The sequence below is a fragment of the Pyrus communis genome, chromosome 6 (assembly GCF_041283825.1).
Source record: "Pyrus communis isolate YQ-2024b chromosome 6, ASM4128382v1, whole genome shotgun sequence".
In the NCBI taxonomy this organism is placed as follows: Eukaryota; Viridiplantae; Streptophyta; class Magnoliopsida; order Rosales; family Rosaceae; genus Pyrus; species Pyrus communis.
The window spans coordinates 3,089,710-3,157,791 of NC_142570.1; the positions used below are offsets into that span (position 1 = coordinate 3,089,710).

Here is a 68,082-nt window from a genome sequence, read left to right on the forward strand (position 1 = left end):
CTAACAGTACCCATGACATAATACACGTATAATTAATGTCACATAGTTATCATCGATCTCAGAATGATCTTAACTCAAATATGATTTTGTTAACTCCATCTCTTGAGAGTGTTCCACTTGTCTCAATATTTACTCTATATAGCTATGTATCTAACAAATGCCGCATGACAGGTTTGACAAACAATGCTAATACTACTCACGTCCTTTTCATGTTTTCATGCACTCTAATTTCATTGGGCCATTCGTTAAATTCCATGCATGTTGGTACTACCTTTCAATTAGCTAGGTTAGTTCAAGATTATGATTAATCACTAGTTGAAATTAAGTCAAGTTCAACCACTACTCATTATCCACTTCTGTCGAATATGATGGAACATAGCTAGCACAAATATTATCATTGTTATCATCGATCCAGGTGGTGACGTCTCTCCTGTGTGAACCCAACAAAGTTACTTTGAAGCTTGTTCTTCCATCTCACACGTGGACTTGGCATGCACTAGAGACACAAATATGAGGTATGGGTTATTTGGGTATGGCGCTCAACGTTCAAACTTATTTAAAAGATATAAACAAACCACCAATGTATATTTTGTGGATAATGTTGCCCTCATCCCTAGTGAAGGAGGAAACTTGATAACGTGGCACTATGTTATTGTTATAATCATAACTGTTTTTTATTTATTGTTATTTCAACTATTTTATATATATATATATATATTTTAAAAACATTTGTTTTGGAGACTGTTTTGCATTCATATGATAATAAGTAGCATTCATTATTATTTGGAGACCGTTTTGCATTCATATAATAATAAGTAACATTCTCACGATGAATTCTCAAAATTTTTATTAACAGGAATGATTAACTGATTTATAAGTTAAATAATTTTTTATAAAAATGTTATGTATATGATCATAGAAATTCATGGCTTATTAGTCGAAATGCCCCTGAAACTGCCAGTGAATCTCAGTTTACCCCCCTAAAACTTGTTTTGTCTCACTTTGCCTCATGAAACTGACATCTTCAACTCTCTTGTCTCACTTTACCCACTTCTGTTAATGGACGGCTAAACTTAAGGGTATTTTAGACTTACTTAGTGTGGGCACTAGAGGTAAATAAATGTGTAAAAACTGAAATATCTAAAATACTCTTAAACGGAAGTGAGCAAAGTGAGATAAAATAGTTGAAAATGTCAATTTCAAGGGGTAAAGTAAGACAAAATCAATTTTAAGAGGATAAACTGAAACTCAACAACAATTTCAAGGGAATTTCAACTAATAAACCTATAATTTTTGCACGATAAAAATAATGTCTCGTTTGCAGGAAGAAGATTTTCCTTCTTAGTAGGAAGGATGCCCTTTATCTTGCCCAAGATGATAAAATAAGACGAAGAAGAAAATGATACGTGTCTACTATGATTGGGGTTTAGGTATACAATGGAGCCCACAACCCCAAAAGTAGGGATTTGGATCCTTTCTTGAGCTTAGAAATTTGAGTCTTAATCAAATTATACGGACCGTTAGATTTTGATCCAACGACTACAAACAGGAAATCCGTCTAAAAGTTTAAATAATTGTAGCCGTCGAATAAAAATCCAACAGTCCGTATAATTTGGTCAGAAGGCTCAGATTTCTGAGCTCAGGAGAGAATCCAAATCCCAAAAGTAGCATTTTAATCGTATTATGTGGAATGGGGGACCCCTACATTCATTGGTCATATTGCCGACAGGTACCACAATCTGATGCAACAAGAAATGAAGGTCGACTTGGTAGGGTTTTGTTTGGATTGAACAATGAACATGGAGGAAGGGAGTGAAGCTTGGAGATCAACATCGGACTCCACGTGAAGGGTTGACACGTAGTGCTTCTGGAATCGCTTGCCCGACAAGTGATTCAATGTGGTGTGATCTTGGATGGCTAAAAGGTGTTGAACCCAGTATTGCAATTTATGAGATGAATTATGAAATAAATCAAGCTTTGCTGTCGAAAAAAGAGCCGCAAGCACTGCTAAAAAATCTATCACAAATGAATACGTATATGAATAAGTGAATTGAAAATTATGATTAGGCACTTGTTTATTAGTGATTAGGTTACAACAACACTTACTGTTCTTTTTTCATAAATGAATGATATGGTTCTTATGAAATACATGGTAGTGTTTTCAGACAAAAACAAATTATGCTATCTTGTCTTTATGTTCACGACTAGAATTTGATTCTTATTTTCTGCCTCGTTTGACGTTAAGAAGAAAGCGATAGAATTGGCTAAAACCCTAACACATTCTTAATAGGTGATGATGAAGGCCGTATATTTAAGATACATCTTTTGCACATAAGTAAGTCTACACTGAAAATGTTGTGTAGTCCTACGGCATATCACCACGTCAATGGTGCTATTAAGGGATGTGATATCCACACACCTTTTTTTACTTCATACACACCTTCTTAATTTGCAACCGTCAGATCGATTGAATTAAAAAAGATCAAAGGACATAAATTAATAAAAAATATATGAGAAGTAAAAAAATGATGTGTGAATAGCACACCCCTGCTGTTAAAACTATAAATATCGTCAGTTTAGGGGTGTCGAACGGGCAAGCCTGGCCCATTTAAAGTTGGCCCGCGTGGGTTTGGGCTGTGATTGGATCGACCCATTTAATAAACAAATCGTGCGAGACTGACCCATTTAAGGAAACATTAAGCCTAGCTCAGTCTGCAACTTTGGCCCATTAAGACTTGGGCTGTGCTAGGCTGGGTCACTAAACTGATCAACTTAAGTAAAACAAACTTTAGTTATTTTTTTTTAAAAAAAAAAAAAAAAACTTATTTGAACATGTTATTAAGTTAAATATCGTTAATATGAACACAAGCGGAGCCATCTACAAGGCTAAGATGGGCTGTAGCCCAAGGAGGTTTTTTGTAAGTGTGGTGCTATCTACGCACTTATTTTTATTTTTTACACATTCCCATCAGTTTTCAACCGTCGAATTGAATGAATTGACGAAGATCAATAACAAAAAATTAATAAGGGTGTGTGAATAGCACTATCTTTTTTTTTTTTTTTTTTTTTTTTTTAAACTCATGCTTGTAGCATATATAGCCCACTCAATTCCAATACAAGTTATTATTTCATGTATATTTAGTAGATGATAGGTAATAAATTATACATTTTATGCTAAAATAATAAATTAGTTCCATCTTCCCTCTCCCCTTCTATCCTATTCATTGAAGAAAAATACCATTTATCCTATGCAATTTAGCCTCCGTACTTCTTACTCAAGAAAAGAAAAAGAATTTTCTTTTAGTTCACGATTAAATTCTTATCTCCGCAATTCCTTACTTTTCGTTGCTAATTTTCCAATGAATGTAACCGTTGATACATTCTTAATCACTTTATTTACTTATTCTTGATTTATTGTTGTTCTTTTATATTCATTACTATATATTTTTATATAAGAAAAACAGTAAACATATGATTTTGTGGGACTAATTCAATTAGCCCACCTAAGAAAAAAAAATCATGGCTTCGCTATTGAAGCCATACTAACCAAACTATATGGATCGTTATTTATTTATTTATTTATTTTTAATTGAGGTCTCAATAGTTCTCCTTCATGTAATGAAATACAATTAGTTTATTAACATACTAATGTATGCAACTTTTTTTAATATAAGTAATTTATGTGACACAATGATTGTATTCATTTTGTGTTTTTATTTGATCTCATAATAAAAGAAAATAATAAAATAAGAAAGAAGTGAAACAATCCACAAATATAAATACATTTAAAATGATCAAAACTCATGCATAGTGCCCCGTAGTAAACTAAAGGTTTTTTGCTGTTATTAGTCATATTTTAAAAGAAAAACTAATGAAAAGAGTTTGAAAACTTTGAGTTTTAACGATAATGACAAAATAAAGGGTAAAGTGAATAGTACCATGATTAACTTTTTAGTGTAAAAATATGGTTTCTCGTTAAAGTGAATAGTATCGAGAGTTTTTCGTTTAAGTTTTCTATTTTAAATGATCTAGTTTATAGGGAGTTTTAAACCAGATTTGCTACATAATCGGCCTCATTATGAATGAACAAATCCCAATCAGAAAAGAATGTGACTTAAATGTGAGTGTTCAATTTATATGCTACATGGAAAAATGAGTGCACTAGGTAAGCCATTTCCATTAGGATCGATCGGTTAGTTGCAATTGATGGACATTAGAGCATTTCTTATGGTAAGGGCAAGACGGGGTAAAGATAAAATCTAGCCCTCCAAATTGACATTATTCATGAAATCTAGCGTTTTAAATGTTTTGTTGTTCCGAAGGTGAGAAAGGCTAGAGGCTAAAAAATGTTAGGTTACTCATTTTAATTGGCTAGCGATATTGTCTTAAACTATCCTCTTAAGAAGTCAGCGGTAAGACATGGGGCTAATTTGGCCTCACAAGGAGCCTTGATCTCCAACTAACCTAGGCTGATTGGGTGAGTTAGAAAGCTTTTCCTTGCAACTTGGAGTTAGATTTTCTTCTGGTCTGAACTTAAAAGCCATGCGTTAGATATACTGTTATGTATCCATGCCCAGTGAACAGAGACATGAATCGTAACATGGTGTTTGGGATTGGATTTTTGGTAATGGGTCTTTGTCATCCACATGGTTAACGCTAATATTAATTGATTGATGCATGTTGTTGTACACGTGATAGGAATAACAGACATCTTAGAAGGTAATCTTCATGTGCGCCTACCGTATACAACAACACACTTATAAGAAGTGAAACGCAAATGCAGACAGTCTCACCCCTTGTGAGTGTGTTTTGACAGCCGCACATAAAAATTTCTCAAGATCTTCAGATTCAAGTAGCTTGCTAAAGGAACTTTTCTGGGTCATCCCGAACAGAGCAGCTGATTTACGCTACTGATGCCTTGGGCAGGCCTCAGCCTAGGGCATTTGCTTGTTGGATTTTGGTTCGCCAATTATCCAACCGTCGCAGCCACTCTGAAAATATCATTCTGCATTCCTTTGCTCCGAAAATACTAAACAACGACATATGGTGTCAGCTTCCTGGAGAGCTTCTATTTCTGCTTTCGACCTCTTTGGCGATCCTTTGGTTGAGAGGACAATAACTGGTATCTTCCTTCTGCCCATATCCGCAAAGAGTTCAAGAAATTCCTCTCGAGTTTGTACAGGGTCAAGGAGGCCAGTCAAGAAAGCAGCGGGCGTGTAGCGAGCTCCCTTCGTCTTTGTCAGCGCATATCTACTTTCGACAATTCCAGGAGTCACATTGTCAGGATTTCAATAGACGTGATCAGTATTGTGATTCAATTGACTTCTCATTGCTGACGAGCATGTTATACATCATCCAGCCCACAGCAGGGGCTTGTAAGGTGCCTCGAAGTAGTCCGTACCTGAAAATTTGTTAACAAAAGGAGAGATTAATGAGGTTCATAGATCATAACAAAGGTGGCGGTTCAATATATGGTTTCAAGGAAAAGTAGCACTTTCCATAGAAGACATCTGTATCGAAATCTTAACAATGGACGAACTATGTGCAATATATCAACGCAAGGAATGATTATCAAACACTTTTCCTCCAAAATAGTTATCCTCAATTTGCGACGTTATCTATTACCCCTCAAGTCTCAAGAACAAGAACCATTCCACCTATATATGAGGTTTTCAGATAGAATACCTAGTTTACATGCTAGAATCTCGACCAAAAAACAATAGGAAGGGGACCAGCCCAGGTGAGTGCAACAGCGGCAATGGCATTAGGTTTCACAGCACCACGTTTTAAAGCACGAATAGTTGAAGTAGCTGCATGCCCTCCTCCAAATACCACAAAGTCATTTTCTGGTTGATATCAAGAGACTGTTAGTTCCAAAGTAAAGCCTTGTATTGGTTTCAAACCCAAGTGCAAATTGACAAAGTAATAACAAAGAAAACGTACATTTTCAATAACTGACCTTTGATGGGAGTGAAGATTTCTCACCCACAGGGAGCTTGGAGGAGTTCTCCAGGGTGGTTGAAGCCCTAACTGTTAGGGTTTTCTGGAAGCAAGCACTCTGAGAGAAATTTGGTTTCTGGGTTCAGAACAAAAGAGCACGGGGTGGCTGTGAAGATGTGTAGAATGCTGCGGAGAGCGCCATGAGTTTGTAGCAGAAGTTGAGAGGACGATGCTGACCACTGGTTTCTCTTCTGTAGAAAAATATTAAAGAATCTCAGTTCAGCAATCAGCACACCAAATAAGAGATTTGAACATATCGCTAGTGTCCACAAAAGTTTTGGAAATATCAGTCGGCACCAAATGAGATACAAGTTTGTTCACTTTTTCATATGGTGCCGTTGGCCTCCCTCCCGCCAAACGTTAAATTTTCTCACCTAATTCCTTTGGATATTCTTTTTCAATATTGTATCAAAAGATTCAAAAGCACAACAGATTCAAGCCAAAAGAAAACCCCATGAAAATTGTAAAAGCCACGAATTTTTCACGATTTAATAAGTGCTTCCTACCATCAATTACTCCATCTGCATTATAATCCCTCTTGATTTATAAGTTTTTTCCAGCATTCATGATTTCCTCTGCTTCCATTGAACCAATTGTCGAAATTTTGAACCAATGATACAACTCCATGCCAAATTCTTGGCATTCTTTTTTGTCTTTGTGCATCAGGGTCAGTATATTAACTTCTTCCACGACGTTGATCTCTCTTAAAATTACAGGAGCTAAACTTCTTCAAGCGCTTCATCAGTCGCCACTTACCAGTAATCTTTGCATGAACAAGAGCCATCCTTGAAGGAGTGAAAACGGCTTCTATCTCTAACCACAATCTCCACTCTATAAACCTTAGAAATCAGCTTCATCACTGTATGACAGTCCTTACAGACCAGTAAATTCTTCACAATCCTTATAATCCTTCCTTCACGCTGTCTTGCCAACCCAAAAGCTACAGAAAGTTTCTCACTGTGCCTGAAAACTGAATCTTCTTTACCCTCTTCTTCTATGTCATGCAAAACACTTCTAATCTCCGGAACATAGCCTCCTTCAACCCTAAGTTTTAACATTACCTCCCTTAGCTTCTCATAAGCATCTTCTGTAATGTTATTTGATTTTTTACCAGCCATAAAACTATACATGACCCGGTCAACTTCAATTGCACTCCATCCTGGAGCTTTCTTAATCCTCTGGTCAGCCATTGATCTTCTTAGAGCAGCAACATCCTTCCACTTCCCTGCAACAGCGTATACATTTGACAAGAGAACATGGTCACCAGAATTGTCGGGATCAAGTTTGGAAAGAACTTCCTTCACTTGTTCTGCCAACTCAACATTACCATGAATGCTGCAAGCCCCAAGAAGAGTACGCCAAATGACAGCATTAGGAGATATTGGCAATTCACGTACAAAATCACAGGCCTTCTGCAGTTTACCAGCTCGAACATATAGATCTACTATACAACCGTAATGTTCAATAGCTGGTTCTATACCATATAAATCTCTCATCTTAGAGAAATACTCACATCCTTCGTCAACCAGAGCAGCATGACTACAAGCATACAAAACTGAAATGAAGGTGATCCCATCGAGCTTAATTCCAGACATTTCCATCTTACGGAAAATTTGTATTGCTTTTTTCCCTAACCATGCATTGCAAGCGCTGCTATCTTTGAAGTCCACGAAATAATACTCTTCTTCTCTGGCATTCTTTCGAAGACCAACCTAGCCATGTCCACATTTCCAGTATCCAGGAGTGCATTATTGACTGAAATCATCCAAAGCAAACCAGCCTTCTCTACTAAACAATGTAAAATTTTACCAAACTCAAATGCACCAGCTTGCGCACATGCAGAGAGTACTCCAGTCAAGCTCGCCTCATTCGGTCTAATTCCCTCCCTCTGTAGTTCCCAGAAAAACCCAAAAGCCTCATCAAAGCAACCATTCTGAGCAAACCCCACAATCATGGTACTCCAAGACACATCATCTTTCATCGGCATCCTCAAAAATGCCTTCTTAGCCAGCTCAAGCTCATCCGTTTTCACATACCCTGCAAGCAAAATGTTCCAAGAGGTCAAATTCCTCAAAGGCATCTGGCGAAACATCGTCTCCGCACCCTTTGCATCCCCAAACCTAAAACACGAGGTACGAATCGCATTCCACGCAACCACATTTGGTTCACGCATTTCCTCAAACACCTTTTGAGCAAACTTAACACGCCCGCATTCAGCATACATACGAGTTTGCTCATATTTAAAAATCACGGATGGAAGGGGTGAAACGTAAACTTTACTCTATATTGATAAGATATAGAAAAATCAATAAATGTCGATGATATTTATCAATTCACTATAGAAATTTTGTCGAAACCTATTGAAAATTTTAAACTTTTGAATTAATTTTGACTAAATCTAAACGAGTTTATGTACCCACCATATTAAAAAATTTCATATTTTTTGTAAAAGACTACCGATATCAACATTTCTACGAATTTAAATATAACTTTTTTGACCGATATCAATATTTTCAACACTAATTAAAATCAATAAATTACAAGTTTAGTGAGGAAATTGGGATTTTCATCAAATCACAAGGTCATAAAAGCAAGTAAGCCAATGAAAATGACAAGAAGTAGAAATCATGACCGTTGAAAGGGAACACATGGTAGCCGTTAGATCCTAGGGCAAGTGAGGATCCTTTCTTTGTGTCTACCTCTCTAGGGCTTGAACTTTCTCGCTCTACTACCAAAACAGAGTTGCTCTAAATTAACCCAGAGAGAGAGAGAGAGAGAGAGTGAGAGAGAGAGCGAGAGGTTGAAGATGGTTCAGAGGCTCACATACCGTACGCGCCACAGCTATGCAACCAAGTCGAACCAGCATCGGATCGTCAAAACCCCTGGTATTTTTACCATCCTTAATACATAGTTAATTATATATGTATATGGGATTAAAGCTTATGCTTTTGTGATCAAAGTGCAAACTTTGAGTGTTTTTCATGTACTTTGGGTAATTAAATTTAATTTCTGGGGTTTTTTTTTTATATGTTATCCTGCAAAGAAATGATACGATGCAGCTGTTAAATCTGAACTTTTTGAGATTCTGATTGATCCAATTTCATAAGAAAATTTGTGTTCTTTTTAGAATTCCTTGACTTGCAATACAACAATGGGGTCGGATGTATGAATCCTAGAACACTATTACGTGCGGTTTTGCGCCATGTATTCTGTTGGCTTCAAGTTCTCCGTATCTTTTCTTAAAGTCTCTCTTCAAGTCTTCCTGGTTCTTCCTCTACCCCTTTTTCCCTGAGCCTCCATCTCGTAGGAATTCCTTGATCTGAAATATGGAGCAAAATTGAAATGGGGACATGAAAATTGATGAAAATAAGAATCTGCATTGTCTGCAGTTTTGAAGTCTTTATATCTAAGAGTGAGATGGTTACCATATAATTGGTTTTACTGGCTTCGACTAGCTAAATGCCCGTTTCTTGTCTCCGCCTCTTCGTATTCTATGCATTTGATTGTATGTCTCTGAGTTGGAGTGTTTGAAACAATGCTGAACTTTAGTTTACTTCATTTGTATGTCATAGATCATAGTTTACTTGGATCGTAATTGATTCATTCCTGCGGTTGCATTTTAAATGTATTGTAAAGTTTTCCATTCTGTTGGTTTTCTGTGGACGGGGTTTCACTTATACCTGTGCTTTGATATACAGGCGGAAAGCTCGTGTATCAGACCTCTAAGAAGAGAGCAAGTGGACCCAAATGTCCTGTTACTGGAAAGAGAATCCAAGGGGTGAGTTGATTGTTTGGGGCTACGACATGTTTTGGTTCTAAGTTCTAACTTTTGTTTTCAGTCTTTTGATCACCGATTTCTATTTTTTCCCGCAAGAAATGTATACCTGATATGATATTGACTTTAGTGTTGTAATTAGGAAAACAAGGATTCACATTAAGCATTTTGGTTTATCGCATATGTTGCTAATACTGCAAATCAATTTTTTTTTTTTTTGTGCAATTTCTTCTTTTAAATGGTTGCGGTCGTATGTATATGCTTAGGAGTTAAGATTATTGCATAACGAGCTTAATTTGTCACAATTAGTGTTTACGGAAAGTTAGGGATGCCATGTTGATATATGTATGTGTGTATATATATTGATGATATGAAGTACGTTGTATTTCCTTTTTCCGCCACTTATAGTTTGCTTTCTGCTTCCCGTCTTGAGAAGCCTACCCTTTTTTAAGTTCTCACTCACCACCATTGCAGATTCCTCACTTGAGACCCGCTGAATATAAGAGGTCTAGACTATCAAGGAACAGGAGGACTGTGAACCGTGCCTATGGAGGTGTGCTGTCCGGTGGAGCTGTCAGAGAGAGGTTTGTATTTCTTCAAGTTTTACTTATCGAGTTGTGTGGTTTATTTGCGCTCTTCCTGTTTAGTGATATTTTGATTAACCGACTATATTTCTTGTAATGGCATTGCAGGATCATCCGAGCCTTTTTGGTGGAGGAGCAGAAGATTGTGAAGAAGGTTTTGAAGATTCAGAAGGCAAAAGAAAAGCAGGCTTCAAAAAGCAAATAGAAAGCGAACTATTTTTGTGATATGCAAGTGAGAAATTTTGACTACTACTATGAGATGATAAAAATTATTGGAACCAAATTTGTTGTCATCTGTTTCTTTGATTCAGTATTACACACAATGTATTAATTTCGGATGGATACAGATTGAAAATATGCCGTAGGGCGATATTTCAAGCAAAGTCTTAACATGTTACGTGACGGGTGATGCGTTTATTACATAACAAGTGTATTCCACCGATACGTGGTTAACTAATGCGATCGAGCATGACTCGTCTGCTTGATAAACTGAAGGAGCCGAACAAGCTTGTCATGAGGAGGGTCCAGTTCTTTCACCAGTGGATGCTCCTTCATTGCAGCTACCCATGAGAACAGCAACGGATTCCTATCTGGGTCCAACATTTTGAAACCAAGGACTTGTTCATGGGCTTTGTAAGGACCAAATGTTGCAACCATCAGTATGTCCAGGAGTCCCAGATTCTCACCGTTGGTGAACGGATCTCCTCCGCGAAGGTACTCCTTCATTCCTTCTTCAAACACTCCCAGCCTCGCAAACACTTCCTCGAGCGCTTTCTCTTGCGCGTCACCTTCACTTGTCACCACCTGGCTCATGCCCTCGAACAACTGCATCAACAAAATTAAGCATGATGATGATTGATGATTGAAAAGACAGGCAAACATAAAAACAAGGACATTGGCTCACCTGTTGCTGGATATAAGAGGCCCAGAATCGAACTTTGGCTCGTTCATAAGGATCTTCAGGCAGGATTTTAGGAGCATTGTTCCAAGTTTCATCAATGTACTCTAAGATGACGTACGATTCAACGATCGGTTTTCCATTGTGGACAAGTAAGGGAACCTTCTTGTGAACCGGATTGTACTGGAGGAGCTGCTGGCTCTTGTTGCTCAAATCTTCTTCTATGTACTCGTATGGTACGCCTTTAAGCCGGAGAGCGAGTTCCACTCTCTTAGAGTAAGTACTAGCCCACATCCCGTGTAGTTTTACTCCGTTTTCGCCTTCCATCTCTCCCACTGCAAGCAACGGCCTAGTTTTCTGGGTTCAAGTCTGCGAGATTAGCCTTTTATATAGAATTTTTCATCCATCTTTCGTCATATTCTTTGAAATTTGACCACGTTTTTGCTTGGGAAAGAAGATTAGTTTAAACCATTTACATAACTTGCTCGACAAGTCTGCCTAAACAAAGATTAGTGCACCCAAGTTTTCAACGTTTCGAAAGCAGAGGGGCCTCAGTCGACAGGAAAACAATTGCTGATACAATTTTCTTGGTCATAACTAACAAAATATTAGTAGCTGCACTTTTGATGTAAAAAAAAAAAGAGAAAAATTAATTTGTCAAGAATGGGATTCGAACCCATGCCCTTTCGGACCAGTACCTGAAACTGGCGCCTTAGACCAACTCGGCCATCTTGACTTGTTGCAATAATTAGACCCAGAATATTAATTAAAAAATAAATATTTGTGGCCACCCAGTGCCAGGTTATTACAGTTTCATACGTTCCCGCGTTTATTCAAAATGATCTGTGACAAAATCATTATGCTCTCCTTTTCCTCTGCACGAACCCAAATGAATTCTCTCCTCAATCCAAAACTCCCTTCCAGAATCTCACTCTTTCAACTCAAGTTTCTATCTTCGCTTGCCGTTGCGGAAAACCCATCTTTTTTCCCCATCGAAAACGACCAAATTCCCAGTCGATTTGACCCCTTTCAGTTCTTCAATGATTATGCAAAATCAAGACAGTGTACTGCTAGAATCACTAAAATCGTACACACCCATTTGACCACAACCGGTTTACTTCAATCCAATATCTTCCTCTCGAATTCATTGCTTGATTCGTATTGTAAGTCCGCTGCCATGGTAGATGCACTCAAGCTGTTTGATTTAATTGCTGACCGAAATGTTTTTTCGTGGAATATCATGATTTCGGGTTATAACCACATTTCGTTATTCGAGATGGCATGGGAAATGTTTTGTAGGATGCACGCTTCGGGTTTTGGGCCCGATGAGTTTGCCTATGGGAGTGTTCTTTCGGCTTGCAATGCCTTGCAAGCGCCTATTTTTGGGAAGCAGGTTTATTCGCTTGCAATTAAAAATGGGTTCTTTCCGAATGGTTATGTTCAGTCCGGAATGATAGACTTGTTTGCGAAAAATTGCAGCTTTGAAGATGCTTTGAGGGTTTTTCATGATGTTTCATGTCAGAATGTTGTGAGTTGGAATGCTATTATCTCTGGGGCAGTGAGAAATGGAGAGAACAGGGTTGCTTTGCATCATTTTCAGAAAATGTTCCGTGGATTCCTGTTGCCAAATAGTTTTACATTTTCTAGTGTTTTAACCGCTTGTGCTGCACTTGAAGAAATCGAAGTCGGGAAGGAAGTGCAAGGGTTGGTGATTAAACGCGGTGCAGAAGATGTCTTTGTTGGGACTACTATTGTAGATTTATATGCCAAATGTGGAGAAATGAATGAAGCTGTCAAGGAATTCAAACGTATGCCAACCCGTAATGTGGTTTCTTGGACTGCCATCATTTCCGGTTTTGTGCACAAGGACGATTATATTTCTGCCCTCAAATTTTTCGGAGAAATGAGAAAAGTCGGAGAGCAAATGAACAAGTACACTGTTACGAGTGTACTTACTGCATGTGCTAGACCATCCATGACTGAAGAGGCAACCCAAATTCACTCTTTGATTTTGAAATCTGGATTCTTTTCAGCTGCCGTTGTGGGGTCAGCGTTAATTAATGCATATTCAAAAATAGGAGCAGTCGATCTATCCGAGATGGTGTTCAGAGAGATGGAAAATATAAAGGATCTCGGGACATGGGCAGCAATAATATCTTCTTTTGCTCAGAATCAAAATTCTGGAAGGGCAATTGAATTGTTCCGGAGAATGTTACAAAAAAGTGTGAGACCAGATAAGTTTTGTACTTCCAGTGTCTTGAGCATTGTAGACTGTTTAAATCTAGGAAGACAGATCCACAGCTACACTCTTAAAAGTGGGTTGGTATTTGATGTTTCTGTTGGTAGTTCTCTTTTCACAATGTACTCGAAGTGTGATAGTCTAGAGGAATCTTACAAAGTTTTTCAGCAAATTCCTGACAAAGACAATGTTTCATGGGCCTCAATGATTTCCGGTTTTGTGGAACATGGCTATGCAGATCAAGCCCTTCAGCTATATAGAGAGATACCATTAGAAGAAATTGTACCTGACCAGATGACTTTAACTGCAATTCTAACCGTATGTTCTGCTTTGCGTTCCCTATGGACTGGTAAGGAAATTCATTGTCACGCTCTTCGCAGAGGAGTTGAACAAGATGTACTTGGTGGGGCAATTGTGACCATGTACTCAAAATGTAGTGCTCTATCATTGGCGAGGAGGGTGTTTGATATGCTTCCACAAAAGGATGAGGTTGCATGTTCCTCCTTGGTTTCAGGGTATGCCCAAAATGGGTATGTCGAAGAGGCGCTTCAGCTATTTCATGATATGCTGATGGCAGATTTGACTATTGACTCCTTCACAATTTCCTCCATTCTTGGGGCCATTGCACTTTTGAATGGATTAAGTATTGGGACTCAACTGCATGCCCACATCACGAAAGTTGGCTTCAATTCACATGTTTCTGTCGGCAGTTCACTAGTGACAATGTACTCAAAGTGTGGAAGCATTGAAGATTGCCTCAGAGCATTTGATCAAATTGAAAAGCCAGATCTAGTTTGTTGGACAGCTATGATTGTGAGCTATGCTCAACACGGGAAAGGCGCAGAGGCTTTACGAGCATACGAGCTTTTGAGGGAACAAGGAATCAGGCCTGATTCAGTGACTTTTGTTGCACTTTTATCTGCCTGTAGCCATAACGGATTGGTTGAAGAAGCTTATTTCTACTTTAATTCAATGGTTCAAGACTATCGCCTAAAGCCTGGTGATCGTCACTATGCCTGTATGGTTGATCTTCTTAGTCGATCAGGCAGACTGAAAGAGGCTGCAACGTTCATTAACAATATGCCTATTAAACCTGATGCCTTAATATGGGGAACACTGCATGCTGCTTGTAAAGTTCATGGCGATATGGAGCTTGGAAAGCTAGTAGCTAACAAGATGATGGAGTTGGAGCCATCAATGGATCCTGGCGCATATGTTTCCATTTCAAACATGTATGCAGATGTGGGCCAGTGGGAAGAAGTCATCAAGATTAGAAACCAGATAAACGGAACTGATATGAGAAAGGAACCTGGTTGGAGCTTTGTGTGAGCTACAAGTATAATATGATCTGGCAAGTCAGACTGCTGGTGATTTCTCCGTGACAGACGGGGTTTGAACTTTTTTACCATGTCTCATACTTCGTTTCTCATTCCATGTTTTCGTTGGTTCTGTGTAGCGAAATACAGTCTCACTTTGGAATCAGACAGACACTTGTACTTACTGCACATAGATTTGAACAAGCATGCCAAGGCGGGCATAAGTTTGGGATTAAGCAGATCTGAGGCCAAGCTGGACCGAAAAGCCTAACTAACCGATCATTACAAATACAGAGGGAAGAAGATCAAGGCACACGCAATTTTCGATGAAAAAAAGGAAGAGTCATTTTCCTGTAACTGTTCATTTTGTTTGGATGTAGTTCTTCTTGCTGCCAAATCAACGAAGAAAGAGACTGCAGGACGAGAGAACTGTGGCCAATGTTGCAAAGTTCGTGTAAACGCCTATCGGACATCATTGTTATACAGAGATGGTTGCTCAACTTATGGGACGGTATGGAGCTTGAACCCACGACAGAACTCATCGAAATTGATTGATCTTAACGTCGTTCCAACTTCTAGATCGTAATTCATATGTAAGCAGCCAACAGATGGTTTTTGTACACTACAAGTGCGTTTTACTCGTTGATGGAAATAACGTTTACAAAATTGTATTAAGATCTTTCTCAACATTTCTTCTGTCCGGCAACGTGATGAATGCCCAAAACTACGTTCTCGGATTTCCGATGGCACAGGTCTAGTAAAACCAAAGTGTATTCTATAACTCTAATACATTCATACCAACCTATATATTCTCCAACATGTGTATTCCTGTATCTACAAGACGCTCTATAAGACAACAGAGCAGGCCCTACACAATCCGCTTGTTCAAGGGGCACCTGGGTTCACATCTTCCTTGCCTCGTGCCGCCTGTTTGTTATGCGAGATAACTCAGACGTTCTACGTTAAAACCTGAAAACATGTGCAAATCATGATTATATCATAAGTCTGTCCATACGAACAACACGAGGGAGCCAAGATTTAGTAACGAAAAACATTAATATCTTAATTTCGTTGTCCTATACAAGTACAAAGAAAGATCAGATAGTTTTGAAGCAGAATAATAAGAACAAAATGACATACAAACCTGCATGCTTCCTCCAGTTAAACAGAGCATAAAAATTTAACTCGAATCATCTTCGTTATAAACAGTTAAAATTTTCCAGAATTGGCACTCTCGGGGCAGTTTCTGTGAAAATATAAACCGATGCCAAGTCATTTTCAGTTTCATCAAAATATTTAACTTAATAAATATATAGGGATTCGGCAATAAGCACCAATTGTTCACCGTCTTTACTAGGGCCGATTAGTTATCCATGCCCTTCCCTATACCAAATTTGTTGTTGGAAGTCCGAAAGGCCCCAAACATGATACTCAAGTTTCAACATTCAAAGTATCCGCCAAGTTCTGTGACAAACAAGGCTGTTAAACAGACAACACGAGGGAGTCAAGATTCAGTAATGAAAAACATTAACATCAGTGAGCCACTTAGTGATCAGTGATTTAGAGGCTGATCAAGCTATTCATAATGAAACCTAGGCGGCAACAATAAAAAATTTAAAATTTAAAAATAAAAAAAAAAGATGGAACAAGTACCAAAAGTTCAGCAGTCACTTACCCTCAGAAGCTACAAGAGCACTGGTAAAAAAGTTTGTTACTTCAAGTTTATGCCATCATTGCGCTTACCGCCATATCAGGACTGAAGAAGTATATGCTCCATAAAAGAAGAACTGTATTTTTGCAACACTCAAGGACTTCGTTTTGAAGTCGTGGAAACACCTCGTTTGAAGCTCTTTTGTGTTTTCTTAACTACCTTTTTATCTCTAATTCCATCATAGAGAAGTTCATAGGCATAATAAGTTATATGACCCTTCTTCAACAAATCTTCTACAACAATCTTGGGTGCTGCTATTTCCTTCTTATCAGACTCGAAGATTGTACTAACAACATCAGGAACAATGCCTTTCTGCACCATAAGGTAGATGATACTAACAGCGTCATGAACTCTATGCTTCACACAAAGACAATTTAGCACTCTTCCGAAGGTCACCAGTGATGGAATGAACCCTTTCTCGATCTTCTCCAGGAGGAAATTGTACCCATGATCATCATTTCCTGCTTTACAGACACCATCAATCATGACACGGTAAGTGAAACAGTCGGGGGCACATCCTTTGTCACCCATCTCACAAAATAGTTTTTGTGCTATACTACTGTTAAGCTTTTCACAGAAAGCATTGATCATGATATTGTATGTCGCTGTTGTATGAGATACATTATATTCATGTTCCATTCTTGTAAATAGGTCATATGCTCCATCCAAATCCCCATTGCCACACAAACCATTAATCAACGTGCCAAAACAAACAATATCTGGAGTCAAGCCCTTGTTTCTTATTTCCTGTAGCATGTCCAAGGCCTCGGTCACTTTCCGGGCTTTGCAAAGGCTTTCTACAAGTATGTTATATGTAATAATGTTAGGAACACTCCCCTTCTCCCTCATTGCTTGAAAAGTACGGATCACATCCTCGTATTTGGCAGCCTTGCAAAGGCCATTTAACACAGTATTGTACGTGATCACATCAGGGGTAACACCATGACTCCACATGCCACTAATGACCTCAAGAGCACTATTCAGATTCGACTGTTTACAGTAACCATCTATTAATGTATTGAAAGTAAATATGTCGGGAAGGCATCCTCTGGCAATAGCATCATTCATTAGTTTACTGGCATCAGATACATAACCCATCTTGCACAACCCATTTATAACCAAGTTGTAAGTCCAGATATCGGGACTGCAACCATTGCTTGACATCTCATTCATCAGTTGCAAAGCTTCCAAGAAAAGCCCATTCTGAGACAACCCTTTTACCAACGTGTTATAGAAAACAATATTAGGCTTGAATCCCTTTCCTAATACCTCATTGAATAGAGCTAGGGCACGGTCGATCTCGCCATCCTCGCATAAACCCTTAATCAAAGAGCAATATGTGAAGTCATCGGGTATGAATCCCTTGAAAATGGCATCACTGAGAATCTTATCTGCTTTTTGTATCATACCCAATTTGCAATATCCATCGATAATACTGTTGTAGGTAAAGGTATCAGGCCAAAATCCATTGTTCACCATTTTACGCATATAGCCCTCTGCTTCCTCAACCTTGAAGTTTTTACACAAGCCAAAGATCAATGTATTATACGTGACAACATCTGGAGTTAAACCTTCCATCATAAAACCATCCAGCATTCTGACAGCCAAATTAAGTGAACCGCTGTTGCAGAGCCCTTGAATGAAAATATTTAATGTAAACAAATTCGGAGACACCCCCCTCTTCAGAACCTTGTTGAGAAGTTTTTCGATTTCTTGGACATGACCCTTCTTGGATAATGTATGAATAAGCTTGTTAAATGTGGTAATGTTGGGACATACACCTTGCCTGAGCATGTCTTTAAACAATTCATATGCCTCGATCCGGTAATTCTCTTCATAAAATCCACCTATGACTGTACAATATGCAACGGCATTGAACTCACACCCCTGGGTAGGCATGTTATTAAGCAGTCTCAAAGCAACATGAGGCCTGCTAGTCTTACAGAAAGACTTTATCCGTATTGTATAAGTATACACATCCGGATCAATCCCATTATCTCTCATCCCCATATACACCTTATGCGCTTGATTGAAATATCCATACTCAACGAGCACATTCATGATTGCGTTATAAGATTGAACCGAGGGCTCACAATTATAAAACTCCATCCGCTGAAACACATTAACAGCTTCTTCAACCTTTCCTTTCCTTCCATAACTCCTCATGGCTCCAATGTACACTCCTTCTAGTAAGCTATTATCAACATTCATCCTCATCTCGGAAATCACACGCTCCATGGCTTCAAACTCGCCATGAAACCCGAGTTTTTCAACCATGCATTTGTAAGTTAGCAATGTGTGCTTAAACCCATCTTCCTTTTTCACCGAGTTAAACATTTTGAGCGCTTTAAACGGATCCTTTTGACACTTAACAACGGCAGCAACATGCTTAGGAAGTAAAACCCGACTCATTCGAATAAGTCAAAAACTAATAGCAGACGATAACAAAACAACCCATAATCCACAAGAATTTGAAGCCTCAAGCTTTAGCTATCCTGAATCCACAAAAGGAAGAAAGAAACAAAAAGCTATCATCTTTTTTCAACTTAGACACAAAAATTCATCAGCATCAGCAGCATTTACTTAACCGGAAGAAGACAATTAAAGGGTATGTTTGGTTGCTGGGAAACTGTAAAAAGTAACAAAAAAACGAATTCCTACTAGCTGGGATTAAGAGAAAGATTTACCTCTTGGCGTTCTGTGCTTTATCTCACAACCAAAAAAAGATCAAAACTTCATTTGTTTATCAGCAGGATTTAACTGGTACCGTGGTACGTAAAGTAAATAATCTCCGAATATAAGGGCAATACCTAAAGTTGAACGCAGAGAATGCATTGTAATGGTTGCTGTTGCTAAAATTTCCCAAAATTGGGGAGATTAGGGTTTCAATTGCAGAGTTGGAGAGGTGAAGAAGAAGAAGTAACCAGGACTGGATCCTCTGCTGCGAGTGTTTAGTTCCGTTTGGTCGAGTTACAATTATGATCCCGCCATGTCATCTTATAAGTGGGACCCAAGAGGAAATTCTTGAACGAGGGGCGTTTATCCATTTAGCCAATAAAATGTGATCACGTCGCCGGTTACTTTTCAAATAAAAGATGGGTTGATAATCGGAAAAATATCAACGTACTTGTTGATATTAAGTGGTTAGACCGAACCAACCCCTTGTCTCGATTCCTAAATTGAAATTTTCGGAATTCTCAATTTCAAGATTAATACTAAACCAAATTTTTGAGAATTTTGAAATAATCAACTGGAAAGCTTGTTGCTAGACTCTATACTATGATGGTGGAACAAACTCTAGATAGACTGAGTTTATTAGACAGAAACTTCACTGTACAACAAGAGAAAAAACAAAGGAACAATTTGGACAGTAGAGTTGTTTCTTACTAGGAATAACTTGAAGGGAAAATCCAATAATACTAGAAGATAAAAACTCATAGAAGACAGAAATGACATCTGAATTAAGACTAGAGACTGATAATATGAGGCATAAAATGGCTTAAAAATCCAATAGGATAAATAACAGCTACAAGATCAACTTATAGAAATTAGACTACTACAGCTCCCAAAGCTCCTTTCACCATACCATGCCCTGCTGCATCTTCATTTCCCCCCAATGACAAAAAAAATAGCTTTCACACCTGGAACTTAAAGACCTGCTCTAGAATTTGTACAAAATCCTAAATTATACGAGTCTGCTTTAGGAATATAATACTGACATTGAAATTAACTTGTTTCATGTCGATTTAAGACTCGCATTCAAAATTGAACACCACCCTAATCTCTTCAGTCACTAAAACAACCTATATACATGATAGAGACTCGAGACTTACATTGAATTTCGGCAAAACCCCAAATTGGAGATGTCTGATCAGTCACTAAAACATCCTAATTTTATAGATTTTTATTTTGGGAACATAATGAAGAATTGAAATCAACTTGATTCATGCTGATTTTTATACTATTTTCAATTTTCTAAAATGTGGATAGAACGCATGCAGAGTTTCAAAGCTTGAATTATTCTGTAATTCATCTTGGTTCCTTATTTAATTTGCATCCCACATAAACCATTCTCTACTGCAAATTCCCTAGGTTCTTGTATAGACACTGATGAACGAGAATCCAAAATTTCCAATAATACTCAAATAATCAATTAGAAAATTACATACTTTGAATTCCTTGGCGGCGAATTTCAGCACGATAGCGATAAGGGCAGTTCCAAAACAAGTTATTCTCCAGCGAGGTGAGGTGAGGTGAGGTTGACAAAGTGACTGAGTTAGGGTGACTGGGTGAGGTTTGGGATTACCGAACAAATGCAAATCTGAGACCGATTCCCATACTGAATTTTTGGGATCGGTTCAGTAATAGGTACTGAAATTTTCGGGATTTTTGGTTTGGGATTTTTTCGGTTCGGTTTTTTTGGTTTTTTTTTTTTCCACCCTTAAGACAAGCAATGAAAATCGTACTGTTTGACCTAATATTTTCTCAAGGCCCAATATTTATGGAAAAATGTGACTCAAACTGCATAATAAAAACCCAGACGACTTGATGCTCAAACCTTTCTATAGTACTAGACTTATATAACATAGATATACTGTCACAGATACATTATCACAATGGCGTTCAATGTAACAAGATAAAGATATGGGTAGTTTTCATTTATATGAAATTGTATTATTAACACAAAAAGTCATGTGAAGGTAATCACATAAGTTGCTCTTTCTGGTCCCATTATACACTTCCTTTCTCTGACTTGGCAAGATCAGTGAGATAGACCGCATGAGGCCTCATGAATGAGCGTACTATAGTATCACCAAAATCCCCCTCGCTGCCAGACTCGTCGTCTCCGATCGTCAAAAGCATAGACAAAGCTCGAAACTTTTAGAGAGAGAGAGAGAGAGAATGTTGGCGGTGGGAGAATGGCTGGAGAAGGCGTTGGTGGATCTCTGCGGGAAGATGGAAACGGGGGGTTTGGATAAGGATATGATATCAGGTTTAGTCTCCTACTGCGAGCTCGCCGATCCTCATGATGCCAAAGAATACCTCGACGTGAGCCCAATTTCTTACTTGTTTTTCTCCAATTAATTTGTGTTCTTGGGTTTATAGTTTTGTGCAAATTCTTAGAACTTGTGTCAATGAAAATGTTTATGTTGGTATTGGATTTGTGGGTGTGTTTAACCCAATTGTTGATTGCAATTTGGGGTTGAGACTTGAGAAGCGCCGATTGGGATCTAATGAGAAAGCTTTCGTTGTTGGTTTGGACAATTCGAATTAGGAATGTTGTGGTGTTTTATTGGAGTACATTTGAAATTTAGCAAACAACTTGTACTAGAACAATTGAGTTTTTCCTTTTGTCTTATGGGGTTCTTGTTTTGGACTGGACTTTGAAACGAATACTAGGGTATATCTTTCGTCTATTTGAGAGTGTATGCAGTTTGGTTGGGGATTCAAAATAACTTTTATGGTTGTTGATTGAGATACCGTATCCGAGTTGAACTAGGTAAAAGTTATTAGACCATCTCCAACCGAAGGGTCCAGAGGGTCAGATGGTCAAAAATAGCTCGAAAACCGTCTCCAATCGAGGGTTAGGCCAGAAGGTTGTGAAATATAAGAGGGCCCCACGAAATCGGAGAGGGCTAGAGGGCTAGCGGGCTGGTGGGCTGGCTTCATGCAGCCAACCAGCCAGCTCGGGGCTGGCCAGAAAATAGAGTATTCCTGTCGGTTATAACCGACAGGAATATATTTATATTAAAAATTAAATGTATTCCTATTGGTTTTTTGGGCCATTTTTTTTTTAATTCTTAAAAATTCTAATTTTTTTTCCCTATAAATACCTAAATCATTCATTAAATTTAAGTTCTAATTTTTTTGGTTTTTTGGGCCAGTTATCGTTATAGTTTTTAAATTTAAGTTGTTGTAGTTTTTAAATTTAAATAATAAATTATGTTTGGCCCTATGGTCCTTTGGCCCTCGGTTAGAGATGGAGGCAAATATGGTCATGTACTGTTCATTAAAATATTAATATCTTGGAGAATCTTGGAGGGCCAGAGGGCTAAAACGAGCCATTTGGCCAGTCATAGATTGGAGATAGCCTTAGGTGGTGTGATGGAATATTGGAGTGTTACTGAATTGAAGAAAGAAATGATTGTTTGTGTAGTTCCTTTACTTCTAGAACCGCAGATGTATATGTTTGTATGTTGGTATTTAAGATTACATGTTTTCTATGCAAAACATAATCGGGCAGAAGGTTGGCAAATTTGTGATTGAGGAATATTTGCAAAAAGGGGGTCGCTCGGATTTTTGCAGCAGCACCCCTGTTGTTTCAACCTCAAGTTTGCATGCCTATGTTAAACCACCCTCAAATGAAGGTTCTGTAAGTGGAACCAAGAAACTATTAAAAACACCGAAAATGGCTAAAGTCTTTAGTGATCAAGCAGCTTCCAGCAATCAAGCGAAGCAGCTTTCAAGTTCAAATAATACAAACCCAGGTAATTATAAGAAGAAGAAAGCAGGGAAAGTCGTTTCACTTGCAGAGGCTACTAAATGATTAATTGTAATCAACTAGGTGAAGCCATGCTTGTCACATCCCGGGCCGGGCCCTCACCGCATTATAGGCTAGACTTCACCATAGCACAATATTGTCCGCTTTGGGCCCCGACCACGCCTTCACGGTTTTGTTTTTGGGAACTCTCACGAGAACTTCCCAGTGGGTTAGCCATCATAGGATTGCTCTCGTGCAAACTCGCTTAACTTCGGAATTCCTACGGAATCCAAAGCCAGTGAGCTCCCAAAAGGCCTCGTGCTAGGTAGAGATAGGAATATACATATAAGGCTTCTGCTACTGTGGTATGTGCTGCAGAGTAATCACTCTGGTTATCAATAATTGTAGTACGTGCTACAGAGTCTCGGTCATACTTAACGAGTCTCTTTGCATAAGCTTCTACTACTGTTTCAACATCTGATGTGGGAGCAAAACTTTCCTCCAAACCAGCATACATGTTGTCTTCCTTCAAGACAAGAGCTCCATAAAAATTGCAAGGCCTCTCACCTCCTTGCTCACAGACTATCTTCCTGCAAGATAAACAATTGCTCACAAGTCTGTGCGCGATGGGCTTGGCATGAGCATTGTTAGATCCCACATTGCACAAGGGAGTGGGTCATGTAAGCCATATATGTATATTCCCATTTTTGCCTAGCACGAGGCCTTTTGGGAGTTTATTGGTTTCAGATTCCGTAGGAACTCCGAATTTAAGCGAGTTTGCACGAGAGCAATCCTATGATGGGTGACCCACTGAGAAGTTCTCATGAGAGTTCCCAAAAAAAAAAATCGTGGGGCATGGTCGGGGCCCAAAGCGGTTAATATCGTGCTACGGTGGAGTCGAGCCCAAGATGTGGTGAGGGCCCGGGCTAGGATGTGACAATTTGGTATCAGAGCCTAGGGTTGGCAGTTCTACATATCTTGTGAATATTCTAATTATTTTGGTGTCTTCTATCAGAACTATGTCGTCTCGTAGAGAGCCACATTCCTCGGTTAAGTCTAGTTTCCCCGATATTGCTCAGTTAGGGGAAGCTATAGTTAATGTTATTCAGTCTTCGCTTCACCCTCCCCACATGACTCATCTGGAGACTATGTATAATTTGAAGTTGGATAAGTTTGTGGGTAATGAAGGACATAAGGGAGCTGAGCGGTAGCTCAATCATCTTGAGAAAACTTTTCGTTTGATGCAGAGACATGGAAATCTCCCTGAGGATAAGTGGGTTAAGACGACTACTTGGTTATTAGGTCAGGAGCCTACATCCTGGTGGAGACAGAAGTCTTATCAGTTATCACCAGAGGAAGCTGCTGATTAGGAAGTTTTTAAACGGTTATTTCATAAGAGATTCATACCTTTAGAGCATATAGATTGTAAAAAGCAAGAATTTACGCACCTGAAATAGGGAAAGATGATAGTTAATGAGTACTACAGGAGGTTTACTGATTTGTGTCGCTATCACCTGGAGATTGCTGCTAATCCAGTGAAGATGATCCATCGTTTTAGGTTGGGTCTTACCTGAAACAGGGAGTCACTTCTTTCGAGTACCCAACCTAAAACGACGGAGCATCTCCACCGGATTAGCAGCAATCTCCAGGTGATAGCGAGACAAATCAGTAAACCTCCTGTAGTACTCATTAGCTGTCATCTTTCCCTATTTTAGGTGCGTAAATTCTTGCTTCTTACAATCTATATGCTCTGGAGGAATGAATCTCTTATAAAATAACCGTTTAAAAACTTCCGAATTAGCAGCTTTCTCTGGTGATAACTGATAAGACTTCTGTCTCCACCAGGATGCAGGCTCCTGACCTAAAATCCAAGTAGTCGTCTCAACCTACTTATCCTCAGGGAGATTTCCTGTCTCTACATCAAACGAAAAGTCTTCTCAAGATGATTAAGCCACCGCTTAGTTCCCTCATGTCCTTCATTACCCACAAACTTATCCAACTTCAAATTATACATAGTTTCCAGAGGAGTCATCTGGGGAGGGCGAAGCAAAGACTGAATAACATTGACTATATCTTCCCCTAACTGAGTAATATCGGGGAAACTAGACTTAGCCGAGGAACGTGGCTCTCTAAGAGACGGCATAGTTCTAATAGAAGACACCAAAATAATTAGAATATTCACAAGATATGCATGATTGCCAACCCTAGGCTCTGATACCAAATTGTCACGTCCCAGCCAGGGCCCCCACCACATCCTGGGCTCGATTCCACCGTAGCATGATATTATCCGCTTTGGGCCCCCACCATGCCCTCACGGTTTTGTTTTTGGGAACTGTCACGAGAACTTCCCAGTGGGTCACCCATCATGGGATTGCTCTTGTGCAAACTCGCTTAACTTCCGAGTTCCTACGGAATCCGAAGTTAGTGAGCTCCCAAAATGTCTCGTGCTAGGCAGAGATGGGAATATACATATAAGGCTTACAGGATCCACTCCCCTGGGCAATGTGGGATCTAACAATGCTCATGCCAAGCCCGTCGCGCACAGACTTGTGGGCAATTGTTTATCTTGCAGGAAGATAGCCTGTGAGCAAGGGGGCGAGGGGCCTTGCAATTTTTGTGGAGTTTTTATGCTAAAGGAAGGCAACACATATGCTGGTTTGGAGGAAAGTTTTGCTCCCACATCAGATGCTGAAGCAGTAGCAGAAGCTTATGCAAAGAGACTCGTTGAGTATGATCGAGACTCTGCAACACGTACTATAGTTATTGATGACCAGAGTGACTACTATGAAATTGAGGGGAATAGTTGGTTGTTAAAGGAGGTTCGTAATTTCTCGCTCCATTTTTGGAAAACATAATATGAATAAAATTTGTGCATGTTTGTATGTTAAATTCACTCACATCTTCATCCCTAATCCTTTTTTTTATTACTTCCATGAAAATGAACTTTGACAAAGAAGCAGGAGGAGATTGTAGAAGCTGAGCAGATCAAACAAAGTAAAGTAGTTGTATCTTTTTACTTGGTTGGTCCCAAGGTATTGCTTTTGCAGCTTTAAACCGCATTTTCCTAAACATGCATTTTGCCCATCCCATATTTTGTGTTCCGCAGGTCCTTGTAAATGAAGATGAGGCTTCTGAAGTAGAATCAGAAAGCAGAATATTGAGGCCCCAGGATGAAAAGGAAGTAAACTGCATAAAACCAAACCTTTCTCTTAAAGTACAACCAGTCTTTGTGGATCCGGGCCCTAGTAAGAAGCCTGTTCAAGGTAGAAAGGCAAACAAGACCCTAACAAAAGGCTTGTGCTTGGAGATAACCGGGAGGCTGCAACATGTCAGCGATGAATTGAAACATTTTATGGTGGACAATCAACTGGAAACTGCTTCAAATGGGAAGTTTTCGCAAGGGACACCTGTAAGTGGGGGTACACTTGATGATGATGGAGAATGTTTTCTGGATTTCCATTGAGGGCAGGTTTGTGGTTTCATTTTTACTTTGCTCCAAATTCTGTTGTTTTGGAAGGATAAAAAGAACAAAGGGGTTGAATGAAATATACAAGTTTCAGAACACCATTATCTATATTATAATCTTCCCTTTCATTGCTTGTAATCCATTTTCGAGAATTTTGAATGGTTGAATTCTCTTAACTCAAACAGGTGTAGTCGTTGCCCTAGAATAATCCGCATATGAGTTTAGTTGCGTCTGAAATAGTCCCAAAAATTGGATTTTCATGTGATCTGTTGAAGGTACTGAAATAGTTTTGTGAACCCACTTACCAAACATAATCCCCCATCGAAATCGCCATGAACTCTACACGCATTATCAACAGCCTCCAAACAACTGCATTTGGCTCTACATGCATACTTTTCACAAACTTGTCGGCCTCCTCTAGCCTTCCTGCTCTTGCATACGTATCAATCATGCATCCGCAGTGCTCAATTGTGGGCTTGATACGGTAAGATTTGCGCATTTCCTCGTACAAGTTCAGACCTTCGTCAAATAAACCAACACGATCGCACACTGATAGAACACCGATGAATGCAACAGAGTTCAGTTCAACTTTCCCAGCACACATTCTCTGGAAAGCAAGAAGCGCTTCCTTATCAAACACAACTTTAGCTCGGGTCATGCTCCCGCATTTTGCATACATGTCTATAAGAGCATTGTGCAACACATTACTCCCCTCTCCTTAATAATAACAATTTAAAAAAATAATAATAATAGAGCTCGAGTAATGTTTGAGGGTGCCTCAAGTCGAGTCGTTGTATTTCTAAATCTTAATAAAAGAGGCCCTAAATGTCTTTGATGTGTTAGTAAAAATGGTACTTTATATAAGCTTAGACTTATGTTAGCATTTTTTTTTTTTGAGGAAAACTAATAAAAAGGGTTTGAAAACTTTGAGTTTTAATGATAAAGACAAAATAAAGAGTAAAGCGAATAGTACTAGGATTGACTTTTTTGTGTAAAAAGTGATTTTTCGTTAAAGTGAACAGTACGATGGGCTTTTCGTTAACACTTTTTTGTTTTTTGTCCGTAATTTACAAAAAAAAATTTGTATGCACTTAAAAGATCAAGGTATTGGAAACGTGTTCAGTTCTTTGATCCATTTCGGTCTTGGCCCGAAATCTATCATCAGCTAAACAATCATTTGGTTATGCCATTTTGAGCTTTGCTCTAACCAAAGCTATTATTGCATCGTTTGCCCCGATGGTGATCTTTTTTATTTCATCCATATTTTGATTGTTTTGTAGGGTTAAAATTTAAAAAATTCGATTCAACATGAGGACAATTTCCTTTTTGGGTAATGGGAAATAGAAAGCAAGATAGTCCTCAAAAATGCTCGTTAACGTTAGAACTTACAATTCACTATGTGACTTACGGTCGAACAAATCATGTCATTTATACATTTAATCTTCTTCTAATAGGGTCCCACCACGAGCTTACTTTCATCTCAATACCTTTTAATCGCGTAATTCTCACACCAGACTTTCACCAAATTTACCTAAACATATGGTACGTTTTCAAATTTACCCTTTCACCAAAAAGCAAAGCCATCATCTCTGGCCCAAAATTTGTGTGCTATTTTACCCTTAAACGACGTCGTTCCCCAACACAACCCCTCATGTTTTTCCTGTTGCCGCGGGACCCAACCGATTGGGAACTAAAATGGCGGGATCTGATTGGGTGGAAGCATCATCAACCTGAAAGATTTTTCAATTATCGTCACACGAGATGGTACACCACATGTTCTTATTTAAATAATGAGTTATGTGTGTTAAAAAATTATTAACTTAAAAATTAAAAAATTTCACTACTTGCATAAATATATATGATATATCATCTGTATTCTTATCACAATTAAAATTTTCTCGTAAACATGCAATCTTAAAGTCACTAACTTCAATTGAAACAGTGTTTCCCCGACCCCCGAAAAAAAAAAAAAAAAAAAAAAACTGAATTGAAACAGTGTGTGCAAACACACAGAAGAACAACAAAAGCATCCTCGGCCTCATCGTACTTTGTCTTTCCAGTTAAACAACGAAAGAAGAACAACGGCAGAGCCGCTCGTCCCGCCTCCGAAATCAAATTCGTGTCAGAATTTAAGCCGCTGCCCACGATTTCTGCCTCATTTTCTCGCATAAAATTGTCGTCTTTTTTGTTTTTTGATTTTTTTTTTGATTTTTTTTTTCTCTGGATGTCTCCGTCTGTGTCGTGGGTTATGGATTGCTGGAGGTGAAAGATACGTTTGATTTGATCCGACCCGAAAAAGATTCGTGCTTTTCGCTCCCTGAGATCCGTAAGACCTCTCGATCCTTTTGATTTGGATACGAATTCTGTGTTCTTTACGCAGGCTGCATTTTTTTTCTGATTATTTTATTTTATGGGATTTAATTGATAGTTTTATTAGTTTGTTAGAATCCCGTTTTGCTGTGGTGTGCTTTGTACTTGATTTTCTTGGAGTAACTGTGATTGACGAATTGTTGGTTAGTTTCGATTTTTCGAGTTTGTGAGACTTTACCTAAGAAGAAAAAGAAAATGGGGAACAAATGAAACAGTGGAATTGCAATTATACGATTCAATGATTTGTGTTTCGACCAATGTGTAATTTGTTTCGCGTGGAATTGAGGTTCCAAATAATAAATTTTCGAAAATTTGATTTGTTTTTGACATCAACTCATCAAGGTAGTCAAGTAGTTGTGGAGTTTGGATAGAATATGGAACATACTTTCTGCACTTTTAGACATTTAAGGATCTCGTTTCATTTATTTGGAAAATGTCCTAATTGGTTTCGGGATCCCAAAATACATTTAGGCACATCATGGCGACAAAAGGGAACTCAGGAGACAACAGGAGTCGAAGCTCCATGTCAATTGTCATTGTAGCTGGCCTGTGTTGTTTCTTTTACATATTGGGTGCGTGGCAGCGAAGTGGTTTTGGGAAGGGAGATAGCATAGCTGTGGAGATTACCAGACAGACAGACTGCAGTATCCTATCCAATCTGAATTATGAGACCCATCGTGGTGGGATTGACGATTCTGAAGGAGTTGGCAAGGAGTTCAAATCATGCGGCGATCGCTATATTGATTACACTCCCTGCCAAGATCAAATGCGAGCAATGACTTTCCCCCGAGAAAATATGAATTACAGGGAAAGACATTGTCCGCCTGAAGAAGAGAAGCTACATTGCCTTATTCCGGCACCCAAAGGCTATGTGACTCCATTTCGATGGCCCCAAAGCCGTGACTATGTACCTTATGCCAATGCTCCCTATAAAAGCCTGACAGTTGAGAAGGCTGTTCAGAACTGGATTCAGTACGAGGGCAACGTGTTTAGGTTTCCTGGTGGTGGAACACAGTTTCCTCATGGAGCAGATGCATATATCAATGAACTTGCAGCTGTGATCCCAATGGACAATTGGATGGTTAGAACTGCATTGGACACTGGATGTGGGGTAATTTTAATTTCTTTCTTTTTTTCATTTTTCTGCTCTTTTTAATGTCTTGCCTGTAAATACTGCTATTCTCAAACACATCCGTACTCTTGTCCCTCGTTGAAACTTACAACCCAATTTTCAAACACCTAGCAGTTATTGCACGTTGTCTTAGAATTTGATTTATCACCCATGTTGGTTCATGCTTCATAGGTTGCCAGCTGGGGTGCCTACCTATTTAAAAAAAAAGTTATAGCAATGTCATTCGCGCCAAGAGACTCTCATGAAGCACAAGTTCAATTTGCTCTGGAAAGAGGTGTTCCGGCAGTTATTGGCGTCCTCGGAACTATAAAGCTGCCTTACCCTTCTAGGGCCTTTGACATGGCTCACTGCTCTCGTTGCCTGATACCGTGGGGTGCAAATGGTGATGCTCATAAATTAGCCACTGATATTGCTTTACGTTTTATAAAGTTTAAGTGATTTTCATTCCTCATTTTCTTTTTGGAAAAAAGGCAAGCTTTCATAACTTTTAGGTAAGGATATCATTTATGACGTGAAATCATCCTTGGACTTCTTCTGCAGATGGAATGTACATGATGGAAGTTGACCGGGTTCTAAGACCTGGTGGTTATTGGGTGCTTTCGGGTCCTCCTATTAACTGGAGGAATAATTATGTAGCGTGGCAGCGCCCTAAAGAAGAACTTGAGGAAGAACAGAGGAAGATTGAAGAGGTTGCGAAACTTCTCAACTGGGAAAAGAAGTATGAGAAGGGTGAAATTGCCATCTGGAGGAAACTAACAACTTCGGAGTATCGTCGTGACCAAGATCCCCAACCGAATATGTGTGAATCCAATAATGCCGATGATGTTTGGTATATCACTTTATTTGATCTACTGACTCTTTTACAATTTTGATTGAACATTTATTGGCTATCAGTTTACCTTGAGCTTTTTTTGCCATTTCCAAAGCAGTATTTAACCTTTTTCTGTTTCATAGGTACCAGAAGATGGAGTTGTGTGTAACTCCTTATCCTGAGACTTCTGATGCCAATGAGGATGCTGGTGGGCCATGGAAGCCATTCCCGGAGAGGCTTAATGCTTTACCTTTCAGAATATCTAGTGATTCTGTCCCAGATGTATCTGCTGAGACATTCCAGGAGGACAATAAGGCATGGAAGAAACACGTAAATGCTTATAAGAGGACTAACAAGTTAATGGATACAGGAAGGTACCGCAACATTATGGATATGAATGCCGGTCTGGGAAGTTTTGCTGCTGCTCTCGACTCTCCTAAATTGTGGGTTATGAATGTTATGCCTACAATAGCTCAGAAAGACACATTGGGAGTTATATTTGAACGTGGATTGATTGGCATTTACCATGATTGGTAATTCTCGAACATTTCTTTTCTGTTTGTTCTTCTCTGCGACAATAATGTTCTCAAACTGGATTTTAAATATGCTGAGGATTAGGATGTAAAATAGCATCTGTCTTGCTGCTTAAAACCAATCATTCGTCCAGAGTCATGCTCTTGGCCTTCGTAATTATGTTTTCTTGACTTGCTATTCTGCTTGATAATCTTTTTTATCTTCCTCCAGGTGTGAAGCCTTCTCCACGTATCCAAGGACATATGACCTTATTCACGCAAACGGTGTTTTCAGCTTGTACAAGGACAAGTACGTCGTTTTTTACCCTGCTTGTTACTATTGGTTGCAAATGGTGTTTCTCCAATCAATCAAAGGCACTCGATCTTTTTGTACTAATAAAAGGCCAATGCAGGTGCAATGCTGAAGACATTCTTTTGGAGATGGATCGCATTCTACGGCCCGAAGGAGCAGTGATATTTCGTGATCACATGGATGTGCTAGTCAAGGTGAGCAAACTTGTGAGAGGAATGAGATGGAACACGAAAATGGTGGACCATGAAGACGGCCCTCTTGTTCCTGAAAAGGTATTGTTTGCGGTTAAACGGTACTGGGTTGCCGGTGAAGACAAAGCTACAACGTCGGAATGAATAAGAAGCAAAAGGGGCGCGTCTCCTATGGCATTTTTGTTGATTGCCTTGTTCTCACCCCTCTTCTTTAAGTAATTAAGTGATTTTTTCATTTTCTTGGTCCTAAAATGTTCAAGTTCTACAGCATTTTCTTTTGAGTTAATGTTTAGTTTTTCTTCTCTTTTTCAACTTGATTAATTAACGATTTAATTCAATTTTATTATTAATTTAATTTTAATACGAATTATGGAGTAAGGAAATTTACAATGTTCTTGAATTTCAAGTGTGCTAATACAAATTAGCTTAACTTATCTGTATAAAATGCAAACCCCTTGATAATGTTAAACTTATCGGGACATCGTTGTGACGTTATCTCAAGTCAGTCATGCACTATTATGCGTTTTAACTTTTTCATATGGCCAGTTAGCGATTGGCTTGGGATCGTAACAAAATAGCATCTCTCCGTTGCACGGAAGTCCTTCTCCCACATAATATTTAGTGCAAACTGAAGAGTACACGGCACTTACATGTGATGAGGGAAAGAGAAGGTGGAATGGTTGCAATCAAGCCCCAAGAATGTAGGACCTTCCCACAAGCCTACCTACAGGAACTGGTTCTCAAGAAGCCTATCAATCTCCAAAGTCCAACCCTCCAAAAGCTCCTTGTCTTTCCAAAATTCCTTTTCTTATTTTGTGCTTTCTCCCTTTGTTAAATTTAAACATACTCAAAGAATCAAGCTTCAGTAGAAGCCATGGAAGGAGACGCCAACAACTGTACTCGTACTCAGGACGCTTCATTTTCTTCTCACCTCAGAAGAGCAGAAGGTAACTTTGTAGTCAAGCTTGCAGGATCAGTTCATATTCCGAATCCCCCTCCTGCCACGAAGGCTGAGGGTGAAACCAGCGTCTTTGGTGCGGAGAAATATTTCAGCATGATGCTGGAAGATAACGGTCCACGACTTGTGGACTATGACACAAGCAAATTCGGGCAGAAGAAGAAAGAAAATAGGGGTGGTCAGCAGCACAAGCAACCAACGAGCAGGCCAGGAACTCCTAGTACTTGTTCTGAAGCGAGTTGGAACAGCAAAAGTGGCTTGTTATCTTCGATGAGAACCCCGTCTCAGAGCAAGAAGAAAAAGGTTAATGGAAAAATCAATATCTTTTCGAGTTTTAGCTGCAATGGATCTTGCTCAGATAAGAAATCCATATCTGTTCATGAGATGAATGCCAGTCATGGAGGTCGCGGCGATAAAGATTTTAGGAAGCAAAACGTTGGGAATATTGATCACAATCCTGCTAAGCAGCCTCAACCAAGATTTAAGGCAAGAGATGAGGTGTACTACTCCAGCTTTGAAAGGTCAAACAAGGAAGAGCATATCGCATTGGCAAATTTGAACTCCGGTGCGCAGAAATTGGCAGGTAAATCACGGTTGGAAGAGAAGACAATGAAAGAACAAGAAGGTCCCCAGAAATTGCTCGAGGTGTTTGGATCCCAAAGGATGAAGGAAGACAATGTCGCAATAAATTCTGAGAGGAGATTGTCCATGCTAACTTCGGATGCCATTCCAAAAGCTCCAGTGATGAATGAAGATGCCGAGAGTGATGCTAGTTCGGATTTGTTCGAGATAGAGAGCCTATAGGGGAATGGGATGCCTATGACCTGCCACCAGGGACGAGTCCAGTGACACCGGCATGGAGAAAACGGCGGTAAAAGGTCTTACACCGGCTCCAACAACGACTGGCAATTGGAATCTTCAATGTCATTAGGGAAAGTTACCATTTGAAACTGGTAAAATTAAATCTTTGAGAAAATTGTTCTAAGTTTATCATGAACTTTACTTTCTGATTGTATCTTGCTCATGTATTTCATTTCTGCTAGTTGAATGCATGAATTCAATTTAGAAACCTTACCAATAGGTCAAATATACAGTCTCGCTATTTCCGTTGAAGAATGTGAAGTCCCAGGTCGGAAACTTGACAAACTAAAATACAACTATAATCTCCCGTTTGGTGAACTGCGAATACAATTAAGTTGGGGACAACGTCCGTATTTAATTAGTTGGGTTATCTCATAAGAGAACAACATTTTCTTAAAATATCCTCATGTCATTCAAAGACAAAATACCCCAAAAACATTGAGAGCAGAGATTCCACACTTTCTAGGGCCATTTTCCACACCTTTTTAGTTGTGAGTTTATCTTGTTTTCTTGATTTGCAAGTGGCTGGCCAATGTGCCATTCATGTTTTGGAGCTTCTTAACGACTTTTAACAGAAGCTGCTTTTTTAAAAACGACTTTAACAGCAGCTGCTTTGGCAAGTAGTCGGCAAAATATCTCAAATTAGAAACTAAGGGAGAGTTTGTTTGTCTTCATTAGCTATCACTGGACTAGATTGGACTAAGAGTTAGTGTAGTCTCGTGCTTGTTACTTTCAAAGACTTTAACTTTAATGGAATATTAAGAAACTCGCCTCAACTAAAGATAATCCAGTGCAAGTACAATAAATGCACCTTAAAAGGCCTTACAACCGGAGGTCATGCTTCAGAAAGTGCGAGCACTCATTCGTCAGAAGCCCTAAAACTTTCTTTGCAGCCCGACATGGGCACATTATTGAGAGAAAATTCACAACTTAGCACAGTTGGATAAAAAGCTTCTGTCTTGTCAACAAGTCAGCCGTAGCATTAGCTAGTTCATGAAAGAATAACTCCTTCCATGTGATGAGCCGAGTATTTTCTGTTGAGATGTCACATTTTTTTTTTTTCCTTGTGAGTTTGATATGATTAATTAGAAGGATGGACCGTTATGGAATATCAACATAGCGAGTTGGGTGGCAACATTCAATTCTGTAACTATCTTACAACTAAAGGTGGATCCCATTCTCTCTTATCTCCCTTTCATGTAAGAGCAAGTTCATTTCTCCTTTGAAGACTAGCCTAAAGTTTAAAAAAATAGGCTGGCACCCTAAAAACCCACTCTGCTCCACAAAATAGACCGGCCCAAAGTTCACGCCAATCTCTAGTCCGCCCCAGAATGGGCTGAGTGAGGAACATGCCTATCTAACGGTTTAACGTCAGCCAAGGCTTATTCTTTTTTTTTTCGGCTAGCATGCTCCAAACTTAAAAAAAAAAAAAAAAAATGTCAGAATCTCACCATGGGCCACGTGTCCACTTTTTGGGCTGTTGGATTTCAACATTTTTGAAATCCAAAGGCCCATATTAATTAACTTAATAAAAAAAAATTATAAAAAAATGTTTTAAAATACAGAAAAAAAATTAAATGATTTTTTTATACATATAAATACCTAACCATCTTCTACAAAAATTGTACTTTCAGAAAATGACACGTGGTGTGATAAGATTGGTTAAAAATTCTATCCGAAATTAAAAATAAAATTATTTTTTTATTATTTTATAAAAAAAATGAATAAAATTTTTATACGAATTGACTAAACTTTGGGCCAGCTCATTTTTTAGGAGTAAAGATGCACTTGGCCAATGACTATTCAATCAAGTCAATTACTATTCATTTGGGTGGATTAAATGGACTTTGCTTTTAGGGATGGACTTGCTCTAATAGAAACTAGGTTTGACAAGTAAAATGCTGCATAAACAAGATTTTTGTCCAATGTTGAGAGTATGAATTCTGCATCCGGGAGTTAACGCCTACAAAATAGTTATATGATCTTAAGTCTTTCTGCATATAAGGGCTTGTAGTTCAAGTAGTTAAGAGTATTTACCAGTCTATCCACACATTGTCAATATTAAAAAAATCCTATCGATTGCATTTCAGAAAGCTCGAATGGTAAAATCCGTATGTCACCCCATAATGAAAGGGGCAGTCTCAAATTATTGGTATGTGAAGTACATTAGGTGCTCTGTTTTATTTTTTCTTTGATGCCGAACCTAAACTTGTGCTTGAGAGATAGTTGTTCATACAATAATTGAACGGATTCTCAAGAAGTTTGGTTTCAAACTCTGGTTCAAATTAGAAGTTTTGAATTTGGATGCTCACATTCTAACATGATATCCGAATCGACTATTAACACGTCCTACACATTCTAAAATCTTATCTTAAAAGAAAGAATAAATATTGATTAGGTGCCTAATAGTTGTCCATACAACAACAGATGACATTATGGATTGAGAGGGAAATATGGACCCTAATTGAAGAATTAGGCAGCTCATTCATCAGTGGTGCCAGCTGCCTAGTAGCAGTAGTTGTAGGAATTATTGCCAAAATTTGCAGCTTCTGAAAATTTGGTTCATATGCTTGATGTGGAAGTCCTTGCATATTATTATGCTCTCCCACAAGCTACATTTGTTCTCTTTTTGAGCATGACAGTCACAGTGTCACACAATGTTACTAGTTCACGTGTTATATTATGATTTAAGAGGTCTAAAAGACGTTATCTACCTAATAGCGCTCTGATTGAGGAACCTGTGGTGGTGAAAGGGACGCATATTTGATATTCCTCAAGAAAAAATGGTGGCCTTGATCAAGTCTTTTTTTGGAGAGAATGTCCTGAAATCTCCTGCAGCTTGACATCCTATATGCATTGCCTGCTAGACAATATAAGGCAGCCTGTGCCCACTGGGGCAGCTGCCCCCACTCAACTTTACTGATTTGAAAATTCCATATATTTATTAAAAATACACCAATATTCCTCGTATTCGCCTAACAAATGAATCAAATGCGTATATATAGTTTTGTGTGAGTGTGACAAATGTTGTTTTGAGCAAACTTTAATTTATTGCTACTCAATTAAATAAATTGTCAATATAATTAACATAAAAATTCGATTAAAACTGGCTACAATAGTTTTTTTTTGTTTTTTTGTTTTTTTTTTTTGTTTTTAAACAAAGCTACAATAGTTGATATATCAAACAAATACACACCATAACATAACATGTTATCACCAAATATAAAAAACCTTACCATTAACAAATTTTTTGCTTATTCTATAACTCAAAAGTTGCTCCTATTAGAAAATTTCTAGCTCCGTCACTCACACCGTCACGCTAAAAGAATCTTTGATAAATTGTGAAGTGTGGAGTTCAATGCTCTAAAAATATATATAATTACTTTATCTGCTGAGTCAACTAACACCATCTCCTTTGGAGATGATAAAATAGAATCAATTATCCAATGTAATATGATATCATAATGTCAGGATCAAGAAAAATTGTGTAACCACTTGTGTTTGTTGATTAAAATGCTCTTGACTTGTAATTTTATATGCAAAGCTTGTCAGGCAAGCTTTTCCTATGAACTCTATATCAAGCTGCTTCAAGTAGTAGCATGAACTCAAGATTTTTTGATTGAGAGAGAGAGAGAGAGAGATGGCAGAGGAAAACAAAGTGAGCTTATATGGAATGTGGGCAAGCCCTTTTGTTAAGAGGGTGGTTTTTGCTCTCAAACTCAAGCGCATACCCTACGAATACGTTGAAGAAGATTTGAGGAACAAAAGCTCATTGCTTCTCAAACTGAATCCTGTTCTTCAGCAAGTTCCGGTACTTGTTCACGGCAGAAAACCGATTGCCGAGTCCCTAGTCATCCTTGAGTACATTGATGAAATCTGGAAAACTGGCCCTCAGCTTCTTCCACAAGATCCATATAAAAGATCTCAAGCTCGCTTTTGGGCCGGGCTTATGCAGCATGTGAGAGTTGAGAACAAAAAATGCAGTTTTTAAAATCCGTTTAATAACCATTTCGTGTATATAGTTTTTAGTTTTTATCTTGTGTCTATTTTATTACATTTCTTCCACATCCCTCACATTGTTCTTTCTTCACTCCTCGCCATCTTGACGCAACATGAAGTAGACAAAGGGTTACCAACGTAATCCCTTGTAGAACAAAGTCTGGAATTCACTAGAAAATTGACAGAAATCCCAAAGGGTTGTGATTGATTAATTCTTGAATGGTTGCAATTGATAAATTTAGATGAGTTAAATAAAGATTACAACTCAAAGGACTTTTAGGAATTAAAACAACATTAATTGGATGCCAAATCCGTAATTTCCCACTACGTCCTTTTGTCTTCCGATGATCCATTTTTTCTTCAATCCATTCTGCCATTTGTTCTACATCACATCTCTAACAAAAAGAATAAAAACTGAAACTATAGAGCTTACATATGCTTGTTGTTTGTTATAGATTTTTGAGAGCTTGGCTACAGTGTTGGAAACCAGTGGAGAAGCACAAGAGAAAGCCATCAAAGAAGTGAGAGAGAGAGTAAAGCTACTAGAAGAGAGATTGAAGGGTTACTACCCAGATGGATTTCCCAGGTCATTTGACCTAAAAGATGTGGGACTTTTAGAAGTGGTCATTTTTTCACACTTGGGCGCATATGAGGCTCAGGAAGAAGTCCTAGGATTTAAGGTCATAGACCCTAAAAATACTCCACTTGTATTTTCCTGCATAGAGCTATGATCGAGATACCTGAGGTTAGTGAGATGCGGAATCCTCACGAGAAGGTGGTGGCTTTCCTGAAATTTGTTAGAGAGAATGCCCTTAAATCCGTAAAGTCACCATGTACTTTGAGTTGTATTTGCTTTATGCTGTGAATTATTTTGTTTTGTGTTAGAAATTCTATGATTTGGAATTCGGACCGCATGTTTCCTATGGACTAAGACACAAACAACACCCTAACCCCACCCCACCGCTCCTGATTTGTTATGCTAAACTGTCTCAGAATTTGGTCCCACTTCTCTTTCACATGTCCCTAGTTCGGTTTCTTCACACAAGACTCTCTCGTGGTTAAGGAGTACACCTGTGGATATTTGCCACTTGATGTACGTAGAACCCCCACATCGTTGATGCCAGAACCTTGATTCGAGGCATTTTCTTTACCCCTTCTTACTCTTAAAAATTAGTGGCACCTCGCGTCCTTGCACTGATAACCATTTTTCGGCTAACCTAGCCTCCTCTGTCCCTCTGGACCAACAAAGGGTAGTACAGGAATATTCACCTATTTATGTGGCAGGACGGGCCTTCTTTTCTGCGTGCGAGCGGTGAATCATCGACATTAAAGTTTTGGTAGTGTGGAGTAGGTTGATCAGCTTTTTGTGTCGCTTGGGCTTTTGAGGTGACTAGACCTTCTTTGCTATTGCATGAGCCCCTTGAGCCTGGGCTTTAAGTCTTTTACTTTGGACCATTTCAAGTCTTTTCGTTGACCTTTTTTGTCCAACTCCACTACAATTTTGACTCAAACAATCATTATAACAAATAAACTTAATTCTCGAAAACGTGGGGAAGTAAGTTTCATATTGCTCTCAATCTCACAATTTGATTGCAAGGAACAAGAGAATTTCTTAATTATTATTTTTAAATTTCGAAATCCTTGATGACATGGGTGATGGGTGCTTCTTGAAAGGTAATTTTTCTAGAGGGAGGAAGAGAGTGGTGACAGAAGAAAGAATAGTTTGGTCATTGGTGATGCAATGGGCGATATAAAATAGTGAAACTGCCAAGCGCAAAGCAAAAAATTTGTCTTTGGTAAACTTAAAGAATTCAAAGCAAATTTGGATGCGTCGGTTGAGATAATATATATCATTACTTTAGTTATCTGGTCAATAAACTTTTAAATTTTCGTAGTTGGTAATTACAAGATGGAATTCCATTTATATAAATTGTTATGACTAATTTTGAGATCAATTCGATCTATGTCTGAAGCACGTGGACTAAGAGATTTAGGCCATTCAAAAGAGAAAGAGAGATTTGAAACTTTTAAGCTTTTATGTTTTGTGGAGTGGACCAATGAAATGAGCTAATATGGGGCGTAAGATGGAAATTGAGTGGTACAAATATCTTGGTCCGCGTGCTCCAAAACAGAAATCGGGAGTGAAACTTAATCCAAAAAAATGTTCGCGCATGTTTTTTTAATAATTTTCTTACTTTTTTATTGAAGACTTGTCAGGCAAGTTTTTGCTGCCAACTTTCCAAGCAAGTTAAGAAAATGGTTTGAGCTCTATATAAAGCTGCTTCCAATAGCTTGAACTCAACATCACATCAAAAACTAGAGAGAGAGGCTGTGAGTCTTGAGAGAAAGAGGGAGAGAGATGGCAGAGGAAAACAAAGTGACCTTGCATGGAATGTGGGCAAGCCCTTATGTAAAGAGGGTGGAATTGGCCCTCAAACTTAAGGGCATACCCTATGAATATGTGGAAGAAGACGTGAAGAACAAAAACCCATTGCTCCTCAAGTTGAATCCTGTTCATCAGAAAGTTCCAGTGCTTGTCCACAATGGAAAACCGATTGCTGAGTCTCTTGTCATCCTTGAATACATCGATGAAACCTGGAAAACTGGACTTCTTCCACAAGATCCCTATAAAAGATCCTAAGTTCGTTTCTATGCTGGCTTTATGCAACAGGTAAGAATACTCGAGAATGGATACTGTTTGGCTCCTTATATATAAGAAGTCATTCATTTATAAGCAAATTATCAAATAAATGTTTGCAGAAACATGTCGACTGTGATTTGTCCGCAAGAAAAAAAAGGCTTCTTAAACGTAGCTAGCTAAATTATTAATCTTTGGTGCAGGTTTTTGAGAGCATGGTCTCAGTGTTGGAAACCAGGGGGCAAGCACAAGAGAAAGCCATCAAAGAAGTGAGTGAGAAACTAAATCTGCTTGAAGAGGGACTGAAGGGTTTCTACCTTAATGGATTTCCCAAGTCATTTGACCCTAAGAATGTTGGACTCCTAGAAGGTCATTCTTGCACACTTAGGGGCATATGAGGCTCAGGAAGAAGTCCTTGGATTTATGGTCATGGACCTTCAAACAACTCCTCATATATTCCTGCATAAGAGCTATGACTGAGATACCTGAGGTGAAAGAGGTGAGCAATCCTCATGAGAAAGTGGTGGCTTTCCTCAAGTTTTTCAAATATAACGCTATTAAATCTTCTGACTGAAGAATAATCCTGCTACTTGGGACTTTTCTGACGAATGTTTTGTTGTAATTTGTAAAAGAATAAAACGATTAGTATCGCAATTTCTAATAGAGGTGATAGTAAAAAAACTAAATGCGGTACATGTAATGTAACTATTTTTGAAAAAGATTGTACGACCATGGACGTTATATATTGGCATTTTTTGTCGGATTTCAAATCCCCCTTTTAATTGATGAAATAAATAACTAGTTCACATGAATCTATGTAAGTATCAATTCAATTTCTTTATGTATTTAAGAACACATTTCACTTTGTTTAAGTGTAAGTAAGCGGGATTTTAACACTGGATGACGATGTTACTAATTTCTTCATGTCAAACGTTACTAACACGTCATATTAAAAATGGAACTTTAACGAAAAGCTTTTGATATTGTTCACTTTAACGAAAAATCATATTTTTACACTAAAAAGTCAATCCTAATATTATTCACTTTACCTTTTATTTTGTCCTTATCGTTAAAACTCGAAGTTTTCAAGTCATTTTCATTTGTTTTCCTTATTAAAAAAACATACTTATGGAAGTGCAAAACGACTTTTTGAAGCGTCAATAATATATCAGGAAACTAATGAAAAGGGCTTAAAAACTTTGAGTTTTAATAATAATGACAAAATAAAGGGTAAAGTGAATAGTATCAGGATTGACTTTTTAGTGTAAAAATGTGATTTTTTGTTAAAGTGAGTAGTACCGTGGACTTTTCGTTAAAATTCCTTATATCCAGTTGATAATTATTAATTAAAAATATTTAAAATGTGTGTGACCCAAACAAAAAAAAAATAGAACGGGCCTGCTATTGTTCTATAGCATTTGGTCTAGCCTAATATGAGTTTTTGGGCCCGGTCAACGTCGACCATCTTTATTACTACATGTCAATAGATGAGTGGCTCGGTATCTGTACTATTACCGTCGGTTCCCGCAGCGGATTATAAACCCACCCCCCAAAACCCTACCCCTTTTGTACTCTCTCACACAGAGTCGCATTTGTCACTCGAGGAGCGAGACAGAGAGAGAAGAGAGAGAGAGAGAGGGAGAGCGGTAGGGTTTTAGAGAGAGAGAGCATCAGAATTCAGAAGCTCGAAGAAAGATGGTGGCTGACAAGGGCAAGAAGCTGAAGCTCTCAGAGAAACCCGAGGACGAGAACGCCGACCACATCGACGAGAAGCTCGTCCTCTCCATCGAGAAGTTGCAGGAGGTCCAAGACGAGCTCGAAAAGGTTGTACCTTCATGCCTATCTCTGCATATTCTTGTTGTACTTTCATAATTGAACAAAACGGAAGAAACGGTTTCGGTTTTGGCGATGTTCTTTTGAGAAATTCTGCCGATTCAGGGGTTTTTGTGTTCTTGTTTTTTCTTGAATTTCAATTGGTTTCGCGGCATGCATGAGTCGAAAAGGGATTTGGTTTTCGGGTTTTGGTTTTCTGGGAAATTAACCCAGAAAAGGATCTGATGGTGGTGTGCTTGGTTGATAGAAAACTGGATTTTTTTGTTTGTTTTTAGAATTTAAAGCCGCTTTGTTATATAGACGGCCATAAGCGGAAGCTCCGCGCTTTGCATTCTCGTTATATGTTGTAGCACAGTGGATGCTCTGAACAATTATTGTAATTGGTAACTGTGGAATGTGTTTCGTTTTTGTGAAGTTTGAATTGTTGGCATCCGGTGTTAGATTTTCTCCTTGTTTGTTTATCATTACCATAGGTTGGGTTTACATTCGACTAGAGAATAAATGGGGAAGGAATAGAACTTTAAGGTTTGACATTTTGTGAAGTTTGAATTGCATGAAAATATAGAGAAGAATATACGATTTTGAAAAGAAATTGCGATTTTTGTAGCTTCTGATCGTAAGAGCCCCTCATCAATTCTTTCCTGTTTTGAAAAGAAATTGCGAGGGTAAACTCAGCATTGGATAACGGTTGGCGGTTTTTCTCTTGTCTTGAACCTTGAAGAAAAAGTTGATCTTGTAGAAAGAACGCCAAAGATCAATGGAGATTGAAAAGTAACTGATCTTCTTCTAGTTGAAGACAAAATCCGGTAGCCAATCTTTGGCCTTGAATAACCAGCTCAGCAATAAATTCAATTATTTCATTACATAATTGGGCAGGGTTGCACCTGATGAGTGACGTAAGTGCATAAGCTGTCAGCTCGATAAGGAAAATATAGAGTTATTTTCTTTCGTGTTCTGTACCAATTTTCATGTTTATTAATTTAACCAAACAACTGATAGCTGGTAGATTTAATTATTGTTACTTTTCTTATTCATTTCCCAAATGCTAAACTGAACAGAGTTATATTATGTGAACCCATGCTACATTTTTCACTTTGTGGCTTTGTTCGTAAGGTGAGGCATTTCGTAATCATGAATGTGCATTGCTTTATTATCTTTTAAATGAATTATGTTTCTTATAAAAATGTCCATTGATTTGAATTTTTATAACCGTACAGGGTCATTTTTAAGTTCTGAGACATACTTGTTTTAGGCTTTTAGCTGCTACAGTTCACTTGTATCAATTTTGACTTATGATTTATCGCGGTGGATCAACATTGTTCAGTTGTTTTTAATGTTTTATTTTGAATGCTTTTTAGATCAATGAGGAAGCCAGTGATAAAGTCCTGGAAGTGGAGCAGAAGTATAATGAGGTACGCAGGCCGGTCTACGATAAGCGAAATGATATCATCAAGTCCATCCCTGACTTTTGGTTAACCGCTGTAAGTTATCTATCCTTATTTATATACATATGTGAAGGATTTATTATGTTTAGGTGGCGTTTGAATAATTTACTTTCTCCGTACTCTGCAGTTCCTGAGCCATCCCGCGCTTAGTGAACTTTTGACTGAAGAGGATCAAAAGGTTTGCATTTATTGTGATTCTGAAATTATTTAGTGCATCTTTCTGTTTATACCTTTAATTAATCCCTCAATTATAAATATTTGTCGGTGGTCACTGATTATGCAATTCAATTCCTCGCATTCCCTTCCTGCTCTTCCATAATCAATGAAATTAAGGAGATTATTTCTATGTAATCTTTCAGATTTGATTCTGGTTAGCTTAGTATGGATTCATTGTTCTTTTCCTTTTCATAGATTTTCAAGCATCTGACTTCTCTGGAAGTTGAGGACTTCAAGGACGTGAAATCTGGTTACGCCATCACATTTGTGAGTCTTCTCTTTTCCTATTCCATGGTATCTTTGAAGTGTATCAAGGGCATATTTTATGTTTTATTTTAGTTAATGAATGTACTGAGATTGTAACCAAATTTATTATTTAATTGTACAGGTCTTCAGCCCCAATCCTTATTTTGAAGATACAAAGCTTACGAAGACCTTTACTTTCCTTGATGAAGCAACAAAAGTTACTGCTACATCCATAAAATGGAAAGAGGGAATGGTATAAGATTTTTCTTGCATTCAGTTTATATTTCTGGTCAATTATGTTAGGGTATTACGACTTACTGCATACCTGATTTGTGAAGGGCATTCCTAATGGAGTTAATCATGATAAGAAAGGGAACAAGCGACCTCAGGTTGAGGAAAGGTTCGTTAATGGAACCTGTTAGGATGGACCTCCAGAAAATACTTTTATTAGTCTTTCGAATTACCTCTTATTGACTGAAATTCCAATTCTTGTTTTCTATGCAGCTTCTTTAGCTGGTTTAGTGATAGTCAACAAAAAGATATTTTGGAGGATGAGATTCATGACGAGGTTAGTTTGTAGTTATATTTCAATGTGGTATCGAGAACTATGTGTCAATCTCAACATTTTCTTACTTGTATGGTACCTTTCTGAACTTCCACATCACACTGCAGATTGCGGAGGTTATTAAGGAGGATTTGTGGCCCAATCCTCTGACTTACTTCAACCATGTAATTTCTGCTTTACCACTTCCCTATTTCTCAAGCATGATTTAAGTATTGCGTAGAAGCTTTTACTGCTTGCCTAATTTCCTAATGGTAGCTCATGACCTCTTTTACGTAGGAGGTTGATGACGATGAGGAATTTGATGATGAGGAAGCTGATGAAGAGGTAAATGCACAGATCCTTTTAGGTTTACATGTCAAGTGAAAATACTATAAATACAGACAACCTTTATGCTAGATTAACCGCTAATGGAATCTGTACTTTCTAAAACTTAAATATTTGTGGCATACAAGAAGATCTTGAGGCTCACATAAGGATTTTTTGTAGTTTCTAAAGCCTACATATTTAAGCGTTGCTGTGTCATTCAAAAGTGAAGAAAAATATTTCAGATGTTAATTTCTGGCTTAATCGTTATTAAGTCTTTTGCCATGAACTGCATAAATGTATAAGAAATGTTGATAAATTGAACCTCACATGCAGAACCCATACTAGTAGCTTTTGGCATCCTTGGAAAAAGTAAAATGCTTACCTTTGGTGACCTGATGTTGCTGATATTGTTCTTGTGCAACTCGTGCATTGCTACATTTGTGTGTGTAATTTAATCTCGTAGAGTCCTCGTTCATCTAGGTTTTGTATTAAGTAAGGGCATATATATAGTCACCTTTCAGTAATTTCAGTAGCTGAGTGTGGTTGTTTACTGTGCTTCCATTTGAACAGTCTGGTATATGCCCTTTATGATCTGTTATAACTAGTCAAATGAAGGTTATAGTAGGAAATCAGATATCTTAATCTTTGAGGTTTGATTATTGGCAGGGAAAGAATGAAGACGACGACTCTGAAGATGATGAGGATGACCAAGATGAGGATGAAGATGGTGACGAGGATGACGGAAAATAAACATTCATCTGGGTCTTCAAATCTTTTAGCATTTGCTGCTTTGTTAACAGCTTGTGTAAAGTGAGTCTACAGTATTAGATAAGTCTCGTCTAAGGTGACAGGGGATGACCATCATAACTCTTGACAGCGTCCTGTCATGTAGGCGCCCGACTGTTCCCATAGGCCAGTCTGGTTTTTCGACTCTGCTGTTACTATCTCCGTGGCGTCTCTCTGTTACAGTAGGGGTTTTTTTGTGGCTTCTCCCTGATATGCAGGTCTCTAGATGACAATATTATAATGGTCTTTTCCTTTTGGTTTTTTGAATGCCATCAATGAGGATATATTATGGAGTTGGGAAGTTCTTTGGCATCATTTTATTGTTTGATTCGACAAAGTATTAGTTCATGGAGAAATGATTTCCGCACACCCCTTCCCTTGTTCTGCACGCGCGGGTCGGATGTATGACCCTCCCTAATTCATGTACTAGTGTGCTGGCAATCTCAATTCTGGGACAACCTGTAAAGGGGTCTGCATATAGATCACAAATCCTGTGCCCTCGGACATGTCGATCTTCATGGGCACACCCTTCAGGCAATGTCCAACAGAACCCATGCAAAGGGTGACCCAGCATATAGACGTGACCAAAGTAGTGCCTGGCTGTGCTGCCGGACACGCGCCTTCCCGCACCAAACGGTAGAAGCTGAAAGTTGTGGAGTTTTCTGATGATCCGCCACGGATATGGTTCCGGAGGAAGCGTAAATCTGACCTGTTTATATATGGTTTCTCATTATATTAGGCATTTTTTTTTGTTAGAGGTCACTGTGCATGTTGAGTGGATTGAGGATTCTTTTTCGTGATAGACCGTCGTCATGCATGTAAGTAAGTTATAATACGGAGAATCCGCAACGTTAATATAGAAAAAGATATATCAATAATACCGTTCACTTAAATTATAACATGTTAGTTAACATGGCATATCAATACCAGCGTCATATCAAAAGAATTCTAATCTTTTCACCCAACAAAACCCTAGAAGGAAGTAGATTTATAACATTTATTCGTTCTCTTTGATGAACTATTTAATTTTGTGCTGCAATATATTCTATTTCAAATATTCTTTTTTATTTTTTATCTAAACTAATATTTATAATGATTAATGTACACTGGCGCAAACATGTGGATTTCACTTCACAGCCAACAAAGTTGATAAATGCCTTTAAACAAGCACGTGCATTTGTTTTTATTTTCCTAATTTGTGTGGACAATAAAAATCTTTTATTTTTTAATTTATTTGCCTGTTTCATTACATGCAGAAAGGGAAGGAAAATATATACCTCAAATGGCTAAAGACCTTTTTTTTTTTTTTTTTTTTTAAATTTATTGTTATTGAAGAGAGGAGGAGAATGCGAAACTATTACAATAATTTAAGAGAGGGCAGAGTTTCGAACAAGGAACGCACGGAGAGAACCTCAACACCATATCCAATAGAATATTGGATCACATGCAGCTAAAGACATTCTAGTTAACTTGAATTTTTATAGTAACTTCTGTTTTTTTTTTTTTTTTACAAACCTATATGGGGAGGGTTATTCAATTTATGTGTAAATAGGAGAGTACACTGCTCTAACCAATTTGAGTAAGTTACAAATTTGTATTTTTATAATAATCTTTATGAAGCTATAAAGTTTAAGTTGAGTTTTCCTTTTAGTATATAGGTAATTCAAGCATGGTGCAGGGATGCAATCAGTACTCTTTTGGATCCGATGCGGGGATGACTATGACATTCAATTGTGTCCTGTTAGACTGACATGGATATCATTTTCTGAAGAGTTTTTAACTAAAAGGGTATTTGAGAATGACATAACTTCTTATTTTGATTCTTAACAATAAAAAGTAATAGAAATAGTTTCTGAATTTATCTACGGTAAATCATTCCATAAAAAATATGTTAATTTTATTAAATTAACACGTAAACAACTATGTAATCATTTTTTTAAATATATTTTTTTGACAAACCTCCATTTTAGCTAAAAAGCCTTTCCCGAAAGCTAGGTCTCTCGTGCATGTAAGTAATTATACTACTCTAGTCTCGATCAAAAAGAAAAGGGGGTCTGGAATAAAGGGGTAAGAAAGGGTTCAATGGATCTTTTTATTTTATTTTTACTGAAAAAGGACAAAGATATGAGGTGTAAAAGTAAGAGTGTTTTCAAATCAAATCTTAGGCCAGGCACTATAAAAAGTAAATGTAAAAGGATAAGAGATTTTGTTATTCTTTAACGGAATGCTTTTCATTTTTTTTTATCCTTCTTTTGCTACAGTCTTTTAATAAAACACTTGATCACATTGTCAGTTAGGTGTACGAGTAAGTTTTTTTGGTCTGTGATTGTGAACATGCTCTGTCGCTGATGGTGAAAGTTACTAATCTTTCTAAATTTTCTTGCTATTGAAAAAAAAATACTTGATCGCATTAGTAGGATTTTCAAATTATTAATAGAGATAAACTTATTTATAATTGAGATGTTACAGTGACGAATTAATTATGTATTATTATCGTTTCAACATTTTTGTATGATAGTGTGTGGTTCAGTCGAAGTATCACCGCTTGTATTTTTTTTTTTTATATATAAAAATTGGGGAAATCGAAGCTTCTTAAGCTCATCTAAGCCAGTGGATGTGTGGGCCTCAAACAACAATGATCAGAAGGTTATTACTTGTTAATTAATTCAACCTGCGAGCAAATGTAAAATTGGAAAGGGCAAAAGAAGTACTTGTGCTTAGTCACTGTCTACAATAAACCTGTGATGGTGGAAGTGATGAGATTTATATAATTTTGGAATTTTCTGTATTTTAGAGACTAGGTTAAAAACCAAAAGGACAAACAAACAAATATTTTTTTTTGTCGAAAAACAATTGATTAAGATGTTGCTATTTACATATATTCTTTTACTTTTTACACACTTTTATCAAATTTTGGTCATCGAATCAAATGAATTGAAAATGATTAAATAACAAAAAATAATAGAATGTGTCATGAAAAGTAACTCACACGGCATAAATACATACCACATAACATCATGTGTCATGATACAACATTAATTGGACATAAACATATATATATATATATATATATAATTGTATTATTAATATAGGACTTCTCGATAACAGTACCCTCCTAGTATGTAAATCAGTATTCATATTTTGAGCTCTCTCATGTCCAATTGTCCATTGTCCAGGAGTTGGATTATCTCACCTCCCTTTTCTTCTCGCCTCGTGACATAATCTTGAGCATTAAGGAGTAATCTTGGGTGTTTAAATACAAGAAGAGGGAGAGGAGAGAAAAATGGGATGGCGGATAATTCAGATCCCATTGTCCATTGTCCAAGGCAGATTTTTTTGATAGTGTAATTGGTTCATTGTCTTTTCATGCTTAGCTGCTATGCTCTGATTGGACTTCCCTAGGTTTATTGAGATAAGATTTTCAGTGTATCGTGGATTTTAGCAACTTGGCACGGCAGCAAAAAGTCGTCCAAACTGGTTTCTTTCATTGGTGCAACAAAAGTAACAATCCATCTCAAAAAACTAATTGGTGCTACAAAAGTAACAACCCCAACACTACTGCACTAACCTTTTGTTCGATCAAAGTTATCATCTTTCCTTCTTGCTGAGGCAAGGCACCACTATTGCTTGGGAATATATACTTAATTATTCGACAGTCGAGTGTGATTTAGATACAATTCTTATATATAGTAGGTATAAGATCTTATCCTCGCTTATTATAATTAGCAGCTAAGTACTAAAGATTTTCAAGCTTATAAAAAGTGATACATCTTTTAGTGGAGGAGTCCTCTTCACTTTCAAATATTGTTTCCTTTTGTTAGGCAGAAACAACTGTATGTGCCACAAAGCAACATGAATGATTAAAGCCTAGTCTCAAAACCTGGCCGAAGCGGTTTTTTCTTGAACCCTAATTTGTATTATATGTGAATGCAGTTGTAGCCGTTAGATCAATTGACAGGTTCATGGATCATTCTTTACTAGGGTATATTGATGATCAGTATCGAGTCATTTAATCGTGTACATATTCGTACGAATTCATATGTAGATATGTGACAAATTAGCATAAACAAATATAAATATGAAACAATTTGTGTTGTGAACTGGACACATAAAATCTTGCAACAAAAACAGATTTAGGATATATTCAACATGATTCACATTTATCAAAGGAAGTGAATAGTGATGAGTGGTCGAATTCTCTAGCGACTAAGCAAAATAGAAAACAAGGGTGGTGGGATTGCATGCAGATGCAGTGCAGACGAAGAAAAGGGAAGGTGTGGATCACAGAAGGGATCCCAAGAGGGAGCTTTCTGTTCCTTTCTAACTTTGCTTTTCTTTTATTTTATAGAGGATGATGAAGTCACTGAGGAGTCCGGAATAGAGGCAGGCAAAAAGTTGAGAAAGTGATGTGACTCAACTCCCCCCGTTTTCAAAATATTCCAGTGCAACTTCCAGCCCTACATGAACGCCAAGATTCCAACTGTCTTTACTACTCTCATATATGATATATCTAAACACCATAACCAAAAACCCTTCTTTATATACATATCTATATGCTTCTAAATTAAGTTTTAGGGTTTCTTTCATTGCTTCCAACAAGTTCCACAATCTTCGATTAGTGTTCTGGTTAAGCAAAACAAGCCCCAAGTTAAGTGGGAAAACTTCTTTTTAAAGGCTAGCAGCTGTTTCCCAATAAACCAACCATATTTGATTGATTAACAACTTAAGTTCCTTGTTTATGTGAACTCCAATAGTGAAATGGTATGGACCCAACCAAATGTAATCCCTTCATCCTCAAGAAGAATATATGAAAAACCCCATTAAAAATTTACTTAGCAGGTTTTGGAGGACAACGTTTTTCGACCTTTTTAGTAAACAATATGATAATTTATACTAAATTAATCTGAGATACAGCAATGGGAATACGAACTTGAGTGCAGAGAGGAGGGAATCATACTACTCTTGGCTAAGCCCAGGTCTATGACAAGGTTTTTCTGGTTGAGTTTTAGGCTGCCAAACACAATTAAACAACCTTAATCGTGCATTATCTCTATAGATAAATATGGTGAATGGATTTTTCATTTGATTTGAATGTAGGCTTTAGGGTTTCAACTTTCACATCCAGAAATTTGACAAATCTGAAGAGGACTCTAGTTTTCCATAAGATATTAACAGTTGCACAGCTGAAGAAGATGGTGGTAAGCTGTCTTGTTCAATGACATTACATAAGTGGCAAGGCATGTGGTCTAAATGGAGGCAGGATTTTGCTAATTCCCTGGTTCACATTTCTCGACAGTAACCCCACAATGCTGTCACGTACAGGAACCCTGCCATCCCCAATGGGATATTACCACATGTTACAATGGACTTGTTCAAATGGAGCCCCATTTGATTTGGTTCAAGTTATTAAAAAGAAAAATAAAGTCATTAAACTAGTGAGGTGGAAGTTTTTACATGTATATATTTACTTACACAGTGAATACCTTTTATTTTCATAAACAATCATCCTCATGAGATTTGAACTCAAAGAGACCTCTTATAATAAAGTGAAACTCTAAGTGTTGTAGGCCAAATGATAATATAGAAAGTTTTAATCAAAAACTAATTGTTGCACTTTTTTTCTCCTCTCGCACTCCCGTCTAATTTTAGCTGTTTGATTGGATAGAATAATCAAATGAGAATAAACAAACAAAAAAAGAGGAGTAAAATGCGAATATCATTTTTCTTTTTAACTATTGTATAGTTGATAATTAATATGTTTATGCAAATATCAAAAACCAAGTGACTAAGTTAAATATACATAAAGAATGAAGGCATCACAAATTATTCATAATTAAGAAAGCTGAGGTTTCACCATAAAACCAATTGAGAATATAAAAAATATCACAACTTATTTATGAGCTCATGCAAGCTTACTTCTTCCATCAGGTCAAGAAAAAAGAAGAAATAAAGGGCGTGGAAAATCAGCAGTGGTTGTGACAATCGGGTCAAGAAGTTGTCAAAAATGCTAGTCATTATCTTTCTGTTGTAAAACTAGTTATATGAAGATTATGGCTTGCTTCTTTGATATAGCAATAGTGGTAACTATATCTAGAACAGTTCATCATCGACATCTTTATTTATCCAGTTTCTTTATTTAAACCACCAAATCAGATTCTGCCACATGTTCATTTGAGATTCCAAAGACAAAAATACCATCAGAGATTAAGTATATCTCATCAATTTTTGTGTGGAGCAGATCACACTAGCTGTGGTACTCAATAAAAACATCCAATCAATTTCAACTTGGCAATTTTCAGATATTATAGCAAGTAATTCTGCATATATATATATATATATATCTGTGTGCGCGTGTATGTATGTATATGTATATACAACATTTTCCCAGCTGTAAAAAGCTCAATATCCAGATCAATTCAGCTAAACATAGACAGAATATTCTTTCAGCATTATTGTGGCCTAATTAATGATGCAAATGGATTAAAAGAGAAAAAACCAAATGGGGTTTGTAATTTGATTAACTAATTAATTTAATTAGGTAGATTGCTCAAATGAGTGGATTTATGGACCAGCATGAGTGTAAACAAACCTTAACACAGATTCTTTAGACAAAATCAAAATGATTTAGATGGGCCTGCACGTAAAACCAGTAGCTCTGTTCGATCATGATTGCATATTCTGCATGTTTTCCTAAATTTAAAATTTGGAACGAGTACTGCTGATCATCCAGGGCCATCTGTTTGTCCTCAAGGGTAATCCACATTAGCATCAATTAAGGAACACCAAAACCCAAAAGCTTTAAGACCACCTAACCGTCGTAATAATACAAAAAATTAGGGTTGTGAGAGCTAGCAGAACTCTTGTGGTGGATAGGAGACTATCAAAACTCTTGTCGTGAATGCATATAACAACATAAGTAAAGGTTTTGGTTATCGTTGGAGTAACAAATTCTCACAACATGCATAAGTGAGAACCCTAATTATATATAACCACCACAGGGTGACTCAGGAGTTGAGAACGAATTTCAAGCCCGTATTCTACACGGCATGTCCTACGTTCAATCACAGATGGTGGCTACAAGGAGGCTAAAATGTCTCACAAAGTATTTCCGGCCCCTGGAGAGTGGACTACCGTGACGAAGTCACCAGCTGGGTTTTTTTTTTTTTAAGAAAGAAAAAAAACCCTAATTACATATAAGATCAAAATAGAATAATGGAAGATGTTTGGAAAACTCTAAATCTATAGGCCAACCACAATATATTAAGAAATACCAAAACCCTACACTCATCCATCTAACAAAATAAAAATAATTACAATAAGAACTATAATATATAATTCCTCTTATCGTGAATGCGAGGCTATCCAAAACTCTTGCCGTTAATACATTGAAATTAAAACACTTGAGTGAAAAATCCTCGTAACCTGCACTAAGTAAACCAGGGGATAGGTACCCAACAAAAACGTGCATAAGTGAACCCTAATTAAGGTTTTGGGATCAGAAGAGAAGAATGGAAGATGCTTGGGAACCTAGAGGCTAAAACCTAAAGCCAACGAAGATCATAGGCCCAATAGGCAACAGTCAGCAAAGAGAGGAGAATGAGGAGGAGAGCTAAGTTTAAAGTTTTTTACTGATTGGAGGAGCTGAGGAATCCCAAAGTTCCCTGGCCAGCAAACAACAAATGGCAAAGGCGCAGAGCAAAAGGCAAAGGGCCAAAGGCAAAACGAAATGATTGCTTGAATGAGACTAGGACCCGCGTCGATATAATCTTTCCTTTTTTCCAAGTCTCTAAATTTTTTTTTTGACTTGGGATTGGTCCCACTCGGCCACCATTGTCTTTATGGATTGAATGATAAAAAGAGCACCTCACGTGGAGTCCTGAACCAAAGGGGCTGTCCAACCACAATAAAAAGGGGAACCCCCCACCCTCCCGGCCTCCCTCTCTCCTCGTCCCCTATATTCAAGAGATGAAATGTTACATCATGTATTGTTATATAAATGATATATAAGATATTTGTATTAAAAATTTAATAATTTAAAAAATAAAATTTTTCTCTACTTATGTTATGACACGTGATGTACTATATGTGTTATAAATACAATGATAAATTTCTCATCGTATCCTGAAAATTCCTAGAAAAATTAATATCTAAATGTTATTTGACATTCGGGTATTTGGTAATAGATGCTTTGATATTTTCCTCCACAGAATGAAATAATTATTGAAAATTTGGATAGGAGTTGTAGACTTGTATCGCAAGGAGTCTAGAGCACTTATTTTTGTATCAGTGAAATTTTGAATTTGATTTCCGTCTTCGTGTCCTTTTTCTTAATTTTTTTTTAAAAAAAATCAATATTAAATTAAATCTATTTGATTTGTTTTTTGGTGTTTGATCATGATCTTTTCCTATTAAGAACGGAAAAATAAATAAATTAAGGCGCTTATAGCTAAACCTTTATTCATGCGTTCGTAGTTCTATAAGTTTGATTTCAGCCTCCCTTAGGCCGTCTCCAACCGACCCGATCAAAGGACCATAGGGCTAAAAATAACTCGAAATGACACAAAAACCGTCTCAAACCAAGGGCTTGTGGGCCCTACTAGGCCAAAACCACCAAATCAGGCCAGCGAGCTGGCCATTTCCAGCTAGCCCGATAAGCCCAACCCACTTTTTTTTTTTTTTTACTTAATTTTTTTTTTTTTTACACCATTCCATACTATCTTACCTCATTTTATTCAATTCTTCACATCCTATTCTCTTCTAATAATATTTCCTTTAATTTTTTCAATAATTTTCAAATGGCCACCTCTTTCAATAATCTTCCAATATGTCCGAAAATCTTATTTTAATATAGTAGTTTAATTTAATTAAATTCAATTAAAATAATAAATTATGTTTGGCCTATGACCCTTTAGCCCATTCGGTTGGAGATGGTATAAAAATATGGTATGTCACTATTTATTAAAATAAATTTTCCTACATGACTATAGGGCTAAATATAGCCTCTTGACACTCCTTCGATTAGAGATGGCCTTGGACCCAGCTTCTCCGCCCTCCCACTTCTCATACACTCCCATCCCCTCCAATTTTGTGCGGTCACGCTTAAGCTACGTCAACATTTTATATTGATTTTTTTTATAGAGATAATAAGACAAAAAATAATAGTAATATAAAACGTTGACGTGGCTTAACCGTGACCGCACAAATAGGAGGGGATGAGAGTGTATGGGAAGTGGGAGGGATGGATCGATGGCCTTACTATTATTTATATAATTTTAGATATATAATTAAAAAATTAAAATATAAAAGCTAGAAAAAGCTCAGCACAACAACAAACTTTTCCTACAAAAAATTGCTTTTTAAAGCTCACCCATATAATTCCCACTCATTATCTTTGTTGCTTAAAGCTTACCTGCCCAGTGCCCAGCTCTCTCTCTCGCTCACTCCCTCCCTCCCTTATCTTCTCTCTCTCTCTCTCTTTCCAAAGGACCATTTTAGTCCATCCTTCTTTCTCTCTCTAGATATCTCTAGCGCTAATATACAATTCTTAACCCAAAACACATCACCTAAACCAAAATCTCAATTTTTTTCGTACACAAATTCCAGCCAACAAACAACCAGAGATTTTTATTTATTTATTTTAATAAAAACAGGCTTGTTCTGTAAAAATATAGTGCGAGTGAGTGACTGAGTGAGACTGAAGAGAGCTGAGAGTTGAGTTGATCAGCTGCTGAGTGAGAGACCCACCAAAACCCAATTATACTAAACTAAGCCCTCTCTCTCTCTTCCACTCTCTCTCTCTCTCTCTCTCTCTCTCTCTCTCTACTCTTCTCTCATAAAACCCTCCACAAGCTGATCATAATTCTCTTTCCCATGCGATCATGGAAGGAGGTGATGATCATCAACTCCACCACCACCACCACTACCAACAACACCAACAACAATATCACCACCGTCCAAACTTCCCCTTCCAGTTGCTCGAGAAAAAAGAATTAGATCATCAAGAAGCGGCTTCTTGCTCCAACTCCACGTCCCCCTACCCTTCTCTAGCCATCACCACCGTCGACCCCACTACCAACAACAACACCTCCTCTACTCCCGCAGCCACAACCACCTCAGCTCTTCAAGCTTCTTCCGCCGAGGCCTCCAAAAAGCCACCCCCCAAGCGGACCTCCACCAAGGACCGCCACACTAAAGTCGACGGCCGCGGCCGCCGCATTCGAATGCCGGCCTTGTGTGCCGCCAGAGTCTTCCAGCTCACACGCGAGCTCGGCCACAAGTCCGACGGCGAAACCATCGAGTGGCTTCTTCAGCAGGCCGAGCCCGCCGTGATCGCCGCCACCGGTACCGGCACAATCCCTGCCAACTTCACGTCACTCAATATCTCACTCCGCAGTTCCGGCTCCAGCATGTCCGTCCCATCTCAGCTAAGATCCTCTTACTACAGCCCAAATTTCTCTCTTCACCAGAACCAGCGGCGTAGCCTCTTTCAGGGCATCGGCCTCTCGTCTTCTGACAGCTCCTCAACTCTCCTAAATTTCCAAACAAACTCCATGCACGCTTCCATGTTGCAAGCCAAGCAGGAGCTCCGCGATACAGTGTCATTAGATCTCTCGGAGGCGGCGTCGGCAGGGGAGGGGAGCATGGGAGGGAGGAAGCGTCGAACGCCAGAGCAGGACTTAAATCAAATGGGCGGCGGCTGCGGGGGTGGTGGAGGAGGGTACTTATTACAGTCAAGCACCGGTGCGGTCCCGGCCAGCCACCCACATAGTCAGATTCCGGCTAATTTTTGGATGCTGGCAAATTCTAACAACCAAGTTATGAGCGGAGACCCTATCTGGACTTTTCCAGCTTCGGTCAACAACAGTGGACTGTATAGAGGAACAATGCCCGGTGGCTTACATTTTATGAATTTCCCCGCCCCAGTCACCCTGTTGCCTAGTCAGCAACAATTAGGTGGCTCGGGCGGCGGCGGCGGTAGTAATGATGGAAATAACATGAGTGACGGGCAGCTGAATATGCTCGCCGGACTCAACCCCTATCGGCACATGTCGGATACTGGTGTTTCAGACTCTCAGCAGGCGAGCGGATCCCACTCGCACCATGGCGGGGGCGACGATCGGCACGATAGTACTAGCCACCACTCATAAAGCCGGCGAATGGCGGTCGGATTTTATCGTCGTGGTCATCGTTGGTGGTCGTCATTTCTTCCCACATGTGTAGTCGTTTGCTGTGTAACAACACACGTGAGGTTTGATTGATTGCTCTTAAAATTCTGAGGTTTATTTTTACTTATTTATTCCAATTTTTTTGTGTGATTAATATGATATGGCCGGGAGAAGAGAGGGTTTTTTTCGTAGGGTTTGCAGAAAAAGAAACAGACACTTATTTTTAACATGGGTTAATTATTTTGGCTGCGATCTCTTATTTCTTGAATTTTTGGTGATTAATATCTCATTTGGGAGATGAGTTTTTACCACAAAGTATACTATCATCATTGTGTGTGCAATCATTTCTCTCTTCTCTTTCTCTCCTTTTGATTTTTCATGAAAAAGTAACGCAGCGAAAATTCTAGATTAGACCGGCTCAAACATAAACACGGTGAATGAACGACTAAACGATATTGTTACTTATGTAATTTATGCAATTTTTATTGTGTTGGTGAAAATGACATTATTTGCATGCTATGGTAAGTCTCCTACCTAACTAACAATTGGATTCTCTCTCTAGGCCACTACCAAGTTTATTTCACGTTTAGTGAATGCTAACGAGTAGGATTAAATTTCTCTCTCTTTCAGTTTTATATTTGAACAATTACGATTATGTCACGTCAATATTTTATGTTGATTTTTTTATAGAAGTAAAAATAAAAAGAGAAAAGTGAAAGAGGAGGAAAGAAGTAAGGAGGATAAGAGATTTAGAGAAGAGAGAATCATAATCCGAACGTTAATAAAACAGTAGTAGTATTGTTACTGCAAAATGCAGTGTTAAAAAAAATTTCACAGCCTTTTGATCATTCTGATTCTCTCTCTCTCTGCCATGAATCTCTAGGGTTTACTGCATCAATGATTAAGATTTTCAGAGAAGGGGGGTTGGGGAGGGTAATAGGACGGTAGGGTCCACCACACCTTATCAGTTCCAGGTGTTGGCTCAAGTGGTGGGACCCGGATGCTGGTCTTTGCCCGAACTAATATACAACGTCACTGACAAACAGGTGGATCATTCCTCATCTTTTTTTTTTCATCACTTTTTTTTCTTTCTTCTTTTTAATGGTGCAGTTGCTGACACCATTGAGGGGATCGGTGGTGAGTTTTAAATTTATTTAATAAATCTACTGGGTCGTGGTCCACCATCTCATCAATCAATCTCAACCCTTCATTTTTTATGAAACCACCTTTTGATTGGGCACCATTGAATGATTGGGTATCCTACATGGAGAGATTTTTCAAATGTTTTCGGAATAAAGAGCGATATGTTATATGTCGTTACATAAGTAGAGAAAAATATTTTTTTAATGTCTTTTTATTTGTATTATGATATATATCGTATATTTTCAAGCTCAATGAAGGGTGGGAAAATTGTGGGAATATGGTGTTTTCAGTTTCATGCCCACAACGTTCAAGTTGTTACTGAAATAATTACCAAAATTTTATATATAGTTGGCAACCATGCATAAATCTATAAATTTTCTTTCTTTTTAAGAAAAACTAATGAAAAATATTTGAAAACTTTTCATTTTAATCAAAATGAAAAAAAATGTGTTGTAAGTGAATGGTAACATGAGTGACTTTTTAGAGTAAAAATGTCATTTTTCGTTAAAGTGAACAGTATCGGGAGTGTTTCGTTAAAACTCTCTTCTTTTTATGATAGTGGATAAATTATTTTATGCTTTAAAAACTTCAAAAACCAAAATAATACAAGGATTGTACTCTTTGCACCAATTGGATTCCATACATTTAACTGATAGTTCCATATTATTACAATTAGAGATTATATTCTTAATCACACAAGGGACGATTGTCAATGACCTTTGACAAAGGGCGTATGACATAATTAATCTTAGTAATGTCCCATCGAACATGACTTAATGGTGGTTTGGTTGTGGTTGGTGGGGTTTGTTTAATTTGCAAACGAAAGTTATTTGCATTTTAAAAAATATAATATGCTTCAATGTATATGTATAGGAGTAATTGATTGTTAGATGTGCACTTGACTATCGATCAAATGAACAATGATCCATTCAACAGTCAAATTAAGACTATGACGCTTTACCGCAGTAATGGAAAGTAAGTTCGATACCCACTGATCTCCGTCTCTCCTAGCAACTAACAATTTAATTACTAACACTATCGTTTGTCAAGAAAAAAAACAGCAAAGCTTCCGATGTGTACATTGATGCATGTTGATGAGTCCATATTATACCACATATTTTACTCTATTCTTAGTATATTTTGGTAATTATTTTAGTAGAATTTTGATATTTTGTTTTATATTTTCAACATAGGACATTCGACTTCCTCTGAAGTAAAAAGTGATCAAACGGATAAATTTTGGAGTGATTCCAATTGGAGGATGTTCGTGTGCCTTTCAACATGATTGTGTCAAAATTCCAGATTTTTCTACCAAGCCGTTTGACTGTGGTAATGAAAAGAAGGTCCAGCGTGCAGCTTTTCCAGATTGACATTTATGGACGTTTTGAGTATTTTGGAGGTCACATGTTAAAGGATTTATCAAATTATTTTGGTATTTGTCGTTTCTACCTTACTTCTCAGTTAAAGTTGAAAACGAGTTTTTCTTTTCAATGAATTATTTGTAGATGGACTGAAAGAATTAATGACTCGTTCTTGAGTTAAACAGTGTAACTGGATGAAACTTGAAAGGAAGATAAAGGTTTTAGCTAGGAGTACACAGTTCGTAAGGTTTTACGGGGTCTACGGTTTCTGCATTACTTTGGAGTCTTGGATTAGTCGGAATCAATGCAAATCTTGGTAGTGCTCTTAGTTAATTGTAGCCCATCGCTGTTTTATATATATATATATATATATATATATATAGGTCATTTAACAAAAGGGATTTCCAATTTTTTATTTTTTTTTAAAAAAAACTCTTGTTATATGATATATATATGGTAAAAAGTTTACGGGGAATAGAGGCTACCCCTCCCGCATCCTGGGATGAGGGCAATACCAAAACATAGGGGGTTTTAAGCCTTTAGGGGGGTCTTACCCTTTTTTCAGGGTTTTAAAGATCATCCATCAAGAGAAATTATTGGCAGCAAAATTCGAACTTAGGTCTTGATTATGCAAAAAACGATCCTTACCAACTCAACCAATCTTGGTACGCTCGCTATTATATATTCTTAGTGGTCCTTTGACGAATAAAGTACAAAAATACAAGTGTAAAGTGATCACTTCTAGTTATCGTGTATTAAATATTCAGATTTATCAAATATAAAAATCTAATTTCATTAGTTGTATTAGACATACGTGTGAATTCTTTTTATAATATTCCATATCGAATAAAATGCCATGTTCATAAGATTTATCCAAACTACCATTAAGCTTGTGTTTGGTTTTTGCAACAAAAGGATATTGTAGTAGATCGAAGAGAAGTAGTAAAAAAGAGAAGAGGTTTGTGAGAGATACAATTAAGTGTATGGATAGCACCACTTGTAATATATTCAGAAAAATTAATAAAATCATCCTTAATAAACAAGCGAAAAAAATATCAAATATATATCAAGAAATAAAACACTGATACACAAATTAAGAGAGAAATATCGGGAATCAATTTCTATGATTCTGACCATCCAATAAAACTAGAATTTGTAATTTGCTTGATTATTTAAGAAGGAAAATGATAATCACGCACAAATTTTCTCCTATACACCTATTTATTTCCGAGCATCATACTAAATCAATATAACAGAAACAGCAAACACGAGTGTGTAGGGTGAGATAAAGGGGAGTGTGCCTGATTGTCATTTCCCTATAACAATAAACATACGAATGGCTAATATTCTCGTAACATTTCTTCGAAACTTTTGTGCATAAGTTGCAAGCTACTAATCAAACACTACATATTTATCGAGAAGCGAATTTCAATCACGCATGGCTAGTTCTTAGTACGTTTTTTGTTTGTTAATATTCTTGTAACATTTCTCCAAAACTTTTGTATGACTGCAGGAAGTGAAAGATCCTAAGAGGATTCATTGTAATTTCATTTCAGTTGAAAAAACTCATGTAATTTGCAGCAACCACACAATTAATAGATATCTTGATATACGTTTTTAGGTTGTTCGTTGTCATGACTCAAGATCATGACAAGTATGATTTGGCATGTACCATCTGTAATCTTGTTGTGTGAGAAATCTGTGTCACCCCCATCATCAATCGCGAAATATAACTTGGTCTGGGTCGTACACACATTGTGCACATGGTCTGGAACCCTGTCGGCGACACTGCCGATGGTCCCATGCAACCAGCAAATGAAGATCTCGATAGATCGTATGCCAGTAGCAGCATGATTAGACCATCTAAACTTATTTAGCCATGCACGTAATCTTCCGGAGTGAACCAACAAACCTGCCTCCATTCGGGAATTAAATCAAAACCTTGTTAATACTCTACTAATTTGGCCCATAAAATCTCTCCTAATCCCGTTTCATGTGATTGGTTAGGGCCCAGAAAATCTTATAACCCCAGCTTCCAAGTAGGGTTTGGTTAGCTTTTTTTTTTTTTTTTTTCTTCTTTTGTGATGGAAATGGATTGAGTGGCATGTCACATGTTGCCTGCCTAGCTTGCTTCTGGCTTTTAGGTTAAGGGTTGTTTGTTGGCAAGCAAGAAAATTGGATCAAATGACCCACCACCACATCCACATCCACCCTTAAAATGTCATGCTTGTTGGTGATAATGTAACCTAGAACTCTCCACTCCAGGAGAGCAACATCTTGGGTGTAATTGTTTTACTATTTTTCTCGCTACGTGATCATTATTTGATAAGTCACGGTACATTCGCACATTAATATTACTATGAAAAAGGTTAAAGAAAACATAGACAACTAACTTCATCGGCCTCTCAAACTGAAATATTCTTCCTAAAGTGTCATCGGTTCATTCATCTAACTACCAGGTAGTGCAACCTAGTACACAATTTGAATTAGACCCCTTTTTTTTTATTTAGAAAAACTAATTAAAAATGCTTGAAAACTTTGAGTTTTAATAATAAGCACAAAATAAAGGGTAAAGTGAATAGTATCATGATTGACTTTTTAGTGTAAAAATATGATTTTTCGTTAAAGTAAACAGTATCAGGAACTTTTCGTTAAAATTTTTTTTTTTTTTTTTTTTTTTGAGAAATTATTTTCACTCTGCTTTTCCCTCAGACACTCCTCTCATATATGTTCGTTGATATTTTTTTTTTATTTTGGGAGTTTTAACGAAACATTTTCAGTACTGTTCATTTTTAACAAAAAATAATATTTTTTCCTTTCCCCATACTATTCACTTGTACTTTTGAAATATGAATCATTTATTTTTTCAATCCAAATACCGTAATAAAAAGAGGGAGTGCGGAGTAGATAAAAGACTAACCACTTTTGAAATATGAATCATTTATTTAGGGGTCTAATATTGAGGGGAATCTAGCATACAACGGGACACTTTCATTATTTTCCACGTTATGTGCCCTAATGTGATGTAAGAAAAAAGAGCGATATCCCTCGACACGAACAAAAATCTCCTCCTGCAATCACTGGGCATAATTACATCAAATTGGTGGCAATGGTAGTTGTCAAAATAGTTTCATGTGTAAGAATTTAATAAGTGAGTTTTCAGTGTGGCAAGAAGACGTACAATTGGTTACAAACTTAAAAAAAAAAAATTTAATCTATTGTATTATGACAGTTGATATATCAAATTGTGTTTTCAACACGTTATAAATTTCTTGTATCACATAATTAATTTGATAAAAACGACATTCTATCATCTCAATTCTTTTTAAATTTTGACCGACACCAACTTGTCTTGTATTCTATTTTTGGTTAAAAAAAATAAAAAAATAAAAAACCATTAACTCAGCTTCTCCCTAGCTTAGGAAATTTCCAGTCTCGGAGTCATTGTTGAGAGATGGCGACGGCTAAATGGCGGTGATGGGTTGGATGGTAGCGCCGACGACGTGGTAGTATGAATTGCTCCAAGACCGTAGTTTTCATCTGGCTCCTCTACGCCTTGCTCTTCTACGCTCTCTTCCAAATGGCCCTCCGGAACTCCGACTCCTCACGCAATTACACCTCTGCCTCCGGTAAATTCAATTCCTTTTCCCTTCACTCTCTCACTATTTTCTGTTTGGTTCCCGAGAATATTTCTTAAATCACAATTTCCGGCTTCAGATTCTGTAATTTCGAACAAGGAGCGGAGGTCGGCATTGTACGATCAGATGGGTCGGGATTTGGCTGAGCACGGACCGGTTTTTCTCAAACACGGCGGCCAGACCTCCCAGTCTCTGCCCCTTTCTGATATTTTTACTATCAGGGATGGATCTGTAGCACCTGTACTTAAGGTAATATTAATTAATTGATTAATTAGTTGATTAAAGTTTTAAACTTTGGAGATTTGGCTAATTGGGTTTTGTCATGTGTGTGTTATATGTAGGCAGCAAATCCTCCTGTTCGTGCTAATGTGTTGTATCTGAGCACACAGTACTCGCTTCCGATTTTGTAAGTATTTGGCTTTGTTTCTCATAGTTTTGTTCTTTCATTGTGTTTTCGGGTTCAAATTATCGATGCTGATAGGGAAAGAAACCATTTTTGAGCTGATATTAGCAATGTTTTTGTTGTGTTGATCGTTGATTATATGTGTGAATCGGAATTGAGCGTAGAAGTGAAGTCGTCCACATTAAAGTTTAGAAATTTTGTTTGGGGGAGGTGTTTTACTGCAAGATTACAGGATTAGGGACAATTTTTATAGCTTCAGCTTTTTGCTCTTTCGTTAATGTCGTGCATTCGTGGTTGGCTTGTTGCAGGAAGGCGCTCAAACCTGTACTCGATCCTTACTTTGATGAAGGTAAGTTACTTTTGACAGATTACATGATCATAGCCCAAGAGTAACAGAGTAGTTTGTCTATTTTTCAACTCTCACTATTTACCATCTTGGCCAGCGATCTGGTTTCAGAACTCAAGTTTATATCATTTTAGTATGTTTCATGCCTCGCATCATATTTCACCTGTTCCTGCTACTCCAGATGAGGTAAACTGTACTTTTAGAGCCATTTTTGTGTTTCTTAACATCATTTGCTTTCACTTATACATCGGTTTGGTATCAATTTTGAACCCTGTATTTGTTTTTTCTTTCCTCAGATTGAAGCTGAAGCAGCTGCCGTTAGGAATACTGCAGAGGGTCTCTGCCCTTTGAAAATTGTCTTGGACAGGGTGGTCTTAACTTCAACGGGTGTGCTTCTTGGGTGCTGGCAGGTTATTTTCCTTAACCTATATACTCACCTTTTTCTTTCTCCCGGTCTCATAATGTATGCGAAATAGGAATATATAATCCTTATAAATATAGAGTATTAGAAAAGTTTCAATTTCATAACCATCAAAGGAACGATATAACCAAGAAACTATTTTCTGGAATCACTCTTTTGTATTTACCATTGTGTTTTATTGTAGGTAACCTCTGGATCAGATCCTGTAACCATTCGAGAAAAATTGAGGACCGCGCTTCCACGTGCACCAGAAAAGCAACTTGTAAGAACCATTTATCCATCTTAGTTCATTTTAAACTAGTACAGTATCCCAATACTATGCAGACTAAGAGTTGTCAAGTTTACCAATAGAGTACTCTTAATGACTTGAGATCATAGGAGAACTCAAGCTTAGGAACCGAGGTTTTAACGGTTTAGATATGTTTGAAAGTGAACGATTGCAATGCTTGCTTGAGGTGACCATCTCCTGTTATGGAACTTCTTCCTTTCTGATTCATCTTATCGGCTGCCTTACTTTGTTAAACTATAAGAACTACATGGTAAAAATCCTGATGTGGAACTCATTGTGGCATCACATATCTCATCGTCATAACCTGGCCTCATTAGGACGTTATGAAATATTATTGGTAGACTGACAGTGAAAATCCTCCCGTATCTTAAGCTTTTAGCACTTACTAATATGCAGCCATTGTCTCCTGCAGTATGATGCTGCTATTCTTCATACTTCATTTGCAAGGCTTCTTGGTCACCCCAAAGCATCATTCACGGTAGTACATCGAATGACTCTTAGTTGCCTATCTCTTTGCTTAGCATCATATGTGCGTGTTTTCCAATTTATTAGGTAATCTTTTGAAAGTTTGATTCCCAATCTCGCTTCTACTTTTCCCAGAAACTTGGCTTGTTTTCTAATCACTTTTCAATTTTCATAGTTTGTGAAATTTGACAGTTCTAGAGTTGAAGAAACATGTCTCATCTCATATCATTCTAACATTGATTGCCGTTATAACTGTTTACATTTATGTTCTGTTGTTTACGTAATCTTGTCGTTTTTGTCATTTTCAGGTGCTATCTAATACTTCAGAACAAGTCCACTTCTTCCAAGAGCTTGTTAATCGTCTAAACAATGAACTCCAAGGATTTGAGGTGAGTTGTTATGCCATATATTATCACTATACATACGTGATTCATAGTATGCGTGTATCCATTATATATTTCAGTCTTCCAAGGTCCTCTGAAATCAATTGAATTCAGGCTGTGGTATCTGAGCTCTGGTACGTCGAGGAATTTGACGTTTTGGCTCTAGCATTGAACGGAAGAATGAAGGTTCGCAAGTTTCAACTTGGCTGCTCAAGAAGTTGACATCACGATTCGCCAATTTCACAAGTATAAACCCAAAACATATCTTCACAAGGATATTCCCTCACAATATCTCACATCACATGCATATATTGTACATTTCCTTCAGGTAAAGAACACTAGTTATAGATATGTCCTTAAACCGTGTTTGTTTTACAAGTTAGTTTTCCGTCGAAGCACGTTCTCCATGTTGGCGTGTGAATTCGCACCTTGTTCTGAACTGAAAATCTAAAGAAAATAATCGATGGTGTGGACTTGATGAACGTTTCTCGAACTTGAAAGTACCTTATGATAAAGGAACGCGTAACAGCATATTTGATGTGAGGCATGGAACATGCTAAAATGGTACATACTTGAGCGCTCAAAGCAGATCATTAGCAAACAGAAACGGACGCATTACGGCATAGGCACGCCAACAGATGGTAGAATGGAGCATTTGGCCGGAAACCAACCGGAGGTTAGGTCAGGGATGTGTTTTTCAGGCCATAGCCACTCTGCAGTTGTTAGACCAAACACAACATTGGGCTAAATGCTATTTTTTAGGTTTTATTCCTCCCCAAACCCAACTCAACCCATGATAAATGTGTGGGTTAAAATCTAAAAGCCGAATAAAAGCCAAATTCCCCTGGAGATTTAGGTGCAGTTTGGGATTAAGGTGATTAAAAAAAAAGCTACTATGAAAAAAAGCTATGAGAATTTTTGGTGTTTGGTAAACTTTGAAAAGCAGCTTTGTTTCAAAGTTTGGGGTGAAAAAAAGCCCAAAACCTGAAACTGACAAGAAGCTGTAAATAGTAGCTTCCAAAAACAGCTTATTTTCAAAACACACGGGTGAACAGTGTACGTTTAATGAAATATTGAATAACCCAAAACTGCCCTCCTTTCCCTTCACCTACGCTCTCAACTTTCAGAGCTCTCGCACATAACCCGAACCAGGAGAAAACCACTTGCTTGTTCGCTCGTTCTCTCGTTCCAAAAACTAGCGATCTCTCTCGTTCTCTCGTTCTCCAGGTTTCTCTAGGTAAGCTTCTCTTGTAAAAATTTGTTATTTATTTGTTTGGATTTTTCAAATTGGGGATGGGGAGATTAGGGAAAGAGGGGTGGGAAGAGCAAAGGGATGAGGGTATGGGTGTCGGGAAAAACAATTGGGGATGGAGGGTGGGGAAAAATTAATTGGGGAAGGTGATATGGTTTGTGGAAAAAATTAATTGGGAAAAAATTAATTGGGGAAAAAATTAGGGTTTGTGGAGGAAACAAAAAAAATTGAGAGAGAAGTTTGATTACTTTTGTATTCGTTTTTTTAAAGAAGGTCTGCTGGAAATTAAGTGGGCAGTCTGATAGATTTTGTGTATGAACTTACCCTTGAGGCTTTTAAGAGTAAATTCGATATTTGTGGATTCGAGGTGTTTAGCGAAGAGTATAGAATAGTTGATGACGACGACTATTGATTGGTAGCTCTGTGTAGCAATGCTCGAGTATTGTGGGATGTATGAACTTGAATTTATGTGCGTACTTTACGTTCTGAACTGTGTTGTTTTTTATGCAAAGTGTAACCTTGACGATAAGTACAGGTACAAGCGTAATGGCATCTTGCCTATGCTTAAAAGAAACTTGGGAGTCAAACTGGCACCTCAGCGATGGCAGGACAATGCTGCCGACGGTTCCTTTGATGTGGTGTTAACATTCGAAGAAAAGGTTTTTGACATGGTTATTGAAGGTTGGTTTTAACTCCCTTCTCCTAGTTTTGGCTTGTATCTTCTAGATTTCAATAGTCCACAGTCATTCGATAATCAATTAATCAAATGCTCTTCTTTGTGTTGGTAGTGTTGTTTCTTGGCAATCTCTTTCTGTCGAGCTGTTGGAATATGACTTGCTGGTAGAGTTTGAGCTCTTAAGTTATAGGCATGCAATTTCTTTCAGCTTAACGTAATCATTGGAGATGGTAACAAACAACGATTGATATTTGAAATGGATTCTTTTTCCATTTGGGAAATGTAAGAAAGTAAGAAACCTTGAGTTTATAGGTTCCTAGGATTATTAGAACTTATACATACAACAGAGATGCTGGTTCTAGGAACTTGTGGTTAATGAATCTCAAGGAAAAGATAAAGTTTAAACCTCAAGAGAGTTTTTGATTAAAAAAAAAAAAAACATACTGGATGGTTGAAAGTTTCTGTTTAGTTGAGCATGTGGAAGAATTTATGTTGAACAGGAAAATTTTGAACTTTTAGGACACTGTTAAAACCTGAGTTGGACGGTAGGAGAGAATGCCGAAATTTGTTGGCTTGAGTTTGCCTGCTTTATACGTGGTGATATTTTTCGCAGAGAAGGCTGTAGGTGGGAGAGACTCTTCTAATGCCTAAAAAACAGAAATTGAATAACTTAACTGGGTTTTGATCAGATTTCTCTATGGATTTGATTTCATAATCGTTCGCTTGATATAACTCGCAAAACCAAATGGATCATACGAACTTATATTTGAACTTTGAACTTATAGTCCAAACTCTAACAGAAGCTTCAAAAGTATTGGCACCATCTACTTTTGTTCATCTTTTAGTTTTATGAAAACTAAAAGAAGATTTGTGCAGTTAATCTGTAAC

At 37.7% G+C, this 68,082-nt stretch overlaps 10 protein-coding genes, 1 non-coding gene and 4 pseudogenes across 19 annotated transcripts in view; 11 read left to right on the forward strand and 4 right to left on the reverse strand.

The window, feature by feature from the left end:
- Positions 1 to 4,650: 4,650 nt before the first annotated feature.
- Positions 4,651 to 8,351, reverse strand: LOC148696120 (pentatricopeptide repeat-containing protein At1g74630 pseudogene; annotated as a pseudogene). Its single transcript, XR_015963342.1, has 4 exons — positions 6,507 to 8,351; positions 5,960 to 6,191; positions 5,686 to 5,846; positions 4,651 to 5,401 (listed from the first exon to the last, which is right to left on the reverse strand). The product of XR_015963342.1 is annotated as a pentatricopeptide repeat-containing protein At1g74630 pseudogene (transcript).
- Positions 8,352 to 8,720: 369 nt separating this feature from the next.
- Positions 8,721 to 10,642, forward strand: LOC137711136 (large ribosomal subunit protein eL34). The gene is made up of 4 exons (XM_068450343.2): positions 8,721 to 8,885; positions 9,699 to 9,778; positions 10,250 to 10,359; positions 10,468 to 10,642. Exons 1-4 carry the CDS (start codon positions 8,807 to 8,809, stop codon positions 10,562 to 10,564), a joined length of 366 nt encoding a protein of 121 aa, XP_068306444.2. The 5' UTR covers positions 8,721 to 8,806; the 3' UTR covers positions 10,565 to 10,642.
- Positions 10,629 to 11,700, reverse strand: LOC137711137 (glutathione S-transferase U9). Its single transcript, XM_068450345.2, has 2 exons — positions 11,264 to 11,700; positions 10,629 to 11,184 (listed from the first exon to the last, which is right to left on the reverse strand). The coding sequence occupies exons 1-2, from the start codon at positions 11,582 to 11,584 to the stop codon at positions 10,813 to 10,815; spliced, it is 693 nt and encodes a 230-aa protein (XP_068306446.2). The 5' UTR covers positions 11,585 to 11,700; the 3' UTR covers positions 10,629 to 10,812.
- A 212-nt stretch (positions 11,701 to 11,912) lies between these two features.
- Positions 11,913 to 11,993, reverse strand: TRNAL-CAG (transfer RNA leucine (anticodon CAG)). The gene has a single exon. It is a non-coding gene; the product is annotated as a tRNA-Leu (tRNA).
- Positions 11,994 to 12,092: 99 nt separating this feature from the next.
- On the reverse strand, positions 12,093 to 19,490 carry LOC137710916 (Pentatricopeptide repeat (PPR) superfamily protein). 3 transcript variants are annotated; one of them, XM_068450076.2, is made up of 5 exons: positions 19,211 to 19,490; positions 16,488 to 19,018; positions 16,147 to 16,291; positions 15,957 to 16,058; positions 12,093 to 15,781 (listed from the first exon to the last, which is right to left on the reverse strand). In XM_068450076.2, the coding sequence occupies exon 2, from the start codon at positions 18,933 to 18,935 to the stop codon at positions 16,617 to 16,619; it is 2,319 nt and encodes a 772-aa protein (XP_068306177.2). In that variant the 5' UTR covers positions 18,936 to 19,018; positions 19,211 to 19,490; the 3' UTR covers positions 12,093 to 15,781; positions 15,957 to 16,058; positions 16,147 to 16,291; positions 16,488 to 16,616. The 3 variants fall into 3 exon arrangements, with proteins under 3 accessions (XP_068306177.2, XP_088551548.1, XP_088551549.1); XM_088695422.1 differs by having other exon boundaries at positions 15,953 to 16,058; positions 19,211 to 19,477; XM_088695423.1 differs by lacking the exons at positions 15,957 to 16,058; positions 16,147 to 16,291 and having other exon boundaries at positions 19,211 to 19,477.
- On the forward strand, positions 12,096 to 15,593 carry LOC137710915 (pentatricopeptide repeat-containing protein At1g74600, chloroplastic). The gene has a single exon (XM_068450075.2). The coding sequence runs from the start codon at positions 12,096 to 12,098 to the stop codon at positions 14,823 to 14,825; it is 2,730 nt and encodes a 909-aa protein (XP_068306176.2). The 3' UTR covers positions 14,826 to 15,593.
- A 1,752-nt stretch (positions 19,491 to 21,242) lies between the features above and the next one.
- LOC137710211 (uncharacterized) lies at positions 21,243 to 26,511 on the forward strand (annotated as a pseudogene).
- Positions 26,512 to 28,381: 1,870 nt separating this feature from the next.
- Positions 28,382 to 32,189, forward strand: LOC137711047 (putative methyltransferase PMT2). Its single transcript, XM_068450245.2, has 7 exons — positions 28,382 to 28,796; positions 29,312 to 29,951; positions 30,144 to 30,354; positions 30,513 to 30,801; positions 30,927 to 31,316; positions 31,528 to 31,605; positions 31,709 to 32,189. The coding sequence occupies exons 2-7, from the start codon at positions 29,319 to 29,321 to the stop codon at positions 31,941 to 31,943; spliced, it is 1,836 nt and encodes a 611-aa protein (XP_068306346.2). The 5' UTR covers positions 28,382 to 28,796; positions 29,312 to 29,318; the 3' UTR covers positions 31,944 to 32,189.
- A 334-nt stretch (positions 32,190 to 32,523) lies between these two features.
- Positions 32,524 to 33,844, forward strand: LOC137710210 (uncharacterized). Its single transcript, XM_068449150.2, is given in 2 exon segments — positions 32,524 to 33,581; positions 33,583 to 33,844. Coding segments are annotated over 2 exon segments (1,014 nt in total). The 5' UTR covers positions 32,524 to 32,673; the 3' UTR covers positions 33,689 to 33,844.
- A 3,401-nt stretch (positions 33,845 to 37,245) lies between these two features.
- LOC137710209 (glutathione S-transferase U10 pseudogene) lies at positions 37,246 to 38,482 on the forward strand (annotated as a pseudogene).
- Positions 38,483 to 39,934: 1,452 nt separating this feature from the next.
- Positions 39,935 to 41,018, forward strand: LOC137710207 (glutathione S-transferase U9-like; annotated as a pseudogene). Its single transcript, XR_015963801.1, has 2 exons — positions 39,935 to 40,288; positions 40,459 to 41,018. The product of XR_015963801.1 is annotated as a glutathione S-transferase U9-like (transcript).
- An 810-nt stretch (positions 41,019 to 41,828) lies between these two features.
- On the forward strand, positions 41,829 to 45,967 carry LOC137711041 (NAP1-related protein 2-like). Its single transcript, XM_068450237.2, has 10 exons — positions 41,829 to 42,079; positions 43,447 to 43,569; positions 43,661 to 43,711; positions 43,945 to 44,016; positions 44,138 to 44,248; positions 44,334 to 44,395; positions 44,500 to 44,563; positions 44,668 to 44,724; positions 44,837 to 44,884; positions 45,533 to 45,967. The coding sequence occupies exons 1-10, from the start codon at positions 41,951 to 41,953 to the stop codon at positions 45,614 to 45,616; spliced, it is 801 nt and encodes a 266-aa protein (XP_068306338.2). The 5' UTR covers positions 41,829 to 41,950; the 3' UTR covers positions 45,617 to 45,967.
- Positions 45,968 to 55,041: 9,074 nt separating this feature from the next.
- LOC137711409 (transcription factor TCP14) lies at positions 55,042 to 57,158 on the forward strand. The gene has a single exon (XM_068450646.2). The coding sequence runs from the start codon at positions 55,531 to 55,533 to the stop codon at positions 56,797 to 56,799; it is 1,269 nt and encodes a 422-aa protein (XP_068306747.2). The 5' UTR covers positions 55,042 to 55,530; the 3' UTR covers positions 56,800 to 57,158.
- Positions 57,159 to 62,667: 5,509 nt separating this feature from the next.
- On the forward strand, positions 62,668 to 65,748 carry LOC137711132 (uncharacterized). Of its 2 annotated transcripts, XM_088695425.1 has the most exons (11): positions 62,675 to 62,950; positions 63,039 to 63,208; positions 63,301 to 63,365; positions 63,671 to 63,711; positions 63,806 to 63,894; positions 64,005 to 64,118; positions 64,314 to 64,391; positions 64,831 to 64,896; positions 65,192 to 65,272; positions 65,381 to 65,489; positions 65,544 to 65,748. In XM_088695425.1, the coding sequence occupies exons 1-10, from the start codon at positions 62,833 to 62,835 to the stop codon at positions 65,486 to 65,488; spliced, it is 930 nt and encodes a 309-aa protein (XP_088551551.1). In that variant the 5' UTR covers positions 62,675 to 62,832; the 3' UTR covers position 65,489; positions 65,544 to 65,748. The 2 variants fall into 2 exon arrangements, with proteins under 2 accessions (XP_088551550.1, XP_088551551.1); XM_088695424.1 differs by having other exon boundaries at positions 62,668 to 62,950; positions 65,381 to 65,748.
- A 1,034-nt stretch (positions 65,749 to 66,782) lies between these two features.
- Positions 66,783 to 68,082, forward strand: part of LOC137708826 (uncharacterized) — a 1,846-nt gene continuing 546 nt past the window's right edge. For 3 of the 4 annotated variants that reach the window (XR_015963344.1, XR_015963345.1, XR_015963343.1), the window contains exons 1-2: positions 67,060 to 67,199; positions 67,307 to 67,384. Coding sequence is in view for 1 of the 4 variants with exons in the window: in XM_088695427.1 (XP_088551553.1) it covers positions 66,950 to 67,199 (250 nt within the window). In the remaining 3 variants the exon portion in view is untranslated. Of the gene's footprint in view, positions 67,200 to 67,306; positions 67,385 to 68,082 lie in introns of all 4 variants that reach the window. The other variant, XM_088695427.1, reaches the window with a different exon arrangement.

Coding starts and splice junctions, on each gene's coding strand:
- LOC137711132 (XM_088695424.1), top strand. CDS start 62,833: ATGAATTGCTCCAAGACCGTAGTTTTCATCTGGCTCCTCTACGCCTTG. Junction 63,712..63,805: donor CGATCCTTACTTTGATGAAG/GTAAGTTACTTT, acceptor CATCTTGGCCAG/CGATCTGGTTTCAGAACTCA. Junction 64,392..64,830: donor GTGCACCAGAAAAGCAACTT/GTAAGAACCATT, acceptor TGTCTCCTGCAG/TATGATGCTGCTATTCTTCA.
- LOC137711136 (XM_068450343.2), top strand. CDS start 8,807: ATGGTTCAGAGGCTCACATACCGTACGCGCCACAGCTATGCAACCAAG. Junction 8,886..9,698: donor TCGGATCGTCAAAACCCCTG/GTATTTTTACCA, acceptor TTTGATATACAG/GCGGAAAGCTCGTGTATCAG. Junction 10,360..10,467: donor GGTGGAGCTGTCAGAGAGAG/GTTTGTATTTCT, acceptor ATGGCATTGCAG/GATCATCCGAGCCTTTTTGG.
- LOC137711047 (XM_068450245.2), top strand. CDS start 29,319: ATGGCGACAAAAGGGAACTCAGGAGACAACAGGAGTCGAAGCTCCATG. Junction 29,952..30,143: donor CATTGGACACTGGATGTGGG/GTAATTTTAATT, acceptor CATGCTTCATAG/GTTGCCAGCTGGGGTGCCTA. Junction 31,317..31,527: donor ATTGGCATTTACCATGATTG/GTAATTCTCGAA, acceptor ATCTTCCTCCAG/GTGTGAAGCCTTCTCCACGT.
- LOC137710915 (XM_068450075.2), top strand. CDS start 12,096: ATGATCTGTGACAAAATCATTATGCTCTCCTTTTCCTCTGCACGAACC.
- LOC137711137 (XM_068450345.2), bottom strand. CDS start 11,584: ATGGAAGGCGAAAACGGAGTAAAACTACACGGGATGTGGGCTAGTACT. Junction 11,185..11,263: donor CCTCTTATATCCAGCAACAG/GTGAGCCAATGT, acceptor TTGTTGATGCAG/TTGTTCGAGGGCATGAGCCA.
- LOC137711409 (XM_068450646.2), top strand. CDS start 55,531: ATGGAAGGAGGTGATGATCATCAACTCCACCACCACCACCACTACCAA.
- LOC137710916 (XM_068450076.2), bottom strand. CDS start 18,935: ATGAGTCGGGTTTTACTTCCTAAGCATGTTGCTGCCGTTGTTAAGTGT.
- LOC137711041 (XM_068450237.2), top strand. CDS start 41,951: ATGGTGGCTGACAAGGGCAAGAAGCTGAAGCTCTCAGAGAAACCCGAG. Junction 43,712..43,944: donor TGACTGAAGAGGATCAAAAG/GTTTGCATTTAT, acceptor TCCTTTTCATAG/ATTTTCAAGCATCTGACTTC. Junction 44,725..44,836: donor CTCTGACTTACTTCAACCAT/GTAATTTCTGCT, acceptor TCTTTTACGTAG/GAGGTTGATGACGATGAGGA.